The sequence below is a fragment of the Anomaloglossus baeobatrachus genome, chromosome 2, assembly GCF_048569485.1.
Source record: "Anomaloglossus baeobatrachus isolate aAnoBae1 chromosome 2, aAnoBae1.hap1, whole genome shotgun sequence".
Lineage (NCBI taxonomy): Eukaryota > Metazoa > Chordata > Amphibia > Anura > Aromobatidae > Anomaloglossus > Anomaloglossus baeobatrachus.
Window position 1 is genome coordinate 142,988,127 of NC_134354.1, and position 72,089 is coordinate 143,060,215.

At 42.3% G+C, this 72,089-nt stretch overlaps 1 long non-coding RNA gene across 1 annotated transcript; it reads left to right on the forward strand.

Annotated features, from left to right (window-relative positions):
* The first annotated feature begins 12,817 nt into the window (after nucleotides 1–12,817).
* Nucleotides 12,818–46,615, forward strand: LOC142286837 (uncharacterized). Its single transcript, XR_012747913.1, has 4 exons — nucleotides 12,818–12,985; nucleotides 13,610–13,682; nucleotides 21,549–21,623; nucleotides 46,106–46,615. It is a non-coding gene; the product is annotated as an uncharacterized LOC142286837 (long non-coding RNA).
* Nucleotides 46,616–72,089: the final 25,474 nt, after the last annotated feature.

Consider the following 72,089-nt stretch of genomic DNA (forward strand, 5'->3'; position numbering starts at 1 on the left):
AAGGAAAGACATAGGCCTATACCACCAGCCCATTACCAGTGCGCCAAAGACATGCTAAAGGACATGAAAGAGGCAGGAGTCATTAGGGACAGTTGCAGTCCTTGGGCGGCTCCCCTGGTCCTGGTGAAAAAGAAGGATGGTAGAATGAGAATGTGTGTGGACTATAGACGGATAAACCCGATAACACACAAGGATGCCTACCCCTTGCCATGGATAGAAGAATCCCTCGCTGCTCTAAAGGCCTCTAACTATTTTTCTACCTTAGATCTCACTTTTGGCTATTGGCAAGTTTCTGTAGCAGAAGATCGTGAGAAGACGGCCTTCACCACCCCCATGGGCCTCTGTGAGTTCAACAGCATGCCATTTGGACTTTGTAACACTCCCGGGACTTTCCAGAGGCTGATGGAGTGCTGCCTGGGACACCTCAACTTTGAGACCATTCTGCTCTACCTGGATGACGTCATTGTGTACTCCAAGACCTATGAGGACCACTTGAAACACCTGGCTGAAGTCTCTGAAGCACTATCCCGATATGGAATAAAGCTGAAGCCATCCAAGTGCCATTTACTAAAGCTGAAAGTCCAATACCTAGGTCATGTGGTCAGTGTGGAAGGAGTAGCACCAGACCCAGAGAAGATCACAGTCGTCCAGAGCTGGCCCAGACCCACCACCGTCCCGGAGATATGTCAGTTCCTTGGCCTGGAAGGCTACTACAGGAGGTTCATCAAGGGCTATACGAAGATGGCGTCGCCTTTGCAAGAGCTCCTGGTAGGCCAAGCAAAGAAGGGAAAGACCTCCGTCCCACCGTTCAACTGGGGAGAAGCAGAAGAACACTCCTTCAGAAAAAGAAAGGGGCCCAGACGGGTGAAGAGATTCTAGCCTACCCAGACTACAACCTACCATTTGTGCTGTACACCGATGCCAGTAACGTGGGGTTGAGAGCAGTGCTCTCCCAGGTGCAGAAAGGCAAGGAACGTGTGATCGCTTAGGCCAGCAGGAAGCTGCAGCCTACTGAAAGAAACCTAGTAAACTATAGCTCATTTAAGCTAGAGTTCCTGGCCATGGTCTGGGCTATCACAGAGCAATTCAAGCACTACCTGGCAGCCACCAAATTCACCATCTTCACAGACAACAACCCCCTAACCCACCTGGACACTGCTAAATTTGGTGCCATGGAGCAACGTTGGGTAGCCCGGCTAGCAAACTATGATTTCACTGTCAAGTACCGGGCCGGTCGCAAGAATGGCAACGCAGATGCTCTGTCAAGGATGCCATACCTAGTAGACGATGGTGAAGATGTTGATGACCTTGAAAAGATCGAACTGCCAGCATTCCATCGCTGTGGAGCCAACCAGTGCCAGCAGTCACACATCAGCCACCCAGGAGCAATCCTGAATCCGCTACCTCACTACAACTGGCGGGAGATTCAAGAGAACAATCCAGCGGTTGGCTTGGTGTAGAAGCTGATCACTCAACCTGGCGCCAGCCTTGATTCAGAAGCCCCACCTGAGGCACAGCACCTGTGGAGAGAGAGGGGTCGACTGTTTATCCACCAAGACAAACTCTACAGGAACATCACCAACCCGAAGACGCATGAGAAGGTGTGGCAGGTGATTGTGCCACAGAAGGATGCTCGGATGGTGCTAGAAGTCTATCACGATGGTGCAGGCCACTTAGGTTGGAAGAAGTTGGAGGCACTCCTCAAGGAGAGATTCTACTGGGTGGGCATGAGAGCTGCCCTGGAGATGTGGTGTAGAGACTGTGGCCCCTGCAACCTCAGAAGAAAAGACCATCACAGTCAGAGAGCACCACTCCAACCGATCCAAACCAAACAACCCCTGGAATTAGTGGCCCATGTAAAGTTGGCGCCCAGCAGACAGGGCTACACCTATGCCCTCACCATGGTTGATCATTACTCCTGGTTCCTGGTGGTAGTACCAGTCAAGGACTTGACAGGCCAGACTGCAGCCAGAGCGTTCCAAGCCCATTTCTGCAGACCACATGGCTACCCAGAACAAGTGCTCACTGACCAGGACTCGGCTTTTGAAGCTGAGGTATTCCGAGAGTTTTGTAACCTTTATGGCTGTAAAAAGATCCGTACCACACCTTACCATCCTCAGACCATTGGCATGTGCGAGAAGATGAATCACATTGTTCTTGACCTCCTGAAAAACTCTACCACTAGAAGAAAGGTGTCAGTGGCCAGAGAAGCTGCCTGACCTGGTGGACATGTATAACAATATCCCCGTGAGTTCCATGAACTGCACACCGGCATATCTGATGAGGGACAGACCTGGAAGACTGCCAGTGGATCTGGAAATGGGAATTGAGACTCTCGAAGACGTCTACAAGGTGCCGACTGGGGTTCCACCCGCCAGGCCCAGTACAAGAGAGTACAAGAGTGTGTGGAGCTTGACCCAGCAGCGGGAGAGACAAGAAAAAGGCTACAATCAAAATGCACCTGCTGCTCCTTTGATGCCTGGAGAAGTGGTCCTCAAGAGAAAGAGGAGAAATCACAAACTCAACAACCATTCGGAAGCAGAACCCTACACCGTATTACCGTCGACAATTAGCCATGAGGAGACATGCCTCATCAGAAAAGATGGAGGAAAAACGACATCTGTGGTTTCCAGAGACCACCTTAAGAGGTGCCCTGAACAGCTAAGAACCCCTGAGGAAGTCCGCAACTCTCCGCCAGTCGAAGAACAAAGGGAGAAGAGGATCCACACTTGGTGATTTCCCTGCAAGTTGGCCTCAATATAATGGAGCCATTGTAATCCCAGTGATCACCTTCCCTCAACCCAGAGAAGAAGTTAGAGGACCAGAAGAACCTGTTCAGAGCTCAGAAGAGCCAGGTGCAGCCGAACCAGAAGCTGTACACAAGTATCAGCACCCAGTACACCCATCATTCACATTGAGACACATACACCGGGTGGGAGGGCACAACCTGAAACAGATGACAGCATAGTACTGCGTAGGTCAAACCGCAGCAACCTTGGTCAGCTCCCACTACGGTATAGAAAAAGTATAGTTTAGTCAATTTAAGGAAGTCAATATAGTTTAGTCAATATAGTCAATTTAGTATAGTTTAAAAATGTTTTTTTATGAAAGGTAAAGGAACGTTTAAGAAAAATGTGCCCACAAGGACTTTTGTGTGAACTTTTTAAATATAGTTAGCACCTGGTTATGTGCACTTTATATGGACCATAGGTTATGAACTGGCTATAACTACAAACTCTCGCAGTGTACATAGTTACCTCAGTAGTACCAACCCCAGAGTCTGCCTGTTTATGGGGCCTGCTCTCCAACACAAATACAAAGCAGGTACCTGTTTATGGGGCCTACCCTACACTACCAGGACAAGACCAGGTCACCAAAAGGACTGGTGATCACTTCGTATTCGGGTCTTGGGTTAGGGACGTGTGGGTGGTGATGGTATGGTGGTACTTGGTATGTTTATATGTAAATATCTCCCCTGTGTGGGAAAAACTTGTGTTATGCTTTTCTTGTCTTTGCAGCCCGAGGACCTGCTGTTGAAATCCAAGGGGGAATGTGGCGCCCCTGACTCGGTCAGGCACCACTGAGTACTGCCCCCATGCTGGGACAGTACTTCCAGGTAATCCTGAGGGCCAGAATAAGGTGTGTACGCACAGACACATAGCAATCAGGTCTACCACACCAGTAGATGGGACCGTCGTCTGACGTGTCCGGCGAGCTCTCCCTCCCCACCAGCCCCCACCGCACATGTTACCTCTGCGCTTGAAATAAAGCTGCAACCTGCACAGCAACGATTTGGTGAGTGCCGTTTTTTTCCTTTCTATAGTAGATGGGACCCTTGGGTAGTCTCCAGAGGGGGCTAGCTTTTAAATCTCATCAAGGGGTGGAGCGGAGAGGCTGAGAGATAAAGTTGTCAGGAAGAGAGGAGAGCCAGTCTGGTAGTGGTGAACGGCGGTCGCTAGGGGATACGCGTGTGGCCACTAGTCAGACCCTGCGCAGTGTAGTAACAGTTGGCGGGGGAGAACGGTCACCGATAGTCAGAGTAAAAAGGTGCTCCTGGTGACTATGGATGTACGGGGAACAGGTCCCTAGAGCAGACTCCAGTTTAACTATCTGCTAAACCTGTCGGTGAGGGGAACTACAGGTGCCTCACCAACCTCACAGAGTCCAAGCCTCAGCAGCAACGCAGGGACCCATAAGGAGACAGAGCTTGAAGCCATCTCACCTGGTCCACGCTGCCGGCAAATGGGCCAAACACAGGGGAGAAAAGGCAGTTGCGACTCCCTGGATAGACCCCCATGGTACTTCACATCAGGGGGTTATCCAAACACAGAAGTGCTAGGAAGGCGAGCTAACTGGTTACCCTCAGACTGGCCCAAAGGAGCCCCTGGTTTATCACAGCAATGCCGGGGCCAGCTCACAGCAACATCAAAGTGAGTAAAAAGCAGTTAAAAAGACTTTTGGACTCAACCTGTGTTATTCCGAACCCGCTACTCTGCTCACCTGGGGCCTGCTTCGCTCACGGGAGGCTACGTCATCTGACTGTAGACCCAATCAGACCCAGACGCTCGTAAAATCTGCAGTGGCGGTCATCCATATCCCTGACCGCAAGCCGTGAGTGGCGTCATGACATATACGAAACTAACAGTACCTGTTGCCATACTGAAGAAGCCCTGTGGCGTCCCTGAAGAGGATCAGCATCCCTGGGGCGACACACTAACCCATCCCTAGTGACTACTAATGAATATAGTTTTATTTCTCTTTGTACTATGTCATCTAGTTTAGTCATAGGTAACACGGAAATATGGTGAGAGATTACCTGGTTATTAATAGTGGGTTAAGGCACTTGTTTTCTCTTTTTAATTTTGCTTTATATACAAGTTGTTATACAGGAAAGAATGTTTACTAACATTTTTTTACTATAAAATCCATTTTATTTTTGGTTTTGTGTTTTTTAGTGTCTGTCTGTAAAAGTGGAGTAATACTTGACAACATTGTTCCCAGCAGCAACTTGGGAGTCAGAGATCCATGGATCCAGCATCCAGGTGTCTTCCCCATGTTGTTCCCATTCTATATGAGTACTGTTTTCACCAATTTAAGCTATTTTCCTGCCCCCAACCCTCCTGTTAGGGTCTTCTGGAAAAATGCTTGAGTGTCACATTGATTTCCATTATACTAGGTACTCAAGTTAGGTCCATCCAAGGGTCCAATCTGCTTGATTCGAGTACCAAGCACTCAAGCTCATCACTAAATACAAGCCCACAAATCCACATAATAAAATAATGATGCAATACTATTGGGTATAGAGGAATTAGTTGATTTATAAAACACAGTAATGTGATAATCTACCAGATGTATAATTAAACAGAAAATTCTGAAGGTGTGCACATTTTTAATGAATTTAATAAATTTTGCATTCAATGAAGATAAAATGGTACTAAGAACTTAATTTAAATTTAAAAGTAATAAAACTGATTATTTCATTCAACAGAATTCTTCATTTTACAAATTACTTTTAGACTCTAATTTATTAATATGCTATTCAGTGCAATTAAATTATTTTTACCTCTGCATTTCTGCATTATAAGATCATATCTAGAAAAAAAATCTAATTTATGAATGTAGGAAATACAGACATCCCACAATCAAGCCAATTTTGAAGCCAAATCTAAAAAAAAATAACAGCACCAATTTAAATATATATTTTCAATTTTATATATATATATATATATATATATATATATATATATATATATATATATATATATATATACACATGCCATACATATATGTTAACCCCTTCAACCATGAGCCTGTTTTCACCTTCGTCACCAGGACGATTTTTTTTTAAATTCTGGCCAGTGTAACTTTATGAGGTAATAAGTCTGGAATGCTTCAAAGGATCCCAGTGATTCTGAGAATTGTTTTTATGAGATATTGTACTATATGATAATGGAAAACTTAGGACGATGGGTTTTTTTGTGTTTATTTGTAAAAATATAGAAAATTTGGCAGAATTTTAAAAAATTTCACTATTTTAAAACTTTGAACTTTTATGTCCTTAAACCAGAGAGATACCGTATATTCCATAAAATAGTGATACAAATAAGTGTATTACTTTTTTTTTTGTTTGTTTTTACATAAATATACAAATTAATTGGTATAATACTTTATTTCTTTTTTTGTTCTTTATTTTGTGATTTTTTTTTTAAAAAAAATATTTTAACTTTTTTTAAAAAAAATTTTTATGGTACATTAAGTTTTATTACTCTGATTGCTGGAATAATGTATTGTAATGCATCAACATTGCAATACATTATACCTGTCCGTATTGCACTCACAAAAGACTGTGAGCAGTGAGACTGCGGTGACATCAGTGTGGTGACATCACTGAGGTTACTGCAGTTCATGCTGCCCACGGTCTAAACCAGGGAGTGTGCCTGAAGTAATCTCAGTGAGGTCACTACAGGCATACTCCTCACATAGAGTGCCTGCACTTTCCAGACATGGAGGATGCCCCCAAAATGCTGGAATGTGGAGTCATGATGGGACCTCCAAAATGGACCAGATTGAGATTTTTTATCTTTGCAATAAAATGGTGAAAGAGAATGTGCGGGGGAGTGTTTTTTCAAATAAAGTTTTCTTTTGTCGTCTTCATTTTCTTTAATACTGACTGGATTAGCAATGTCAGGTATCTGATTGACACCGCAACGTTACTAATCTCTGGGCTTGATGCCAGCTGATATTACACAGCTGACATCAACCCCTTATATTACCCCATTTGCCACCTCACCAGGGCAATGGGATGAGCCGGGACAAAGCTCCAGGATTGGCGCATCTAATGGATGCCCCACATCTGTGGTGGCTGTGGTCTGCTATTTTTAGGTTGGGGAGGGGCAAATAAACTTGGCAATTCCCACACTGAGATTATCAGACCCAAACTGTGAGCTTCACCTTGGCTGATAATCCATCTTTGTATTTTATTTAATTATTATTTATTTATAAATACATAATTTAAGAAACAGCATAGGGTGCCCTCTGTTTTAGATTACCAGCCAAGGTAAAGCTGTCAGCTGCGGTCTTCAGGCTGCAGCCATCTACTTTGCCCTCATTGGCTATCAAAAATGTTTTTTTTTTGCTAAATACAAGGCTAAACACCCTTTTAGTGCCACTTGAAAAGCACTAAAGGGTGGAAGCTTAGAATAGGAAGTATGTAAAAGGTGGGACATTATGTATGTGTTTGACATCTATCTTTCTATCTATTTATCTAGTCTAGCTTTTTAGGTTGCATGCCCATAAACAGGGTTTGCAGCGTTTTGGACGCAGAGTGTTTTTTCAAAATGCTGCATGGTACAGTACAAACATGGTGGATAGGATATTTAAAATTTCCATCCACACTGTCCTTGTTTTCTCTATAAAATAAATTGACATGTGGAGCGGCTTCCCAGGCCATAGCATGACAATTTATGCTGCGGAGATGTGTGTTCTCTGCTGGGACAAGAGACCTAAAATCCGTAGCAGCCAGAACCTTGATTGTGGGTACAGACCGCTGCATTCTCCCATGGACAACCCCCAGAGAAGGGGGTGACACTGTATCCTGGACGCATTGTCCCCGGATCGTGAGCGCATAGCCTAAAAGTGAGAAATTTGGTGCAACAGCTACAGCGTTTTTGAATAATCACAGCTTTCTGTGTTGTAGTTTGAACATTTTCTAACAAATTATTTTTTTTTACTCTTTAAAAGTATAAGTTTTTAAATATGTTTAGAACAGTTTTTCAATAATAAACATGAATCATGAACCTGTCAAATATAAAGATTCTATTCTTAGGGCAGGCTTTCTGCTTTTTAAGTTATAGATTAGAGACTGATTTGATAAAATTCTTTACAAATTAATATTATTTTTTTTTTTTTTGTAAAAGGTCAGAAAAACAGTTTTCTAAGTAGGAGAATGCAATAAAATATCAAATATACATCAATTACTTCTGCTCTGCTTGAAAACTTCCATGCATTAGTCATTGTAGTGATGATTTCTTACTTAGGGTATCCAAGCAAACAGACTGCAGTAATTATCGTTCTCAAGTAGCACACCTTATGAGTCATAGGATAATTAAGAGTCAATCAAGCTTCAAAAGATAATTAGTCCTGCCTAACATTTGTTCCTATGAGCTTCTTTTCAGACAGGAGCATTGTGGTTAAAGAACATTAACTGGTTATTTCTAAATTACATTTAATTGCACATGTGGTCCAGTTACAACAAGCCAGATAGAATTTTTTTGGATACTTTTTTGTTTCACTAGAGATCACATATATAAAATGTTATTTAGAATAGATGTATAATTACAATAATTTCCTTAAGTAATGGTCATAAGATATTTTTTTTGTAATATTCAAACTACCTGTTATATTTTTTTTTAGTTTTATACTGTTTGTATTTTGGATCTTACTGAATTAGTATTAGGGACTGTACAATATTGTGCTGTGTTTGAAGGGAGGAGAGGAAGATAAAGCTCACCTATCCCGATCAGCTACTGTGTTTTCTGTCATTTGCATTTTATAGGCAAAAATTAAGTTTACCAGAAGCTGTGATGCAGAAATCTTTCCTTATATACTATCAGACTGCCTGACAACTTGTATATTATTTAGGACATGTCAAACCTTTGTTGCAGAGAGGAGCAAACGGATCATGGCAGTATAAATACAAATTAACAAAAAATTCTGACTCCCTCTGACTGCGGATTCAGAAAAAAGGTGGCAAAGCAGCCTCATTTTGCTGATTTGCAAAGTGGCGGGAAACAGGAAAAAAAATACCTGTGTTGCATCTTGACTTGAATTTGCCTTGCTATGTTCTGGGATCTCTCCAGAACCTGGAACATATTTATGAAAAAAGTAACAGGCACCATGGGGATCACCTGACCTGTTGCAGCAGCTGTCTTCCATTATTCTTCACGCTCCCTCTAAGACGTAGGACACACGGTGAGAAAAACAATTTTTTATCGCATTCTACTCGGACTAATATTACTCTATGGGGCCACTCCCATGAGCAATTATTTTCTCAGCCCTAATCAGACCGAGAAAACAGTTGCAGCATGCTGCTGGTGTAATGTGATCCTGTTTCACTCGCACCCATTCAAGTCTATAGGGTGAGAGAAACATCGCATTGCTCTTGCATTACACTGGTGTAACGCGAGAGTAGTGTGATTCTCGCATCAGCCAGCAATGGAGGAAATGGGGAGATAAATCCCTCCCTCCCCTGTGCAGCGCCGGCCCTCTCCTCCACAGCACTGGCCCTCCCCTCCACAGCACCGGCCCCCCCTCTGCAGCTGTGGTGTGATTGCATGATCGGACCATAGTTGCATAACCCTTGCATGACACTTGGCTCCTGCTGCGAGCATGAACCGAGTGTCATGCGAGGACTCACACATAACCCCATGTTGCCTCAGCCTAAGTGTTAATTTAGAAAAAACACTAAGGAGACAATGTACCTAAAAGGGCACTGGAGCCTAAAATATACAATATATCAATATGTACAAGCCTACATATGATAAACAGCAAAAATGATTAAGTGACAAAAATCCATTTAAAAATCCTTAAAAACATGACATAGACAATTGTGTGCGCAGTCCCAACATCCCTAGTCCCTCACCAGTTCATAATAAAATTTGAATACAGAGGATACCCTGTTGATATTATACAGGACAAAGAAGGAATCTATATATATAATTGCCTTATTCTGTCTGTCTGTCTGTCTGTCTGTCTTGCTCCAAAATTGTGTCCTTATGGTGACAAGCATCTGATTGGCCGCTGCCTCGGCCTGGCCCCGCCCCCCCATGGATTGGTAGCTTGCCTCAGCCTGGCCCCGCCCCCTTGCACGGATTGGCCGCTCGCCCCGGCCCTCCGCACGCATCGCCAGACATAACCTTGCGCTGCTGGGATCGTGACGGAGACGTTGAACGCTGGTAACCATTATACATATCAAGTAACTAAGGTCCCTTAGTTACCCGATGTGTATCATAGTTACCAGTGTACACCGGCTCCCCAGCGGCCTTGCCCCACCCCCCCCACGGATTGGTCGCTCGCCTCGGCCTGGCCCCGCCCTCCGCATGGATTGGCCGCTCGCCCCGGCCCTCCGCACGCATCGCCAGACATAACCTTGCGCTGCTGGGATCGTGACGGAGCCGGTGAACGCTGGTAACCATTATACACATCGGGTAACTAAGGTCCCTTAGTTACCCGATGTGTATCATAGTTACCAGCATACACCGGCTCTGTCACGATCCCAGCAGCGCCAGACATAACCTTGCGCTGCTGGGATCGTGACGGAGCCGGTGAACGCTGGTAACCATTATACACATCGGGTAACTAAGGTCCCTTAGTTACCCGATGTGTATCATAGTTACCAGCATACACCGGCTCTGTCACGATCCCAGCAGCGCCAGACATAACCTTGCGCTGCTGGGATCGTGACGGAGCCGGTGAACGCTGGTAACCATTATACACATCGGGTAACTAAGGTCCCTTAGTTACCCAATGTGTATCATAGTTACCAGTGTACACCGGCTCCGTCATGATCCCAGCAGCGCCACACATACCCTTGCGATGCTGGGATCGTGACGGAGTCGGTGAACGCTGGTAACCATTATACACATCGGGTAACTAAGGTGCCTTAGTTACCCGATGTGTATCATAGTTACCAGCGTACACCGGCTCCCAGTACACATGTGCAGGGAGCCGGCATTATACTCCTCTCCCCCCAGGACTACTCCTCCTATTATAGTCCTCCTATTATTCTCCTCTCTGAGTATAATAGGAGAACTATTATAGCATGGGGGATGGAGCACGATGGGGAGGGCGCAGCATGGGGGATGGAGCACGATGGGGTGCGCAGCATGGGGGATGTAGCACGATGGAAGGTGCGCAGCATGGGGGATGGAGCACGATGGGGGGTGCGCAGCATCGGGGATGGAGCACGATGGGGAGTGCGCAGCATGGGGGATGGAGCACGATGGGGAGTGCGCAGCATGGGGGATGGAGCACGATGGGGGGTGCGCAGCATGGGGGATGGAGCACGATGGGGGGCGCGCAGCATGGGGGATGGAGCACGATGGGGGGTGCGCAGCATGGGGGATGGAGCACGATGGGGGGTGCGCAGCATGAGGGATGGAGCACGATGGGGGGTGCGCAGCATGGGGGATGGAGCACGATGGGGGGTGCGCAGCATGGGGGATGGAGCACGATGGGGGGTGCGCAGCATGGGGGATGTAGCACGATGGGGAGCACGATGGGGGGTGCGCAGCATGGGGGATGTAGCACGATAGGGAGTGCGCAGCATGGGGGATGGAGCACGATGGGGAGTGCACAGCATGGGGGATGGAGCACGATGGGTAGTGTGCAGCAGCATGGGGGATGGAGCACGATGTGGAGTGCGCAGCATGGGGGATGGAGCACGATGGGGGGTGCGCCGCATGGGGGATGGAGCACGATGGGGGGTGCGCAGCATGGGGGATGGAGCACGATGGGGAGTGCGCAGCATGGGGGATGGATCACGATGGGGAGTGCGCAGCATGGGGGATGGAGCACGATGGGGGTGCGCAGCAAGGGGGATGGAGCACGATGAGGGGTGCGCAGCATGGGGGATGTAGCATGATGGGGAGTGCGCAGCATGGGGGATGGAGCACAATGGGGGGTGCGCAGCATGGGGGATGGAGCACGATGGGGGGTGCGCAGCATGGGGGATGGAGCATGATGGGGAGTGCGCAGCATGGGGGATGGAGCACGAAGGGGGGTGCGCAGCATAAGGTATGGAGCACAATGGGGGGTGCGCAGCATGGGGGATGGAGCACGATGGGGGGTGAGCAGCATAGGAGATGGAGCACAATGGGGGGTGCGCAGCATGGGGGATAGAGCACGATGGGGAGTGCGCAGCATGGGGGATGGAGCACGATGGGGGGTGCGCAGCATAAGGTATGGAGCACAATGGGGGGTGCGCAGCATGGGGGATGGAGCACGATGGGGGGTGAGCAACATAGGGGATGGAGCACAATGGGGGGTGCGCAGCATGGGGGATGGAGCACGATGGGGGGTGCGCAGCATGGGGGATGGAGCACGATGGGGGGTGCACACCTCCCCCCACTGCACAACACCACACACACACTGGGAACCACAAACACTGCCTTACACAGACACCCAACACACAGACAGCGCGGCACACACAAATATACACACATGCCGCACAACACACAGATTGCACAAAACATACCTCCCACCAAAACACACACACACCCCACACCCACACAAACCGCGCAACACACACACAGCGCTCCACAAACAACGCAACACACAAACAACACCGCTCTCACCCCCCGCCACACCCAGACAACACCCAGAACATGTACAGCTCCCTACACAAACACTTGGTAACTACACACAACAACATCTATATATATATATATATAACAAAAATCATACATTAACTACACAATACGTAAATTCTAGAATACCCGATGCGTAGAATCGGGCCACCTTTTAGTAAAGTAAATAAATGTACACATTACACATGTCAAACAAAATGCATTAATGCACATGATACATTCGCTAACCATTTAAACAACCTTCATGGTTATCAATAGAATACCTGTGGAGTCAAAGGGATAAACAACCCTGAGCCCCTGTATCAGAAAGGCAGAGACCAGGAGACAACTGCTAGCCCCAAGCATTACGCCATAAATCGGCTTCCACAGGAGTGCTGATAGGCATTAATTTACTCAACCACTACACATGACAAAATATTCCTCCATCTCTGCATCATCCTAGATGACAAACATGTGATGTCAAAGCCTGCAACATGATGTTAAAGATCTACTTGAAGCCAGAAGCCCTGGCACAGGAGGGAAGATGAGGAAGAACACATCACATATAATGGTGGAGTAGTAAAGAACAGGCTGGAGGGAGCTTCACAGGGAACTGGATGAGGGCTTCAATTAATAGACAGGTGAGCACCAAGGTGACTGTTTGTTTTTTTTCTTGTTTTCCTTACAATTATTATAATTAATTTAATATTATTTATTTTTAAATTACAATTATTCACAGGGTGTTGCATATATGAAAAGGATAACATATATATATATATATATTTATATGCTATCAAATTATCAAATTTATAAAACATTAAAGTATAGTAAACAAGCTGTGACAGAGGGAGAGAAAACTCTGCCCTCATAATAAGCCACATGTGAATCAAATTTCCTGAACAAATTCGAGCAAACTTCAAATTTCAGCAAATTTACTCATTACTCTTTACAGCAGCTCTTCTATAGTGACAAAATTATCCCTGCTATATCTGTACCTTTATTCCGATTCTATCATATTTTCCCATATCTTCTTTAATAATAGATACATGTGATCATTACTGTTCCAGCACAATGATGTATGTACTTAAATTAATTTGCTGGCAAATATAATTCCATACAGTGATCACCTTCTATTCATTTCTATACTGGGAGCAGTTTTTAATATAATATAAACTTCATGACACCCATCATGTAAATTTCCCAAAATTATATTTGTATTCTTCATTATCACATTATTGGAATTTTCTCTTTTGTTCTTTGTATAGAAGAGGACATTGAGGTTGTAACCTGGGAGTTTGGCCCACACGTTTCCTTTGGACACCTTGCGCTCAACATATGGTAAATAACACATTCTGCCAACATGTTTACAGTAACTACAAATGTTCAGAGACTCCCTTGACTCTACGGTTATCAAAACCAATAGCAAGAAATTAATGTAAATATGATATTTCTATAATAAAGATAAGCAAATAATTTCAAGAGGAATTGAACTCTACTAAAAAATTTTTTAAAAAATTGCTTTCACCAAAATGCAGATTTTTTTTGTATTTCCCTTCTGCATGGATTCAGCAGAATGATGGCTGCTTAAGGCCATTAATCTGAAACCTCATCAGAGCCAGAAGTCCTGGTTCAGTGTGATAGGCCTGGGCATTTCAGCATGAGCCACAGAACATACAATGAGGATGGAGAGGAGATAAAAGGCAGGAAAAGGTGAGCGACTAGATAAATATAACTTTTTCATTTATTTTTTTATATATTATGTTTGTTATGTTCTGGGAGTCTTTTGAGACCCCAGAGCATAATAAAGAACATCAAATTAGCATAGAGTAACTTTTCAGCAAATCAAATTTTCAAGAAAAATCCACATGAGCAGTTAAATTTGAATCTTGACTGATTCACATATCTCTATTTAACGCAAAGCTGATTTTATTTTTTTAATTTATGTTACTCACTTATACAGTGCTATTAATTCCACAGCACTTTAAATACCTGATTATCACTGTCCCCATTGGGGCTCGCAATCTATATTTAGTATGTCTTTGGAGTGTGGGGGGAAACCGGAGTACCAGGAGGAAATCCGTGCAAACACGGGGAGAATATACAAACTCCGTGCAAATGGTGTCCTTGGTGGAATTTCAACCAGTGATAACCATTGAGCCACTGTGTAGCCCCATAAAAATCTAGCGAACAATATTTTTAAAGACAGATATGAAAAAGACTATGGGCCTGATTCATCAAACCAATTTTGCCAGAAGTCGCTATAAAAGTCGCAAAATTTGGGCACAACTCAGAGTTGCTCAAACAATTTGTAGTTTGATGGTTTCACACCAGTTTATCTCAGCTATGCCAAAATTGGCAGGGCTGAGCAGAACTGGAGTATGACAGTGCAGAAGAGACATAATGCCATGGCTCAACTAATTTTGAACAAACTATGGCATTATTGTAAAAATTTCAGCACCAAATCTGCATCTCTTGGAAAAAAAATGCACAAAAACAGTTTTTATGTCATTTTGGTGCAGTTTTCCTCCAGGAGGTGCAAATTTGGTGCTGAAATGTCTGCACCAGATTTACACCTCCTGACAGAAAACTACACCCAAAACGTTTTTTGCATTTTTTTGCCAAGAGATTCAGATTTGGTGCTGAAATTTTTACACCATATTCCAGAACCCAATCTACACCTCCTGGAAAAAAAACACATCATGACCGCATCATACGCATGTAGTAGTGATACTGTTTTTGCCAGGATGTGTAGAATGGGTGCAGGAATATGGTGTAACAATTTCAGCACCAAATCTGCATCTCTTGACAAAAAAAACCCCTCAGTTTTCTTCTGGGTTTTGCACGTCTGTGAACTCAGTGAATGTTTATTGAGGTCAGCTGGGATCAGGTTACCTGTGATCACAGCTGGAAACCAGTAAGTATCTCTAGCTGTAATCACAGCTAACCTAAGTGATGTCACCCCTCATCGCAGTTCAGTCTCTGCCTGAACCTCACAGCATTCTGTTATGTTCCATGATTGTGCGCTGTGCCTTCTGAAACGTAGCAGAGCTGGAATTCTCATGGGACCTTGTGTGGATTACGTCGCACCTGCAGAGGTGTTTTGGGGGTTAATAAAGTGGTGAAAGAGGGTTTTTTTCTCTTTTAATTCAATTAGAGGATTTTTTCGATGTTTGTGTTTATTTATTTTCACTTACAGATTAGTAATGGGGGGGTCTCATAGACCCTCCCCATTACTAATCTAGGACATAGTGGCAGCTGTGAGCTGTGATTAACCCTTTATTACCCCGATTGCCACCGCACTGCAACAGGGCAATCGGGAACAGCTGGGTAAAGTGCTAGGATTGTTGCATCTAATGGATGTGACAATCCTGGGTAGCTGCAGGCTGCTTTTTTTAGGTTAGGGGGCTCCCAATAACCATGAGTCTCACCAGCCTGAGAATAGCAGCCCCCAGGTGATGGGCTTTATTATGGCTGAGTATTAAAATTGGTGGTGTGTGTGTGCACATGTGTTTGTTTTTTTTTTTATTTATTTACATAATTAAAAAAAAGCCTCATGCAGTTCCTCTTATTTTGATATACAGCCAAGATAAGTAAATGGCTGGGGGCTGCAGCATGTAGCCGTATGCTTTTTCTGTGCTGGGTATGAATGTGGGGGGACCCTACCCCATTTTTGTTATTTATTTTTTTATTACAAAAAGACACACGTAGCATCTGTGATTGATTGGAAGCAGTCAGCTGACACACTGCTAGTCAGGGTGGGGGCGTGTCTGACTGCAAAAAATCACAGAAGCTGGTAGGTGGGGAAAGCAGTGCATATTTATGAGCCTAATGAATGGCCCCGGAAGTGAATGGACAGCTGTGGGAGCAGTCACTGCCACAGCGAAGCCTCGGTAAGTATAGCACGCCAGCTCCTATCCCCTATTCCTTCTACCATCATTTTTAATTGCTGGATTCTGATCCTCACAGATTTGTAATGAGACCGGCGTCTGGCCAAATATCTGGGATCAATCCTGGGCTGGAACCGGATTTTTTTTTTTTAAATCTGGTTAGGTCTGCCAGTCTCTGTTATCAGCGAGTCTGCTCATCACTAGTGAAGTGGAAGACCAGCAACCCGATGGATTGATAGTATCAATGTAATGGTGGTGAAGTCCCTTCAAGACCTAACTATGACTTGTACAAGATTGATCATCCTAAAGATAGTTTATCCATCAAGTTGCCATGGCTCGAGTTTGAGCAGAAGGCCAATAAACAAAGAAAAAATGATGATGTATTAATTAGTAGATCTTGTTTAAATATTACTTTAAAGACTGCAGTCACTGAGGGTGGAAGCAAATCTCATTGACTATCAGAGTTACAACCTCCACCACCAAGTAGGGGTAGATTTCTAGTGACTTCTTAGAGTTTTGATCAGCCTACTCAATTTACCCCCTTTATCCTCAAATTTGGGATATTGTCCCTTTATTTTAAGCTCAACATTTTTGGTTATATATTTTTGTTGCTTCTCTTTTTGGTATGCTTTTAAGTAATTGAAAATAATATATATAACTATCAATATAAGGGGTTTTACCTCTAAAATGCTTCCAAGAATAACTCCATACCCCTGATGGAACATTGTAAAAAAAACTACAAGGAGTGTCATAGGGCACTATAGTATGGAACTGCATATTTGCCACCATTTAGCCTTATTGTTATATGGAAGGTGCCTTTTATTCCTTCTACTCTAATGTCATCACATGATAAAATTAAATCTATTAGATCTAAATCCAAATAAATAATGTCACGTGTTATTGTAGTAGTGGGATTATAGAACTATGCAACAACATAATATAAATAGTATAGTACTTTCGGAAATATTCACCACATCCATTTGCAGAGCTGATGTAGCACGCTCTGTTAATAAGATAATACCTACAGCTCTGGAAACATAAACCACTATCATTCTCATAAAAACTAATTGTAGAAAACAATTTGTTCAATGAGCCAAAAACTTTAAAGCAAACAAAATATATAAAACAAGTCTAATGAATCATCTGCTTTATTACCATATGGCAAAGAGATCTCTCCTATAGTAATTCGTTAATGCTTTTGAAAGGTCATACTAATGCTTTCCTGCTGAATTTCCATGACTTCTGGGGATACTTAAACATCTGCTCATTTTACCCTTTGGTATTCTAAAACACAGAGGTTTCACGGCTTGTACACTGATTTTTTTTATACGAGTCAAATATTGCTTTGCAGTTAGCTAGAGCCAAGTTCATGGATATCTCAGTAGCCCACGGCATCAATGGATAATAGCAAGAGCTCATGTAAGGTCAAAAAACAACATTTTATTTTTGTGTTCTTGTTCTAAATAAAATATATATTCCAATTATGTACATGATTGGTGGTGTTACATAAACAAAATGGGGTTATCATCTGGAAAGAAAGTAATATGCACACGTTAAATCTGCTTGGGGCAAGTATCAAATCCATTTTGGTAAAGTTTAACCCAATTATGATTTTTTTTTTCCTTGCATTGGGATCAAGCAAAAAACAATATTGCAAGGTTTATCTTTGTTTACAGTAATTAATTTATATATGATTATGAGGGTTGCTGAGCTGATAAGTAGAGATTAGTCACCACCCTAGTGCTTGAGTTCGAACGGCGGGTAAGTTCGTCGAACGTTCGACGAACATTCGTTGAACACTTTCGAACACCTTCGAATACCAATTGAAAACAATGGCAGGCAAACACAAACACATACAAACATGCACAAACACGAACGCACACCGCCCTCGTCACGATGGTTACCCGATACACTTACTGTAGCAGCGAAATACGTGTATCGGGTAACCATCGCGACGAGGGAGGAACTTCCTCTGTCAGACGCTACTCAAAGGCAGTGCACTGGCCAATCAGAGGCAAGCGGCTCCTGCCTTTGAAGTCAGCGCTCTGGCAGCGGAAGTTCCGGCATCGGTCTCGATGGTTACCCGATACACCTCTTGTACCAGTGAACTGCATTGTCCCAGGAGGCCGGCGATGGAACGGAAGGTAAGGTGAGCATAATATGTGTGTGTGCGTGTATGTTTGTGTGTGTTTGTGTGTGTTTATGTGTGTTTGTGCATGTGTGGAATGGCTCAATAGGGGACCAGGATGGGACATTTAACAAGTTGTGGAAGGAATTGTCTGCATTGCAATGATTTCCTATGGGAAATCTTGCTTTGCTAAATGAGTAACTTGGTTAACAAGCACACTCCCAGAACGGATTGTTCTCGTTAAGCAAGATTCCACTGTATTAACATTGAATGACAGTATTACTGTGAAAAGCCAGTTACGCTTTTGGTAATCGAACAATTATCGAACATAACCTTGAACTGTCGAGCTTGAAGCTAATTGTTCACGTTCGTTGAATGACTCTAACATTGCCTAAAACAAGTCGAATTTGAGATTGGTGAACAGTTCGATTCGAACACCGCTCATCTCTACTGATAAGTCTTTGGCTTTATGCAAAAGGAAACAAGATTGGATGATGAAACTTTACATTTATTCTACATACTCTCCACTGATATCAACACACTTCTTACATCAGTATTCCGAGCTCTGTAAGCCTCGGTTGTGCCTCAAACCAGGCATCCATAGCAGCCATGGCATCAGAAATGGTGTGAAATTTGGTACCCTTGATGTGTTTCTTCAGGTTTTGAAACAGATGATAGTAAGAGGGAGCTACATCTGATGAATAAGGTGGGTGGACAACCAGCTGGAAGCCCAGCTCTGCCAGTTTTGCTGTGGTCATTTGTACAGTGTGAGCAGAGGCATTGTCTTGTAAGAATAAGATTCCTTTGGACAGATTGCTGCACCTTTTAGCCTTCAAAGCTGCTTTCAATTGGTTTAAAAGTTCAATATAATATCTTGCATTGATGGTGAAACCCTTTTGAAGGTAGTTCTCTAGCACCACTCCCTCCTTATCTCTGAACACAGACATCATCACCTTAGTGAATGACTTTTGCACCCTGAACTTCTTTCGATGAAGAGAACCACTGTGCCTCCACTCTTTTCACTGCTTGTTTTCAGGGTCATACAAATAAATCCAGGTCTCATCCATAGAGACCAGTCGATTCAGGAAGTTCTTATCAGTCTGGAAACGTTGACAAATGGAGTGGGAAGTTTTCACTTGCATGCTTCTCTCATTTGTTGTCAAACATTTAGGGACCCACTTTGCAGATCGCTTCCTCATGTCCAAATGTTCATGGATAATGACACAAACACGATCACGGGAAATCCTTAGGATGTCTGCTATAGCTTCAGCTGAAATTCGTCGATTCTCAAGTATGAGGTTGTGCACAGCATCGACGATCTCCAGAACAACAACCACTCTCAGTCGTCCAGGACGTTCCTCATCATTGGTGTTGAAGTGGCCGTTTTCAATTTGGCAACTCAGTTCTTAGCTGTGGAATATGTAGGGCATTGGTCCCTCAATTTCTGTGACATATCACCATGAATATCTTTTGCGGACTTTCCTTGCAGAAACAAGAATTTTATCACTTCTCTGCTCTCAGTTGCTGTGAATATCGCATTAGACACTGCCATTTTGTTTCCTGTGTGCATAGAACACTGTTGCCATAGGCAACAAACACAAAATTTTGAAAACATATATTAGACACATAAACATTTATGTGATTTAATATTCATTACCATAGAAACCAAAAAAAATCACAAAGCCAAAGACTTATCAACAGTCCCTCGTATGTTTGTATGGAACATACTGAGATAAAAAGTGATACTATTAGGTTAAAGGTGCTTGTTAGTGATGAGAGAATTGATTTTTTGTGAATTTAATTCAAGTTGAAATTTATGAATTTTGCAAGGTTTTGTTGAATAGAAGGAATTTAATTTATGTGAATCACCAAAATATCCCCCATTTTACACATTGTAGATGATTGCATAAGCCACAGAGGTCTCATATTATCTAATGAAAATCTGTGCAGGCTTCTCAACATTTCCTTTGTATAGTGTAGTCAATCAGGAGGAATTATCAGTGCCTGTATAAAAGCTCAGGCCGTGAATGCAGCAACCATTTTAAAGTTATTCAGGATAGAGAAAGGTTATCACAGCTTACAGTTCAGTAATATAGATAGGGAGTGAAATATTTCAGACTGTAAGTTGTTAAGCTAGTGTAGGACTGAAGTAGATGAGTGTAGTACCGTATTTTCCAGCATATAAGACAACTGTGCGGATAAGATGGTCCCAAACTTTTCCAGTTAAATTTCCCCATTGTTTAGTAATGTCCCCTGCAGTAATGTCCCCTACTGTAATGTCCCCTGCTGTAATGTCCCATGCTGTAATGTTCCCATTGTTTAGTAATGTTCCCTGCAGTATTGTCCCCATTGTTTAGCATTGTCCTCCTACCGGTCCCCTTCTTGTCCCCTATTATGCCGTTGTTTACACACGATAAAAGATATTCTCACCTGTCCTCCGTGCCCGCGGTGCCTCCAGCTGCTTCTTGCAGGCCACAGGCACACAGACCCCTCTGTAATAGCGTCCGGTGTACGGAGCGGCTGCTGCAGGATGTTGTCATGACTTTACTGCAGTTGAATGCTTTACGGCGCCACAAAGCATTCAACTGCAGTAAAGCTCTGACAGCAGCAGCGGTGGTGGCCCTGTGTATTGGACGCGATCGTGGAGGGGTCTATGTGCCTGCAGTCCGTAAGAAGCACTACTCCATGATCGCATTCTATATACGGGCCCGCTGCCACTGCTACTATCAGCAATTTACTGCAGTTGAATGCTTTGTGGCACCATAAAACATTCAACAGCAGTAAAGCCATGATGACATCCTGCAGTGGCCGCTCCGTGCAGCAGATGCTATCACAGAGGGGTCTGTGTACCTGCGGACTTCAAGAAACAGCTGGAGGCACCGCGGTAACAGAGGACAGGTGACAATATATTTTATTGTGTGTAAACAATGGCAGTAAAGCCATGACGGCTCTGTGCACCGCCGTATAACACGACACCCAGCATATGAGATGACCCCCGACTTTTGAGAAGATTTTCAGCGGTTAAAAATGTGTCTTATACACCGGAAAATATGGTAGTTTGTGAATAATACAGAGATTCAGTTGATAAGAGAGGTGCCAGCAGCAGCACTGACAGTTTCATTAAGATTGATCATTGATATGGTGGAGATGCATTTGTCCTGCTTCATTTGAATTACACATTTTTTTCAGAATTCTTACTGCATCAGAAAACAGCACAAGATTTTATAAAGAAAACAAATTTGAAATGAGTGTCCTTCAAAAAAGGTATGTTTACTTGTCATGAGCATTTCATGTGCAATCTATTTTGTGAATGGGGAATAATTGTTTTTTTAACGCTTTTTTTACATTGATCATAATAGTAGATCCTATTATGTGGTGCATTCTTGCAAATGGACTCAATTGTATCGTGTAGGCACTGGATCTGTGCATGCGTAATTGCCATGGGGAGCTAAGGTTAAATGATAGCCGAACTTTGGCTGTCACAGCCAGGGATGGTGCCTACACCATCCCTGGCTGCTTTACCCCTATATACAATTATCCCTAGCGATTGCAGCATGGAAGAGGGATCTGCCAACTATGGTCACCTGTTAGATCAAGCCAGGAGCATGGTCTAAAAGACATTCCGTCACTGTAACACTGACAGATGTAATATATTGCAATGCTGGTTTTGCAAATGGTGTTGGATAAATGAGAAATTGCCGATACACTTTGAACTCTTCTAACTTTCTCTGGTTTAGGGGCATAAAAATTAAAAGGCTGAAAATTGCGAAATATTTGCTAAACTTCTGATATTTTCACAAATAAACATAAAAAATTCGACCTAAATTTATCACTAACATGAAGCCCAATGTGTCACAAAAAATAGTCTCATAATTACTGAGATCCATTTAGGCATTTCAGAGTTATTACATCATAAAGGGACACTGGTTAGAATTGTAAAATTTGGCCTTGTCAGGAAGGTGAAAGCAGGCTTTGGCGGGGTTAAAAATACAAAGTTTCTCCAAATTCAAACATTTCACTGAGACTGTCTTCCTCACAAAGTTTATGTGCCATAAACATTTTTTTTTTCTTTTTGCACACCTGTTTTTTTAGTCAATTTTAACATCAATAAATGCCCAAACAATACAGGGCCCTGTTGCATGAGCTGGTTTTCTGGACATGTACTTACCTAACATTTCTTCTAAAGTCCTTTTTGGTAAAGGGAGTTGAAATTTGTAGAACATAAAATGAATTACATTTTGTTAACTGCATGTCTGTTTTTGCACATTTGAAGTCACAGTGTGTGATGGAATCACTAGGAACAGAGAAGTCTAAACTGGTCCTCAGTGTAGGGGGTGAACCCTACCTGACACTAATCCCAAAGGTACGTCTGAAGGTGATGATGATTGGGCCTCCTTCCTTGATCTAGCTCCTGACAACCCTGGCAGAGTGACTCCCCTCCCTCCACCCAAGAGAGGGCCGGGACAGGAGTGGTCAATCCCACACAAATAAACAGATTTTAAACTTGTATAACGTAATTTGGTTAAGCTTGCGGAAATCCAGACACAGACGCACTTCACCATCCTTCTTTTTGACAAAGTTAAAACCCGCAGCCACAGTGGACGAAGACGGCCTAATGTGACCATTAGCCAAACTCTCTGTTGTATAGTCTTTGAGAGCTTGTCTCTCAGGGCCAGACAAATTAGACAATCTTCACTTGGGCAACTTGTCGCTTGGCTTCAACTGTATGGTGCAGTCATTAGGTCTGTGCGATGGTAGCTCCTGGCAGGCCTTTACACCGAAAACATCACAAAACTCAGAAAAAAGCTCCAGAATACACATGGTTATCATAAAAATATAGGTCCTTAAACAGTGCTGGCTAGAGAAAGAGCTCCATTTAGTTATGTTCTGGGTCTTCCAGTCTACAACTGGGTTATGCAAAATAAACCAAGGAAAGCCTTTTGTGGACAAAGGTTTTTGAGTACATAGCACCTGATGCACTCTGAATGGAGTACCCCTATGAGGAGTCCACCTAACCCCAATACACATTTCATAAATAACCCTTGGGAGAGAGGTAAACAGCCAATAGAGATCCATAGAGGACTGGATAACTTGTCCACCTCTAACCCTGAAGAGCGAACAGACTGTTGGTTGATTATGTTTGCCCTTCAGTCACTATAAAAAAAATCTTAACACAGACTTCCTGGCCCGTTATTTTAACTTTGGCAGACAACAAACATTGAGACGTGGAGGAAATACATAGGCCAAGGTTGAAATCCCCCAATCCCCCTGGACTTAACAGTTTTCCAAATTCCAATATCTTTTGGATACCAAAGGTCAGGTAGTAATAAGGTGTTCCCTTTTATCCCAGTAAAAAGCAAGTACCTCCCCTTTTTGGCATAGGGGAAGCTCTCCTCCCATGAGATGTCCCACCAAGCTGCATGGGCTCAGGTGAGGCCTCAGAATGTAATGCAAGTATAGCCACGCAATCCCAGAGAGTCTTGGTATTATGAGTAGGGCTGAGCGGGTCCGAACTGTAAAAGTCCGGATCTGCGCGGTTTCATAGATTTCCGGGTGCTGGACCCGGATCCGGAATTCTGGGTGCACGATCCGGATCTGGAACTGGGAAAATAATTGAAAAATAAAGAAAAACAGAAATAAAACAGCGTTTCATACTTACCGAGACTCGGTGTCATATCGGCACACTGCTTCCGGGTCGCACATTGACTTCCTGTACCGTGCATCGTATACACACAGCTTTCCGTGTTTTCCTCCCCCACCGGCCGTCCTCTCGTCTGTGATTGGTTGCAGGCACACGCGTTCCCAGCCTGTGACAGTATCTGCCTGCCGTGCAGTCATTGTGGCTCAGTCATTGTCTGCACAGCCAGTGGTAGTGCTCTATGGCCGCTGGCTATGTAGCAGAGCTGAAGCGGCGTGGGACCTCATGTGGATTATGCTGGACCTGCAGGTTGTTTGGGGTTAATAAAGAGGTGAAGGAGGGTGTGTTTTGCACTTTATTCCAAATAAAGGATTTTTCTGTGTCTCTGTTTATTTACTGTCATTTACAGGTTAGTGTGATGCAGGTATCTCCTAGACGCCAGTGCCATTACTAACCTAGCATTTAGTAGCTGGTGTGCGCTGCTAATAACCCCTTATTGCCCTGATTGCCACCGCTCCAGGGCAATCGAGAAGACCTGGTATTGCATCGGGATTGTCACATCGAATAGATGCGGCAATACCGGGCGGGTGTGGGCTGAGAATACCTGCCCCCAGCTGGCATTGTCATGGTTGGGGATGTAAATTAAGGGGGACAGCACGTCGTTTTTTTAAAAATTATTTATCTAAATAATAAAAAAAAAGCCACATCACCGGCACAGTCACGCACACTTCTGACAGGAGCGTGCATGTGTTTCTGTGTACAATACATGCACGCTCATGCTCAGACAGCGCAGGCTGTGCCGGCTGATGTCATGTCAGACTTGTACGTGTCTGACAGCGCATCACCGGCACAGCCGCACACTTCTGACAGGAACGTGCATGTGTTTCTGAAAGACATGCACGTTCACCATACTGACCCGCAGACACTTGCACTGCTTTCCCTGGCCACCCTGCCACCTGTGATTGGTTGCAGTCAGCTGACACTCAGGGTTGGGGCGCATCTAGCTGCAACCAATTACATGCTCCGGTGGGCAGGCAAAACAATGAATATAGAATTGTTGGCTCCAGAAGGTAAAAGCGTGATCCGGAAGGAGTTTGCTGCCATGACAAAGTCTCGGGTGAGTACACCGCACGTGCTCCTACCCCCGTATCCCTTCCACAAACGTTTTTAATCTCATGATTCTGTTCCCCATAGACTTATATAGGCACCAGAATCCAGAGCGGATCCAGATTTTTTTTTTCAATCCGGCAAGAATCCGCCAGGCCCAGATTTTGGCGGATTCAATCAGCCCTAATTATGAGACATTTTACAGAACCGGCAATCAGTACGTTTTACCAACGACATAGCTGCCTCAAGAGACCAGAGAGGGAGGAAACGTAGACATGACCAATGTCTCCTTTACCCTTTTGTACACGCCCTGAAGAAACTGATTTTTCCGAGCAAGGTTGTTCCCCAGTGTGTCCGTAGGCCAGTGCTGGAATTCAGCACAGTAATCCTCTGCTGGGCGACTCTCCTAGTGCAGTGTGTGGATATTATACTCAGCTAGCAACACCCTATCTGGATCGTTGTAGATAAGATTGAGCACAGAGAAAAGCCCGTCCACTTACACAAACATAGGTGACTCAGCAGGCAAGCAAAAACCCATTCTTGTGAGTCTCCACTAACAAGTAAGATCACAATACCCACCTGTGGTGCCTCACTCACAGAGGAATGAGGAGGCAGATGAAAGTACAATTTACATGCCCCCCTGAAGGTGACAAACTGTCTGCAAACCCCTGAAAACCTCTCCTGAAACCGCAGCTTGGGTTCTGATGATCCAGCAACCAACACACATTGCGTGATGGTAGCAGACTAAACCTGTTGCTGAACCGCCACCCTTAATTTTGCCACCTGGAGGGATAATGCCTGCAACCACCTCAAAAATGAGGCTACGGGATCCATGCTGAATTTAAAATTGGGTCAATGATAATGTCACGAAGTGTGATGGGATCACCAGGAACAAGAGAGCCTAAACTGGCCCTCGGTCTAGCGGAACCCTAGCTTACTCTGATCCCAAAGGTATATCTGAAGGTGTCGATGGTTTGCCCACCTTACTTGCCCTAGCTCCTGAACAACCCTGGTCTAGTGGCCCTCTCCCCCAACCAAGAAGAGGGATGGGACAGTGGAGAAAACCCATATAAATAACCAGACCGAGGTAAAACCAAATCTCAAACTCACAGCAATCCTTCACAGAGGTATACACAATACTTGACCAAGAGGAAACTAAAGGTAGGGAGGAAATAATCAGACAGCAAGAGTATTTCCATAACACACCAAACAACACACAGAACTATATCAGCATCTGGATAGCATAGCACAAGTACCAGGATTGTATAAAGCTATCATTGGCATGGGACAACAGGCTCCACCATCTTAAGAAGTGGTAGGTCTCCTGCAACATGTGACTCAAGCAGAAATCCACAGGCTAGCAAAAATTAACTCCTGCCAGCCTGATTACAAACAAGAACACAGGTGGTCAATGCCCGAGCCTGTCTGTGCAACTCATAGGCAGCATTGTGTGGGGTGTCTGACTCTGCTGTGTGAACAGCGTCAGAAATAGTCCTTACACTCAGTGAGTTTTGAGCCAGACCCCTTATCACACCTGTTTTATTAATACAATTTAACAACTGTAAATGCCACAGCTATATGATAACTTGCTGCTGTATTTTTCCTTCTGTATGTGCACCTATTTACCTAGCATTTTTTGTAATATCCTTTTTTATTTAGGATTGACTAAGTTGAACTAGTTGGATATAAGTATTTTTTCCACCTATGTAACTATGTAACTAAGTGGGTTTGAAAAGATTGTTACGTGTAAATTACAGTGTTGTACAAAATATGTGGTAAAAGAAAAAGTGGCAATGGTAATGGAGTGGGTAGTGTAAAAGACAAAAAAAAAATTCCCCAGCTAAGAATGTAGGAGCCATTAGCTACAGGAATTACATCACCACTGGTAACGGCTTTGGGGCAGTAATGCTACCAGACGCAGGTCACAATTAGCCTCATTTGCCTTGGGCAAGCGCTCTAGTGAGTAGGAAGTGGAGGGTGCTAAGAAATATGTGATACATCACTTGTCTCAGGTACAGCAAGATGATGTTATCTCTGACAGAATCACTAGTAGTTTGAATCAGTAGTAGTTTGAGGTAGTGTTCTGCTCAGTTATCCTTTTTCACTGTCATTTCATTAATTTTTAGACTTTCAATTCTGTCAATGACATCTCTGTCTCTTCTGTTCATTAGTATTCCAGGGGTTAAGAAAGATATTTACCAACAGAGCAACCTTTACTGTTGATTTTCTGGATGAGTTGAACAGTCAGCCTTTGAAATGAGATGACATGTGGCTGAAGGAGAGAAGAACACAATTCAAACACCCAGATGTGTTGTTGGCTTGGTCAGTCCAGGAATTTGGGGCACTGGCAGTAGAGGTATAAGTAGCACTTTCAGTAAAGGCCACGTCTCACTAAGCAACATCGCTAGCAACATCGCTGCTGAGGCACAACTTTTGTGACGTAGCAGCGATGTTGCTAGCGATGTTGTTGTGTGTGACATCCAGCAACAACCTGGCCCCTGCTGTGAGGTCGCTGGTTGTTGCTGAATGTCCTGGACCATTTTTTAGTTGTTGCTCTCCCGCTGTGAAGCACACATCGCTGTGTGTGACAGCGAGAGAGCAACAACTGAATGTGCAGTGAGCAGGGAGTCGGCTTCTGCGGACGCTGGTAACCAATGCAAATATCGGTTAACCAAGAAGCCCTTTCCTTGGTTACCCGATATTTACCTTTGTTACCAGCGTTCGCCGCTCTCACCCTGTCAGTGCCGGCTCCCTGCTCCCTGCACACATAGCCAGACTACACATCGGGTAATTAACCCGATGTGTACTCTGGCTAGGAGTGCAGGGAGCCAGCGCTAAGCGGTGTTCGCTGGTAACCAAGGTAAATATCGGGTTGTTACCCGATATTTACCTTAGTTACCAAGCGCAGCATCGCTTCCACGCATCGCTGCTGGCTGGGGGCTGGTCACTGGTTACTGGTAAGATCTGCCTGTTTGACAGCTCACCAGCAACCCGTGTAGTGATGCTCCAGCAATCCCTGCCAGGTCAGGTTGATGGTGGGATCGCTGGAGCGTCGCTTAGTGTGATGGACGGTACCTTAAGGGAAAATCGAGAAGTGGAAATCAGGCGGGGGAGGAAATAAGGCAAGTGACAGAAGCATCAGGAATCATGATAACAACTATGATGATGTTGTGTGGTGGACGAGAACTGTTAGCCAGATGAGGGTGCCGAGGAGGGGATGCCACTAGAGGAAGAATGTATGTAGTAAGTTTTTAGCTAGACCTGGTCTGTGACATATTGCTCCCGTGGGATTTTATATATCTTGTTCTCTTGCCTCCTCTGTATTTTAATTATCCGATTGCCTACTCAATTTGTCCTTGAAGTGACCTTTTGGAGTTGACCCAGCATGACAATACGTCTTGCTTGTTATGCAGCCCTGTGGCCAGCAGCCCTTCTGTGAGAGCAATCCAGTAGACACATTGTAATTCTAGATTTCTTTAAAAGAGCTTAAATGATGATGGTCATGGTGCCTCTGAAATCTGCCAAGATGGAGTGTATGTGGCATCTGATAGATACAACAACTGATGTCATGATTAGATCATCGTTAGCATCTGTCCGCCTGGCCATTGTGTTCTACACTGTTGTTCTACCGCCATTGACATGCCACCACGCTTATCTTTTTTCTGTCTGATACAGTTAGGTCCAGAAAAATTTGGACAGTGACACAAGTTTTGTTATTTTAGTTGTTTACAAAAACATGTTCAGAAATACAATTATATATATAATATGGGCTGAAAGTGCACACTCCCAGCTGCAATATGAGAGTTTTCACATCCAAATCGGAGAAAGGGTTTAGGAATCATAGCTCTGTAATGCATAGCCTCCTCTTTTTCATGGGACCAAAAGTAATTGGACAAGGGACTCTAAGGGCTGCAATTAACTCTGAAGGCGTCTCCCTCGTTAACCTGTAATCAATGAAGTAGTTAAAAGGTCTGAGGTTGATTACAGGTGTGTGGTTTTGCATTTGGAAGCTGTTGCTGTGACCAGACAACATGCGGTCTAAGGAACTCTCAATTGAGGTGAAGCAGAACATCCTGAGGCTGAGAAAAAAGAAAAAATCCATCAGAGAGATAGCAGACATGCTTGGAGTAGCAAAATCAACAGTTTGGTACATTCTGAGAAAAAAGGAATTGACTGGTGAACTTGGGAACTCAAAAAGGCCTGGGCGTCCACGGATGACAACAGTGGTGGATGATCGCCGCATACTTTCTTTGGTGAAGAAGAACCCGTTCACAACATCAACTGAAGTCCAGAACACTCTCAGTGAAGTAGGTGTATCTGTCTCTAAGTCAACAGTAAAGAGAAGACTCCATGAAAGTAAATACAAAGGGTTCACATCTAGATGCAAACCATTCATCAATTCCAAAAATAGACAGGCCAGAGTTAAATTTGCTGAAAAACACCTCATGAAGCCAGCTCAGTTCTGGAAAAGTATTCTATGGACAGATGAGACAAAGATCAACCTGTACCAGAATGATGGGAAGAAAAAAGTTTGGAGAAGAAAGGGAACGGCACATGATCCAAGGCACACCACATCCTCTGTAAAACATGGTGGAGGCAACGTGATGGCATGGGCATGCAAGGCTTTCAATGGCACTGGGTTACTTGTGTTTATTGATGACATAACAGCAGACAAGAGTAGCCGGATGAATTCTGAAGTGTACCGGGATATACTTTCAGCCCAGATTCAGCCAAATGCCGCAAAGTTGATCGGACGGCGCTTCATAGTACAGATGGACAATGACCCCAAGCATACAGCCAAAGCTACCCAGGAGTTCATGAGTGCAAAAAAGTGGAACATTCTGCAATGGCCAAGTCAATCACCAGATCTTAACCCAATTGAGCATGCATTTCACTTGCTCAAATCCAGACTTAAGACGGAAAGACCCACAAACAAGCAAGACCTGAAGGCTGCGCCTGTAAAGGCCTGGCAAAGCATTAAGAAGGAGGAAACCCAGCGTTTGGTAATGTCCATGGGTTCCAGACTTAAGGCAGTGATTGCCTCCAAAGGATTCGCAACAAAATATTGAAAATAAAAATATTTTGTTTGGGTTTGGTTTATTTGTCCAATTATTTTTGACCTCCTAAAATGTGGAGTGTTTGCAAAGAAATGTGTACAATTCCTACAATTTCTATCAGATATTTTTGTTCAAACCTTCAAATTAAACGTTACAATCTGCACTTGAATTCTGTTGTAGAGGTTTCATTTCAAATCCAATGTGGTGGCATGCAGAGCCCAACTCGCGAAAATTGTGTCACTGTCCAAATATTTCTGGACCTAACTGTATGTTCTACTGCTGCTACTGTTGACAGTGCTGCCAAAGCTTGCCTTACACAGTCATATATTTAATTATCTATCCCATCACATTCTATATTGTGTGGCTGTTGCCACTGCTAGTGCCAATAGACATCTACACATTTTCTGTCCATTTTGTTTTATTGTTATACTGTACTGCTTTTTCATAGAACTCTACTGCCAGCCTTACACAGCCTGACATCTCCTTTATTGTCCCATCAAATTCTATACATTTCTGTTACTTCCATTGCTTCAGGCACTGCCAGTAAAGCGCTAAATATCTTCTGCCTGTCCATTGTGTTCTACAGTAATATTGTACTGCTGCTGCTGTTGGCCTTACACAGCTGCACATTTCCTTGCTTTTCCCATCAATTTCTATACTATGCAGCTGCTGCCACTGCCATTAGACAACCACACACCTCCTGTTTATCGATTTTTTTTTTTTTTTTCTATAGCTGTATTGTACTACTGCTGGAAAACCTACACTGTCCAGTTTTAATGAACCTGACACTGCACCCAATAAACAGAGTTTGGATGGCTGGTTAATAAATCATTACTTCTTTACTTTCAAAACAGCACCCCAGTTGCTGCAACCATAAAAAGGGATACATGTTTGATCTGCTTGTTAAAAAGACAGTGCTTCTTCATTTTCAAAACAGCACATCTGTTGATTCCAGAATGACATGATTTTTGCATGATTTGGTAAAAAGCCATTGCTTCTTTTCTTTAATTAAAAAAAAAACAATGGTTGATACAAATGATAGATTACACTGGAACTTGATAAAATGTAAAAGCAATCACAAAACTGGTAAATGCTTGAAAAGGAGAATAGTTCCCCACTGTTGAAGTCCCCTTTTCTTTTCCTGCAAGGTTTCATTAAATACTAAACTAGGAGGAGAGGGAGGCAATGGCAGTATTCATTCTTTAGTGGCAATCCTAGAGACACATGCTATAAAATTAAATGGTTATTATATTAATATCTCTCTTTACACTTTACATCAGCCTTTGTGTGAGACTCATGTTGTCAGAGGAGAGGGAAAACATCTACTAGGCTCGAAGCAAACTTCCCAAGTTATCATCTATCCACTAGAGTTGATCTAAAAGATTTGCAGAACCCTGGTTGAACGACCAAGTTGATAGTCTCTGGCTGCCAGTCTAGGGCCCAGCAAAACTCCTACCTGCTGACACCTATTATGATTACTAAGTGCTTTGTCATTACTACAGCATGGTGCACATATGCTATCACGCTGGGCCTACTAATCATAAAAGGTGTCGGGATGCTATCAAATAGGAGGAGGTTAACAGGCCTTGGTTCCAGTGTCTATGAATTACCAATACAGTTGTTGAGCCATGGTACAGTAAATTTTTTTTCAACTTTTCTATCAATAGAATAGGTAATTACTGTATTTTTCGTTTTATAAGACGCACCCCAAATTTAGAGATAAAGTAAAAAAAATAAAAATGGAGTCCATCTTATAATCCGGTGTTCTCTTACTGGAGGGGTCAGCAGTGGTGGTGAAGTGGGGCCACAGGAGGCAGAGATTGTGCTCCCAGCCGCGGCGGGTACGTGGTAGTGGCAGCGTTCAGTGGCGACGTCTGTGGCGGATCAGTAGTGGCGTCTGTGGCGAGTGAGTAGCGGCGGCAGGTAAGTGGTGGAGTAGGCCGATGCAGTGAATGTCCCAGTCTGTCAGCGGTCTCAGTTCACATGATGGCGCCTGAAGCAGCTCCATCTGCGCATGCGCTGACTCCCGGAGCGGCGCGTGCGCAGATGGAGCTCTCATCTAAGAGCTCCATCTGCGCATGCGCTGACGTCCGGCACCATCATTTGAAACTGGTATCGCGGACACACTGGGACACCTGCCGCACAGCCACCCGCCCGCACAGAGTGGCAGCCAGCAGGCCGCCCGCATGCACAGAGAGGCAGCCGGCACCAACAGGCACCCACAAGTAGCCACAGGCACCCGGCTGCTCTCACGCAGCCATGGCCGACCGAACGCACCCGGTCGCCGCACAGACAGCTCCCTCCCGGTAAGCTATATTCGGATTTTAAGACGCACCCTCATTTTCCTCCCAAATTTTTGGGAGGAAAAGGGCATCTTATAATCCAAAAAATACGGTACTTAATTATTGCTGTGGTCCCGTCCCTCTCCTAGGACTCTCATTGAGCCCTAGAACTAGGTTTTGAAGCATCTTGTGGGAATGGATAATTGACTGTGCATGCGCGCCACTGCTCTATTTATTCCCAAATGTAGACTGTTGAATTTTGCAGTAGAAATGTTTTAGATTCTCAACAAAATCTGAGATAGAAATATTACCAGACCCTATATCACACTTGAAAAAAAAAAGCTATCCACTCTGCATTGCCATATCAGGAAAATAAACATTTCTCTGCCCTACATCTAATATGCATTTTCAGCTGCTTTAGAAGGGATTATATTTTTTTTTATTATACGGATAAGAACCCTTTAAGCTCGCTGTACACTTTTTAGCATTTGAATCTACTTATGACAGTGATGGAAGAGATGTAAAATCAGCGTTATTGCTACAGCTTGTAAAATGATGGATTTACAGTTTTAACAAGCATATATTTTCCAGCTTTTTTTGCGGCTTGACAACTTTATGTACAGTATTTTTTTTTCATAAATCACAGGATGAAGACTTTTCACAAACATTCAATATCTCTTGTAACATTTTGGAATAATCATCTTGTTTGATATAAGGTCTGTTGGAGTTTGACTGGTTCATTGCAAACACATAAAGAAGCTAACACTAAAGGCCGCTTTACACACTGCGATATCGTTACCAATATCGCCATCGTGCGTACCCGCCCCATCTGTTGTACGACACGGGCAAATCGCTGCCCGTGTCGCACAACATCGTCCGGACCCGTCACATTACTTACCTTCCCTGCGACATCGCTGTGACCGGCGAAATGCCTCCTTTCTTAGGGGGCGATTTGTTCAGCGTCACAGCAACGTCACTGCAGCGTCACTGAACCGCCGCCCAATAGAAGCGGAGGGGCGGAGATGAGCGGGACGAACATCCCGCCCACCTCCTTCCTTCCGCATTGTGACTGGGAGGCAGGTAAAGAGATCTTCCTCGTTCCTGCGGTGTCACACGGAGCGATGTGTGCTGCCGCAGGAACGAGGAACAACTTCGTTACTGCTGCAGTAACGATATTTGAGAATGGACCCCCATGTCGCCGATGAGCATTTTTGCACGTTTTTGCGATGATGCAAAATCTCTCATAGGTGTCACACGCAACAGCATCGCTACAGCGGCCGGATGTGCGTCACTAATTCCGTGACCCCAACGAGATCGCTGTAGCGATCTCGCTGCGTGTAAAAACCGCTTAAGGATTTATTTACAAATGTAAAAATGTAGTCAACTGTCTAATCAGTGGTTTAATAAAAGACCATAGGTGAAAAGCGATTCATGCTAAATATTTAAATAAATACATTTTTATTAAATCATATACATTAAAAAACATTTAAAACAGGGAAATCTCCTCTGGGGAACCGATCTCTACCTGGTATAGTGCAGGAGATTGGTATGGTATAATATTGACAATAAAGAAGCAAATTTAGCAGCATAAATACATCATATAAATCATGAAAAAACTGATAATACATACATGTGTTGTGTATTTGATAATAAATATATGACATTTTTTAAAGGTGATTAAATAATTAAATTTGTTATCTAATTGATAAACAGTATATCACCATATCAATGTAAATTTACATAAGCTGCTTGCATAAGCCTAGCAGCAATATAAGAAAAATACTGGAATATCCTATTAATAATACACATTTTGTAACCAGTCTATTAAAGATTTACTTTTTATCATAACTGTTAACCATCCAATCTCTGGAACAAACTCTTCACCAGCAGAAGCCACATATTTATGTGTACATATATCTATTTGGTGTGCATAGTGTCACGAACCCTACATCTCTCTGCTGCTGCAGAACCGGCACAGGCATCCTCTCCGGTAAATGGGTTTCTGGGGAGTGGCCTGTTCAGTGTGGCCTCATTCCTGGGGTCACACTGCCATATCTGGCCTCTGCTGCCTCCATGATGCCACCAGCAATATTTCCAGCTTGGCGCCGTGCTACCCCTGTGAGAAGTACTCTGCTCTGTTTCCCTGCTACCCAGTACCTTTGTCCTGACCCCACGCCCTGTTTTACCTCCATGCCGCCTCCATTGCCTGACCTTTGTCCCTCCAGCCCTACCTGACCTCCCCTTTTCCTGCTTGCTCCATCCTCCATCTGTCCTGCCCAGTCTTTCCTCCGTGTTCTCCCAGTTACCCAGTCTTCTGTCTTCCTTGGTATCTATCCTGCATAGTTTGTTTCCCGGTATCCTACCTCGGCTTTGTTCTTGACTGTGACTAGTTTTGCTCCCTGTTTCAAGACGTGACATCCCGTCATTGACCCATTTCTGTTTGACTACTCTGACATTTAGCTTGTCGACCTCTGGTGCGCTTCTGTAGAATTAAACTCAGGTTAGTTTTTCTGCCTGAGTGTTAGTGCCACCTAGTGGTAGCCTGACACATACCATATAAATGGGTGGTTGCTAGATCAAGTCCCAGGCAAACAGTTCCTCCACCCCGATGTGCGTTTTGCCCAGCTTCTGCTAGCCAGTAGCCACCACTCTGTTATATTGTATGTACAGCAAATAGATTAATGTACACGTAAATAGGTGGCTTCTGTAGGTGAAGAGTTTGTTCAGGAGATTGGGTGGTTAACAGGTATGAAAAAAAAGTGTATCTTTAATAGACTGGTTACATGTGTGTATTATTAATATGATATTCTAGTATTTTTCTCACATTGCTAGTAGGCTTATGCAAACAGCTTATGTAAATTAACATTGATATGGTGATATACTGTATGTGTTTCAGTTAATTAGTTTATATATGTATTCACCTTGATAGATTTTCATACATTTATTATCAAATACCCATCCCATGTATGTATAATCAGTGTTTTTCATTATGTATTTATGCTGCTAAACTTGCTTCATTATTGTTAATATTATACCATACCAATCTCCTACACTATACCCAGGTAGAGATCAGTTCCTCAGAGGAGATTTCCCTGTTTTAAATGTTTTCTAATGTATATAATTTAATAAAAATATATTTATTTAAATATTTAGCATGAATCGCTTTTTTTTACCTATGGTCTTTTATTGAACTACAGGTATCTGGATGTAAATGTTGTTGTGAAGTGTCATGTGCACTTTAACAATAGGACTATTGTTTTGTTGATTAAAACTGTCAAATCAGGCTACTAGTGTATCAGAGAACCCCTTGGGTTGAGGATCTGAAAAAGAAATTGGACCTATTGTTACAGCAGAAAATAAATCATATGTAACTGACGTCAAAGCCAGTAACTTGCCCCATTGATTTCTAATATATTGATGTACAGAGAATATTATTGTCATACATCTTGTGGGTGATTATTACGTTTATGGTCCAATTAAAAGTGGACATGATTATATTTGTATAAATGACCAATGGGTTCTCATAATAATCTACTTTGGTGGGTAAAGGAACATGTTGTTATAATACTCCGGGGGCACAGGAAAAAAAAATAACCCTCACCTATGAGCTGCCACCAACCTGCCAAAAAGTCACTGCATCTGTGATTGAAGTGAAAATTCAACTATTAAAAATACAATCTGGCTGTCAACATGGTTCCCTTTATTTCATGTATGTGTAATTTTATAAATTTTAAAAGGCATTTAGTTCTTTCTTTATTATTATTATTATTATTTTTATTATTATTATTATTATTATGCCTTTGAAATTCACTCTGTTTCAGAAGTGTACCAGTCTTCCTTAATTGCTCTCAAATGTATGCAATACGTTAAAAGTAGAGTTGAGCGGACCTGTTGAAGTTTTGGGTTTGCCAGGGTCAACCGGACTTTAGATAAAGTTCAGTGAGGGACCCGGAGTTGACCTAAATCCCAATGGAAGTCAATGATTGGGCAGTTTGGCTCTCCTTTAATAAACAGTACTTCCGGGGGAGGGAGGGGAGGGTTTGTTTTTTTTTTGACACACTACATCATGAAAAGTTTTTTTTACCCCCAGTGAAAGTCATTCAGAGACTGTAAGCAGGTCTCACTGATCATACCTGAGCATGCTCGATCGAGTAGTTAGCATACGTACAGCACCTGAACTCCAAACTTGGACATTGATTTTTTTAAAAGTCTATGTTTAGTATGAGACCCAAACTTCACTGGTCGAGTTCACTCATGCCAAGTTAAGAGATTTGCATTATATAAAAATATGGCATATATTAAAATCTTTATTAGGTTACATTCATAAGCTGTACTATCCTTTAGTGCAGAATCCCTTCTAAATTTTGGTAGAAGAGTGTACATTTTTTAACTCATTTAATATGTAAACCCTTACAGTGTGGTAGAGGTCCACATGCGAACATCTTAGGCTGGCACAAAAATTCTAACAACACCGGTATACTACATTTGCGACTAGGCAATATGCCATGAAAGCAGATGGTCGAACAGTAAACAGACTGCATGCACCTAAGAGTTAATGTGAAAGAGCAAAACCTTCTATAAACAGTTTCTAAGTTTTCTGTATTTAAATGTTGTTATTATATAGTTAGGTTCAAAATTGGAATGATCTTCAAGTGTATCTTAGGCTAATCTATCTGTTATTTTAAGTTTTACTGCTTTTATGTTAATGTTAATGTAATGTTAATTTTTTTGCTAAATTGGTACTAATAAACAGCAGGCTGTTATAGCATTCTGTGGTAAATAATTAGATACTGTGTTTTTCCAAAAATAAGACTGTCTTATACTTTTTTGCCCCCAAAAAAAGCACTAAGGCTTATTTTTGGAGGATGTCTTATCCTTGGAGAAACATGGTTGTGGGTAAGTTGACCCCCCCCCCCAAAAAAAAGCAGACCCTCCACTTCCTAGGGGACGCATACTTACCAGACCCAGACCTCTGCGTGGCTCCCAGGTCCTCACTGTGATCTCCGGTGGGCGCTGCACGCCATCCTCCCCTGCTTCTGGCCGACACACTCACACACAGACAGACTCACTCACTCATCACATCCAGTGTTAAAGAATGCTTTCGGCTGAAGGGAATGATGGAAGGAAGTTACTTGTCCGCAGGTCCTGTAAGCAAGCATTGCGGCAGGTCCTTGCGCTCCACTGCACAGCCTCTCAGGATTCTGCCGGCGAGAAGAAATCGGTGTCGCTGGATGTGGTATGTATGTGATGCAATGTGTGTGATCTGATGTTTGTGTGTGTGATCTGATATGTGTGCGATACGATGTTTGTGTGTGATCTGATTGTGTGTGTGATCTGATTGTGTGTGTGAGATTGGATATGTGCAGGGGTGTGATCGCTGCAGGTCCTCTGCTCGGCGTCTCCTGAGAATGATTGTGGGGTGTCCGCTGTCTATAATGAAGTGTCCTGGAGTAACTTTAACTTTTTTAGCTGTATGGACACTTCATTATTGAACCGTGACTATGGCTTATTTTCAGAGCAGGTCCCCTTTTTTGAAGCCTTGCTTCAAAAATGCTGAAAATCACTGCTAGGGCTTATTTTTGGGGGAAATCTTATTTTTGGAAAAACACGGTAATATATATTTTTTAGCAGTTGAAGATTTAATTTTAGGGTATAGATTTAAGTGGGTTAATTTTCCATGTGTTGCCTATGGCCCTAAACCTGACAGAGATTAAGTAAGTCACACTTGAAGCAACAAAATTCAACTGGGACACTGATATTTTTAGCAGGAGCAATAAAGTTACATAGTTACATAGGTTGAAAAAAGACCTAGGTCCATCTAGTTCAACTTTTGTTCACCAGTTCTACATTTTGTTCCTAAGTCACTTATAACCAACAATGTTGTTTGTACTGAGGAAATCATCCAGCCCTCTTTTAAAAAGCTGTTATAGTATTTGCCATTACTACCTCTTGTGGTAGGGCATTCCACACTCTGACTGCTCTAACTGTAAAGAACACTTTCCTATTTAGCTGCCGGAATTGCTTTTCTTCCACTCGCAGTGTATGCCCCCTGGACCTTAGTATTGTCTTTGGAAGAAATAAGTCATGTGCCAGTCCTTTATATTGACAACACATGTATTTATACTTAGAAATGAGATCTCTGAGATGTCTTTTTTCTAAGCTAAACATATCTAACTTTTTCAACCCGTCATCATATGGTAGGCCTTCCATTCCTTGTAGTAGTCTAGTTAGCAGCCTTTGAACTGACTCTAACTTTTGAATGTCCTTTTTAAAATGTGGAGCCCAAAACTGGATCCCATATTCTAGATGTGACCTTATAAATGATTTATAGAGGTGTAACAATTCGTTGGGATCACGAGGTCTAATCTCTCTTTTTATACACCCTAAAATCTTGTTTGCTTTAGCATCTGCTGCCTGACATGGAGTGCTGCTGCTCAGCTTATTTGTAATAAGAATACCCTAGTCCTAATCCTGTTCTGTAGTCCCGAGTTTACTTCCACTTAATGTATACACAGCTATAGGATTACTCCGTCCTAGGTGCATTACTCTACATTTATCAACATTAAATCCATTTGCCAAGTATCTGCCCATTCTGACATCTTATCCAGATATTTTTGTAATATTGTACTAAGTGTTGAGGCTCAGATCTTATTGGATACTTACTACAACAGGAATAGTCTCTGTGCAATATAATCCATGCCAGTTGTTAATTTAGCTTAGTCACATACAGTAGTGCTTACAGGTCAAATAGTTTGGTTTGTAGGTTGCTCAAATAGTCCATGATTTCTTGCCTTGAATTCACTCTTGATAGAAACTCCTGACTGGCAATGGTCCACAACCACTTGCAATATCCAGGGAAAGTTCAATCCATGAACACTAACACCAAGAGGTCCAAATTTACAGCACTGTAGAGCAGGTAAATGATGAAAGCAAAAATACACAGCTGCATCGTTGGATCTCAGGGTCACTACTATACTTGGAAGTTCCTTGAAACCTCAGATCCTCCTCACTGTTTTAACTAAGGCATATTTTGGAACTTTTGCAGATTGTTAGACATAGCTTTTGTCTTGCACTGCCACGAAAATTTGTTAATCACTGCCTCACTTTTTTTAGAAAGGTCTTGCCCCTTTACATCTATTATTCCCCACCGTTATGCCAGTCCCCTCTGAATCAGTGATTGGATGTGGGGGCATATTAAAACCTTCGGGAATAGCTGGTTTCAGTGAGGACACAGGCATTGTTATGGCAAGGTTGAGGAGACTCTCCAGGCTGTTTTTGGAAAGTGTGCAAGTATAACCTATGGTGAAGAGCACCTTTGCACTCTGTTCTCCACACTCATTGACCATCTCTGCAGCTTTCAATCTCACTCTGACCATAAAGGGCACAAAGCACAAATTTATACAACCTCCTGACCCCTTACAGCCTCATATTCACCTAGTTCCCCACTTATGACTCCCAGCTACCTTACAGTCCCTTTCTGACTCCCTACGGAACCTGCTATATGTTCGGGAGACCATAGAACTTAAACACATGGTATTCAGGGCTCATTTGAATTGAATTTCCAGGCTATATTTGAGCAAATCTGCCAAACTCGAAATTTGACAGTTTTTCTAATCTCTACTTATATGATTTCCAAAATAGAGCTTCATGTCAGTTGAAGGGGTACAGAGCCATAATAAAATAATGCATATTAACCCCTTTGTAATGGTAACATTTAACAGTTACATTTAATTAACATTTCTGAAGACATATTGCCATGCCCTCGGTTGTGGGGTCAGTCTCCTCTGGGCAGGGAGATTGATATTCTCCCCGCACCCCCATTCCTGCCTCTAATGCTGACTCGGTCGCTACTGTGTGGCATGTCACTCATCCTGTCTGCTGTGCTGAGCATTCCTCCGCCTCCTTCTCCTTCTAGAACCTGCGTTCTCTTAGCAGGTCCTCTGGGTGCACCGCACTCTGCAATAATTTAAAGGAGCAGTACACCTGTTTCTTGTTCTGTTAATTCTGATTGCAGGGTTTCTCCCTGCTTATAAGGCATCTTTTTCCTATGGGTGGTGCCTGGGCAATGTGCTCATCCCTTTAGAACATTGCTGTCGTTCAGGCCCTTTACTGCAGTGCTATTACGTACCCACCGGAGTCCGCTCCAGCGACTTCTACTTTGATCACCAGGTGATGCCGTGTCCCTGCCGTGGATAGTGCTGGTCATGGGAGAGGAGTCGATGCCAGCGGCGCGGGTGTGCACAGGCTCTGCTCATCCACTGTGCTGGGTTTCCTTGGGATCAGCAGTACCACTGGATGACTGTCGGTGGCGTGTGTCTTCCAGCTGAAGTACCACCATTGTTACAACTAATGGGAAGACACCTGTCTTGCTAAATTCTCCTAAAAAGGGGGATGAAAGCCCGTACTTACGAAGCGCTCACTGATATCCTAATCAGGCACGAATACTAAGATTCTTTATAGCAAGATACTATTTATTTTAATAGCACATGAATAGTCAATGGTACATAGGCATTAGAACTACTTTATAATCATAGAATCTTATACAATAACAGAAATATGCATCAACATTACCGTTTATGTTGTAGCAATCCTTTCTCATCGGAGGGACTCGATTAGTGATAAGGAAACAACATGGCAATTGCATCACAGGAACAGTGCGTCAACTTGAGCGTTCTGGAAATGTCCCTAATCCTTAAGCGAGTCCGGTGTATTTTTATAGGAAAACTTTGTACGTTGTGTTTTCTGAGTGGTTAATTGGTGACCAGCATGTGACAGCTGAGTCATGTTCATGTAACTTGACCACAAGCTGCTGTGGGCATCAGCAGCTTCCTGCACATTTTCTGCACATTTAGCCAGTTGACAACTGGCCGACCACAGTTTCCTGGAGATATTGCAAGGAGCCGTGAATTTTACATGCCAGCTTCCTTGCACCTGTTATCCACAAACCACAAGTTTCCTGACTGTGGAACTGTAAACATTACTTCCTCATTATCGTGGTTTGCTTAAGATCTGTCTGACACGTATTCTTTGGTCATAGTAAAAATGGGTCAGCCAGAGGACATCTCTCTCTGATACTGAATTATGGATAGATCAAATAATATCTGGGATCACTCCTATCTTTTGATTATGATCCCTATCTAATCACACTCATTTTTTCAGTCATATCACATTGGTATCACAATCGGTCCTTGATCCCAGGGATAATTTTCTATCATCAGTATTCCACTAGAGGAAGATCACTCGGAAAACACCATACCATGACAAAGAAATATCGTTTGCCACAAATTTTGTTTTCTTGGTTTGTTTAGATAAACGTTGAATCACAAATATAATCACTTTCACTACTTTGTACAGTATATTAAAACTAAAAGCAATATTATCTGAAAAGCTCCCTTGAATATCATGTGTTTTGGCATTTGCTCGATATTCAAAGGAATTATTACACATTAAATTTCCCGATATGTTACTACAAGTTTCACTAGTCTTATTTATGAACATATTGGCATAAGGCCATAACATATCATGAATTGTCATTTCCACTAAGCTGGGTTTAAAAGCATCTACAGTATTTATAGCTGTCCCAAAACTTATTTTTATATTCTCTATAGGGAGGAATCCTAGGTTAGTCAGTCCATTCTTGGTACCCAAATTCCTCCCTTAAAAGCCAGATATTGTAAATTGGTGATTGTTCCACTCAAATTGCCTTGCCACCATGGAAGATTGATCCATCCCACTACGGAAATGGGTACTGTAGTATTCTATAAACGAACATTTCGAGTGTCTTTATCAGCAAGATAATCAGAACAACTTTTCCACTTTAAAATTTCCTCCATCGATATTGGGATAGCCAGATAAGGGATACTGGTGGCTGTAACAGGAGAATGTGTGCAGATCCAGCAATCTGTGTTTTGACTACTGTTCAGCGCAGTAGTTAAAATGTGATGGTGCATCAGAAATTTATTCGCCATAGGTTCCTCCTGATGTAGACTTGTCCATCCAGCAACCAAAGAGGCAAACATCAAACACAGGAAATTCTCCATCTCATCACTATCGAGCTTTTCTCAGTAACCGATACCGTGGATTCCGCTTATTTACAACACCATCTGCAAATAGAGATACACTATTATTCTCGTAAATAACATTTTTCTTGTGGAGCATATTCTGTTGTGAATGTTAGTTATGCTTTGGCTGCTGGGAGGCTCCCTCTTGTGGCCAGGAATGGTTTGGACATAGACCAGGTGTGTTGAGCAATGGGCGTTTCCATTGCTAACTTTCTGCTTATTTAAATCCTGGTCTGATAGCAGGCTATGCCGGATGCCAGTTGTTCTTTGTATCACCAGCCTGCTTCATTCTGCTCCACACCACATCTTCCCCAGATAAGTGCTTGCTCTTTATTTATTGTTTGGTTCTTTTGCTCTTTTCTGGGTTTGTCACTTGCTGTGGTTGTTTTCAGTTTATTTGCTTGCAGGGATTTTCCCCTCAGTTGCTTGGCTGGGGAACTCCCTGCAGTTCTGTTTGGAGTATAGCTCCTTTGGGTCCATGTGTTTGTGGCTTGTTGAATTTGTTATGATTCTTGTTTTCTTTTCATTGGTATGACAAAAGCACCTGGTATAGGACGGAGTTCAGATCGTGCGATCTGAGGGCCTTTTTGTACTATCAGGAATTTGGAATTTTGCAGGGTTTTTCTCTGGCCACCATCAGTCCCTTTCCTGTCCTTTCCTATTTTAGTCAGTGGGGGCCTCACCTTTTGCTAATCCTGTCATCTGTGTATTGTGTTTTTCCTATATCACTGCAGTCTTTGAATGTGGGGGGCTTGCTATTCTTGTCTATTTTCTGAGACAGAGAGTTATTCATCTTTCCTTCCTTTAGGATAGTTAGTTCTCCGTCTGGGTTCGCGGTGCACAGGATGTTAGTTCACCCCTCGGCTACTTCTAGTTGTGATGGTTAGTAAGGGGATGACGGCCAGATTAGTTGCCAATGCTCTTGTTACCTTTTACCAATGATTTGTGGTGGTCTTCCATGGTTCCGTGTCATAACAATATTCCCACTTCTCCACTCCTGGTCTCATTATCAGGAGAGTACAATCTTTTCCGACCGCTATTACCTCTGTTTCTGAGGGCGATCCTTGGGGGTTTTGAATCCATATTTTTGCTCCTACATTTGTAGTATTAGAGGATACAAAACCTTTAGTACCCCATATTGTTAATTCTGTCGGGGCAGTTCCTTCTCTTATCTGAGACAAGTTTATTGGAATTATCAACATCTGAGCCACCTTCTGGTGTTTCACCAAGATCAAAGATTCATTTCCCAAATTTAGCATCAGTACCTTGATTTCTCCCTGATAATCTGCATATGTTACCCCTCCCACCACTATGGCTCCTTTAACACTAAACTAGAACGAGTGGCTATTTGACCATAATGATCCTTTGGTATCTGGCAACCCAATCCTGTTGAAATTGGTTTTACCTTACCTGGGGGTACCACGACAGTTTCCAATGTACTGAGGTCTAAACCTGCGGAATAAGGTGTCGCTCTTTCTGGTGTGCCCAAACAGCTGTACCTTGCAACCATGCCTCTTTTTTCCTTGTCAACTGTTGGACTGACTTGTCTGATGGCTGCTACTTTATCTGCTTCTGAATTAAACAAACGTTCAAGTGAGTTAGTAGGGACATGAGCATTGACATGAAATACAGTGGTCTTGGTAGATTGAATAATCTCTTCAATGTCTTGCCACACTTCCTTGCCCCAAATCTCTTTTCCATGAATTAACCATTTGTGTTTTTTCCATCCCATCATCCATATGGCTAATCCATTTGCTACTGACCAAGAATCGATATAAAGATGACACTCTTTTCCCTGTTCAAAAGATAATGCCAAGAATATGGCATAGAGTTCTGCATATTGGCTACTTTTGCCTTCCCCTTCTACTGACAGAAATTTTTCTAATCTGGGATTATATGCAACACTTTTCCACAACCTTTTCCCACTCACATAATGAGCCAATCCGTCTGTGAACCATGCATGTGTTTGTTGTGGTTCAGTTAAATCTTCATATGCTTTCCCCCACTTCACCGCGGATTCTTCCTTCAACAGTTGGGTATTACATTCCAGAACTGTTTTCTGGCCACCTAATTCTATCATCTTTTGTTCCATCTGGGAACCTTTCTTCTGCATCTTTAGATTACGCTCATGCATCTCGCGATATGCACTTGCCAAAATCCAGATGCGCCGTCCTAAAGACACTACATCACCTGCTTTCACAGGGAAACTACTGAGTACATTCACAACATCAGTAGACTCACTACCCTTGAGCTTATCCTGCCATTGTTCTGCCAATCCACAAGACACTACATCACCTGCTTTCACAGGGACACTACTGAGTACATTCACAACATCAGTAGACTCACTACCCTTGAGCTTATCCTGCCATTGTTCTGCCAATCCACAAGACACTACATCACCTGCTTTCACAGGGACACTACTGAGTACATTCACAACATCAGTAGACTCACTACCCTTGAGCATATCCTGCCATTGTTCTGCCAATCCACAATTGACCAATTCATGTGCTATAAGATTGTAGGGAGCCTCAGTCCAGCCGGGGATCTCCACAACAACCTCCTTAACATTATCCTTACGTTTTCTGAACATTTTGACACTATGCAAATAGATTGAAAAAATTTGGAAATTTGCCAAATATATGTTTTTAATTTCTAAATTACAAAAATGTGTTTAATTACTTCTTCTAGAAATAATCCTGCCGACTACGCCAATTTATGTCTTGCTAAATTCTCCTAAAAAGGGGGCTGAAAGCCCGTACTTACGAAGCGCTCACTGATATCCTAATCAGGCACGAATACTAAGATTCTTTATAGCAAGATACTAATTATTTTAATAGCACATGAATAGTCAATGGTACATAGGCATTAGAACTACTTTATAATCATAGAATCTTATGCAATAACAGAAATATGCATCAACATTACCGTTTACGTTGTAGCAATCCTTTCTCATTGGAGGGACTCAATTGGTGATAAGGAAACAACATGGCAATTGCATCACAGGAATAGTGCGTCCACTTGAGCGTCCTGGAAATGTCCCTAATCATTAAGCGAGTCTGGTGTATTTTTATAGGAAAACTTTGTATGTTGTGTTTTACACCCCACCCTTCTTATTTCCCCTCCTGTCTGCTGACCACTGCCAGAGAGAGTTCTATTCCTGGTTCCTGTTGTGCCCTGTTCTGTTTAGTTGTTCTGGTGTTCTGACTTCTGCTTGTTTCCTTACTACCCTTCTGCCTGCTGTTTATGTATCTCGCTGCCCGATCCGGATTTGACCTCTGCTTTGTGTTCTGTTTACGTCCTTGTCTGCCGATTCTGTCTCTGTTCTGCAATTCCTGGTTTCACCCTGCCTGACGACTACTCTCATCAGACTGCAGCCTTCCACAGGTAGTGATCACCTTGGGCCCTGTGTAATTCAAAATCCCTGTATAGGGGTTAAAGGGTTTCAGGGTTCTGGGGGTCCTGCTTGATGAGTGGCTTCCATCTATCCTGTCCATTACAGCCTGTCTGAGTATGTGGATCCATGCAGGCATTACAAGTGACCTGCACTTGCTGACTGTGCGCTGTTCTGCTGTGTAAGATACTTACTTCTTTGTCTCCACAGAATCTCCAGCAGCTGGTTCATCAGTCCTGGTCTCACTGCATGCCTCGGATTCAATGTCTGCCGTGTTTACCTCCGTGGTCATTCTGGAACCCTCAGGATTCTTTCAACGGATGGATCTGCTTTGGCAGGACGGTGCAGAGCATTCCAGATTCCTTCAACTACAGGATCTGCTTCCCTTGGATGGTGCAGATCATTCCCGGATTCTTTTCTCTGATTGAGCTGGCATTCCACAGTCTAGCTGGAACTCCTTCGGACTGTCTTACCTTCCGGGGCTATGCAGTGATTTTTCCCTGTATAGGGCTTCCCTCACCGGTTGCTCCTCCGGCGGTGCTTAGCATCATGACCCTTTTGAGCCCTCTCACCATCAGGTCTTGTTCACCATACTTTTAAATAAATCATCTTCTTTTTCCTCCAAGTTCTCTCCCGTCTCTTGCTGTATCGGGTAATCTGCTGCCACCATTCACCTGGTGGTCCAGCGAGTCCACAGTAACATCTCCACACTTCAGCGGCGTGACACATATAACAGATTTTCATGAATGTTTCTAGAAGAGAAATGCAAAGAGAATATCCTCTAACTGCTTCTCTAACAAAAACTGCAACTGCTTATTATTTAAAACTTGCAAGAAAATGTACTTATTAAGTTTACAAAATGAAGAAAATAAAAATAAATCCTTTTGCTTTTATTATTCACTTATACATTATATTTATTTACGTTATCATTTATTTCAAGTTTTTGTGTTACACAAACACATCAAAGTATCAACTTATGGTTTTGTTAAATCTAAGAATGCATTTTGTTGTATATCCCAATAGAAGCATAGATCTTGTTTTTCAAAGAACCAAACTGTTACACTTTAGTATCATGGGGTTCAAATTCAACCATGAAAGTCATCGCATTCTTCCTTTTGGTTAGTTTCCAATGACAAAAGCGAAGGATGTCTTGGGAAAACTACAAGCCTTAAAAGTGAGTGCTATTACACTCTTTGACGCGCAATGTCCCAGAGAAAATTGTTGATTGTATGATTGATTGTTTGTTCTATGTTACTTAAAAATGAGGGTTTTTTATCTTAAATTTTAATAACATTTTAAACAATGAGTCAATGAAATAAAATATTTAAGAAAAGAAAATGCCAAAAATAAAAACTAGATTTCATAATAATGCATTTTATTTTTTTGCAAATAATAGTAATTTTCAGCAAACTGAGGTTAAATAAAGGGTAACTCAAGGGTATTCAGACACAGGACTTGTTTTAGCACCCTGGATTCCCTACGGTTAAATGTGTGTGCAATCACAGAAATGCTTTTCACCTTTCCTCTTTTGCCTTCAGGGAAATTGTTGACACTTCAAAGAAACTGACCTTGAGGGGTTGTTGTTTTCACGTGTTTTGATGGCTGCACTTAAGCGACTGTTATTTTTAATAGATTTTTTGATTGATGAAATTGGATAGCTTTGCATTAATAGTTTTAAGCAACAACTTTAATAGATGTTCATTTGTAAAAGAATATGAAGCGAAACAATTAATAATCAAAATGATCAATGTAATCATTTGGTGGCCAGTATTGTTCAACATATTTACATCCTGACCATGTTCCAAGAGACACTTAAAATGGGCTGTCCAGTAACAATAAGCTACTACAAGGTATGAGCGTGGATGTTCAGATTTGCTGGGTTTGGATCAGCTGTAGATAAAAATTTGGTTCAATACCAGAACTTGACCCTGGACTTCAAACCCCATAGAAGTCAATGGAGACCCAAACATTTGGGTTGTAAAAGTAAATAAAGTAACAATTTTAAGAGTGCCACCACAGAGACTGTTATCAGGATTCCCCCACAGAGCGAAAATATTAAGAGTGCCCCCACAGAGACTGTTTTCAAAGGTCCCCTGCAGACCCAAAATTTTAAGAATTACAGAGTTCACTCACAGAGCCAAAATCTTAAGAGTGCCCTCATAAAGACTGTTAGAGTTTTTTCACAGAGCCAACATTTTAATAGTGGCGGAAGTGTATGAAAATGTGCGGTGTGTGGTGCGCTGCTGATCAAAAATGATAGGCAGTGACAATGAGGCTGATGAAAATAATTTATTAGTAATAAGTAAAATGACAATGGGAATAAAAGAACACCTCACCAGTCAGATGATCCCAGGTACCACGGAACCCAGGAGCAACAGACCAGAGAAGACAGAGCGAGACGGCCAGGCCCCAGACAGCTTCTGACACACGCGTGCACATGTATGCTGTAGATTGGACACTTCAAATGGGTAATGATAAAGAAGAAAAAGAACCAGCTCACCCTTTCAGGAGACTCCTTCCAGCCAGAACGGTGCACGGACTTAAAGTAGTTTGACCCCACTACCGTCAATTCAAGGAGAAAAATATCCAGCATCTTGTTCCACAAGACACTGCTATGATGCGTTTTTTAATACTAACATGGAACATGGAATTTTAATGTTTTCTGAATAAAAATCCAATTTTTTAAGCATACTGGAACTGGATGCTGGATATTTTTCTCCTTGACTATAAATGGGTAAGTATTCAGCGACTAGATCAAATGATTGACTGAATAGTATTGAGGAAAAAGCACCATATGGTGACTACCAGAAACACAGCATGACTAAAATCAAATCCCATGTATACCTTGGATATATTTTGTCTAATGTTAAACAAAAATAGACCACAATATTCGCATACACAAATATCAATAATTCATATATTATGCACATGCAACCATTAATGTAATAGGAAAAATTTTTTGTTTAGAAATATAACAATTATTTGAACTATAGTAAAAATGCGTCCATGTGAAAAGATGTTACCAGAGATTGCTATTAGCATCCATGGATAATATTGTGCATGCAAACAAAAATACCACGTCAATAGAATATATCAATAGAATATATTAATACCGCAGATACCTCACAATTAATCCATGTGAATGCACAATGCTATCTCGTGCTAATAAATACCCATACTAGGCCACATACCTAGGATTAATAATCCACTACTGATCATAATATATATATATATATATATATATATATATATATATATATATATATATATATACACACTGTATATGTATATATATATATATATATGTCCCTGATGAATATACAGGAGCACACACTCAGATGTTGTATTATGGAGATACAAAATATCTATATAATAAAAATGAATGCTTATACTTATGGACACATCCCACAGAAACATTACATATAGGAAATATACGGAAATTTATACATGCTCATATAAAATTAAAACAATAATAGAGAAGAGACAAATACATCACATAATTCATAATAGTAGGTCAAATGCTGATGGTCCAAGGTATAGTAATATAGCAGACAAATATATCCTTAATTTTGAATGGTAGGTAAAGAATCGGTGGTCCATATCATAAAGGTGCCATATTCATGCCAGTGGAAGGTGTCCCAGATAGAGAAACTATCATTCAATGCCTCATTCTATTGTATAAGTAAAAAAAGAAGAAAAAAGAAAATTAAAAACAGTCACAAGGTCCTGACAGTACGTCTAGAGATTATATTTAGAATTATCTACGGATACCATGTGGCATCACATACATCCATACTGGATGCGAAAAAGGACATAATTCAATGTGTCAGCTAGCTAAACTCGAAGCCTATCATAGAAAAGAGGCAAAGCTAATATTGTCATTGAGGCAAGATGGATACACTGTCTTCAGCGTATATACCTGGTCTCAAGCTGATCCAGTCATCTGCTCACATCTCCGCCACTAATCCCTAGATCAATCTGATTAATGCCAAAAACTCCAAAAAGGGCACTATTTGAGCCATGATATAGAGGGAAGTGTTTGGGGATGGTCTTCACCATGGTGACATCCGCCTGGCTGGGTGCTGCCTCAATCCCCAACACATGTTCACATACTTGCACCATCAACTGGTGCGTGGTTAACCCCACATACATTTTTGAGCAGGGACATGTAGCGTAGTAGATAACCGATTTCGTGCTACATGTGATTCAGTTTTTAATTTGATAGGTCTTAATGCCTATAGAATCAGTGAAGGTGCTTGCGTGACATATCTTGGGGCAGGCGACACGCCCCCCACATGGAGAACAACCATGCTCCATATCAGACTTAATTGTTCCCAAAAAGGTTCTGTCCTCCTTATAAGCATAATGATGGCTGTGCACCAACAAATCACGAAGGCTTTCCCTTGGTGGATTTTCATTTTCGGTTTAGTTTGTAGCACCTTCTTTAAGACAGGGTTGGCCAACAAAATTGGCCAAGCTTTTTTCAGGCAAAACCTCACAGTGTTGAACTCAGAAATGTAGTTGGTGATAAAGCAGACCTGATCGGTAGGTGCAGGAATAGTGTTTTTACACAGCAATGTGTTACGTGGAGAATGTTTGGCATGGTGATAGGCCCTTTTAATCATTCTCCTGTAGTATCCTTGTTCCCTGAACCTACCCATCAGGTCCACTGCCTTCTGTTCAAAATCCACATCCATCGAGCAAATCCTGTGCAGACGGAACTGTCCAATAGGTATGGACTGGATCATGAATCCTGGGTGTGTCGACGAGGTATGGAAAAGTGCATTAGTAGATGTCGGCGTATGGAAGTGGTCAGTCTGCAGTACATCGTCACTATCTTTTCCAATCAGCACATCCAGGAACTCTGTTAGTCAGATCATTGGTATGTGATATGTATCTTGCGTCCACTAGAGTTAACCTGTCGCATAAAAATATGAAGATCATCATCAACCGACCCCTGACAGATCAGCTAAATGTCATCAATGTACTGCGTCCAAGAGAGTACGTGGTCCATCGACGACCCCTGATCCGACGTGGTCCCTCTCCCACAGCCTTAGGAACAAATTTGCATATGATGGGGCAAAAGAAGCCCCCATTGCGGTGCTCTGGAGCTGTAGGTAGAAGGACCCCTTAAAAATAAAAAAATATATAAGTAAGAGAGAACTCCAGTAGACGCAACACCAATTCATTGATGTTGGGTGGGTTAGTGGTGGTACCCAAGAAGAATTTAGTGGCACAGAGACAATCACTGTGTGCAATGTTGGTATACAGGGAATCCATTTACTCTGTAACCAACAATGTGTCCCCGCCAACTTGTAGCCCATCCACCTTCTTCAGGAATTCACTTGTGTTCTTAATATAGGAAGGCAGACACTCGACCAAAGGTTGCAGAATCGAGTCAATCTAGCGATTGACTTTCTCAAGAAAGTTACCCCACCCAGAGATGACAGGTCTACCTGGGGGGTCTTGGCGTTCTTATGAATCTTCGGTAGAAGATATAGAGTTGCAATGGTGGGTTCTGTTACCTGTAGTATGAAGCCAGCTCTTTGGTGATAACATCGCCATCTTTCGCCACTCCCAATATTTTTTATAACTGTGTCATATAAGATGACAGAGGATTATACGTTAATTTTTTTTATAGCACACCTCATTATTAAGCTGGCGAAAAGCTTCCTTTTCATATAGGGAAGTTGGCCAGATGAAAATATTACCACCTCTATAATATCATAATGGCGGTGCATGCAGATTGGTGCCCCTGGATATTTAAGCCTCCCTTCATGCCTTGCAAACCATGCCCCATGACAAAGGTAAGCTCTATTACTGAAACACGCATGGCTATGGCTTCTGCGACCTGTCTCCTTATACTGCGCACCCAGCATCTGACCCTCCAATGTAAGTGCATCTTTGAACTTTGATATTTTTATATGACACTCCATGCATGGCTGTTTTCAGGGGCCTCTCTTTTGCGTCTCAAGTAAGTGAATGCGAGTAGCATTGCAACTACATGGACGGTGGGTCAGCCATATCTTGTGGTGTTTCGGCAGTACTACATCTCTTATATTGAGTTGGTGACAGATTGTGGTGATTTTATAGTACTACACCTCCCAAATTTCATTATACAGGTTGGGCCATAAGTATGGATACACCCTGATAAAAAAAAGAGTAAAGTTGAAATCAAAATGGAGGCTTTGCAATTGGCCGCCATGGGCGTCACCCGGGCTCAAATGTTTTGCCCCTCCCATGTACTAATATGTCACAAACGGTAAGGTGATATCAGCAACCACTTCCATTTTATCAGGGTGTATCCATACTTATGGCCCACCCTGTATTATCGATTTACTTGTATGATGGGTCCTGGTTTCTTTTTTTTTTTTAATCCTATCTGCTCAATGTTGTATTTTTTTCACCCAGTATTATTCATATTATGGTTTGTCAATAAACTTTATATCTTTGCAGTGATATGGGCATTTGATCGTTCTTTTTTCTTTTCCTACAAATCTGAACACAGACCCTACACATTATTCTGCTTAAAAAGTTGCAGTTCGAGTCAACTGTATGATAAAAAATGCAATAAAATTAATGGCACCTTTCTATGCTAGCAAAATACTTTTGTATATCTGCCAAGTGCTTCATAGGTTGGGACTTTCCACTATCTCATTACTAGTAAATTCTATGTTGGACAAACAAACACTGACCTATAAGAATTATGTTGTCTCAGCAGTTTTTTTGTCTATTAGGATGATACATTGACACTGTTTATAGTTATGTTCTGTCTCAATTGTCACGGTGAACAATATTAATATTAATGGAGTTGTATTATGCTGAAAACCTTTAAGAATTGGGTCATAAATTCAGGGTCAGCATTCCTTCTTTTTTACCAAGAGAAACAAAAAAGATGACCACAGCTAACATGTAAGCTACAGGAAACTGTAAATACATTTTATCATTAGGGTGGCCATTTTGGCATACAGAAAGTAGTGAATTGAGCCAGAACGTTTATGACGCAGCATCAACATTATATTTAAATGAACAAGGAAACCCTGCACAAGTTTACAGCAAACTTCACATCAATGTTATTTTTGCATCATTATGGCCTCGCAATAAATGAATCATCAATGATATCACGAAGGAGGCCACAGGTCATCATACAGAATCTGATGACTTAAAAATGTTTTTTGTAGTTTTATTTTTGTATGTCATGGAATTGTAAGGCTGTGTTCACATACTCCATAATGATTTGTTTTGTAATGGATGCATTGAATGTAAAATAACGGATTCACTAACGGATTGTACAAATGGATCACCTTTTCTAACTGATCTGTTAGCAGATCTGTTATCATAGTCAATGAAATCAAGAACGGACCCGTTATAATTTTACATAGCTAGCTAGATAGAGATAGACAGATAGACGGACGGACAAACATACAGACAGACAGATACCTAGATAGATAGATAGATGTGTAGCACATATATAATGTCACACCCCTGTATATTCTAAGCTTGCAGACACCCCATTACTAATGCAGTAGTTGAAGAAAAGAACTTGTTAAATAAAAAAAAAAAAAAAAAATTGAAAAAAAAACTATCTAATGTAATCCATAACGATGTCCCACGACGTTCCCCAAAAGCAAACCTGAAAGACATAAAAAAAAGAAAATTAGTAAAAAAAAAGAGAGACAAGAGACACCCTCTTTTACCAATTTATTTCCCTGGCAAATACCTAATTTACGTATGGCTTAATCTAATTAGGGGGTCCCATGACGATCCTATACTCATTGTCCCAGTCCATGAAAAACTGGGACAACGGCAATGGGTATTGAACTGAGCTACCCTCATAACTTCACTGTTCAAGATGCCTGCGGCTGTTCACACATTGCTGTGTGAGCCACTGTGGGAACCTAGGCTGACCTCATGAGTAGAGTTGAGCGCGGTTCGTGGTTCGTGGTTCTCCAGTTCGCGGCTCGAGTGATTTTTGGGCTGTTCGAGATCGAACTAGAACTCGAGCTTTTTGCTAAAAGCTCGATAGTTCTAGATACGTTCGAGAACGGTTCTAGCAGCAAAAAGCAGGGCTTTTTACAGCTACAGTGAGCAGGAGCCATCGCTGGCAGCCTGCCACAAGCTGGTAACCAAGATAAACATCGGGTATCCAAGCAAAGCGCTTTGGTTAGTAACCCGATGTTTATCTTAGTTACGTGCAGGAAGCCCACACTTTCCCGCTCAGCTCGCTCCACCCCCTCCTGCCCGCGGCATGTACACATACATACACATACACAAACACACACACACACACACATCCACCCCCCCCCCCCCCCGCCCGCCCGCCCGCCCGCCCGCCCGCCCGCCCGCTCGCTCGCTCGCTCGCTCGGCTTACCTGCGGTGATGAAGTCCCGCCATCCCGACCTCAGCGCTGTCACTGTCCTCCATGGCCGCCGCTTGTCACATCACCTCTCGCTTCCGACCCGAGACTGACACTGGCGGTGACGTCACGGACCTCTCGCGATACTTGATGTGAAGGCGCCGGTCATTGACCTCAGTGACAGGGGCTGTCAGTGTGCTGGAGATCAGCGCAGGTAATGTACCTCACTGACAGCAGCACTTCTCATGCCCTGCAGTGACCTGGGCTGACCCATTGATGTTAGCTCAGGTCACTGCATTGCTCTCCCAGCCAATGGGGAACATCCTGCTCTTCATTGACTGGGACAGTGTGGATCGTCATGGCAACCCCTTGGATTACACCAGACCTGGATTTGTTTTTCAATCTAATAAATTGGTTAAAGAGGGAATGTTTTGGGGAGTGTTTTTTCAAATAAAAATGTGTTTGTCGTGTATTTTTTTTTATTACTGACTGGGTTGGTGATGTCGGGTATCTGATAGACGCCTGACCTCACCAACCCCAGGGCTTGATGCCAGGTGACATTACACATCTGGTATTAACCCCAAATATTACCCCGTTTGCCACCGCACCAGGGCGCGGGATGAGCTGGGGCGAAGCACCAGGATTGGCGCATCTAATGGATGCGCCACTTCTGGGGCGGCTGCGGCCTGCTATTTTTAGGCTGGGGAGATTCCAATAACCATGGACCTCCCTAGTCTGAGAATATCAGGCCCCAGCTGTCTGCTTTACCTTGGCTGGTGATCCAATTTTGGGGGACCCCTACGTGGTTTTTTTTTTTAATTATTTATTTAATTTAAAATAACAGCGTGGGGTGCCCTCAGTTTTGGATTACCAGCCAAGGTGAGGTTGCCAGCTGTGGTCTGCAGGCTGCAGCCGTCTGCTTTACCCTAGCTGGCTACAAAACTAGGGGGAACCCTATGTCATTTTTTTTTTCATTTTTTTGGCTAAATACAAAGCTAAGCACCCCTTAGTGCCACATGAAAGGTACCAAAGGGTGTTCCACTTTTTCTCCATTTTTTTCTCCACTTTCTCTCCACTTTTTCTCCACTTTTTCTCCATTTTTTTCTCCACTTATTCTCCACTTTTTCTCCTCCTATGCTCCACTTTTTCTCCACTTTTTCTCCACTTTTTCTCCTCTTAATCTCCACTTTTTCTCCACTTTTTCTCCACTTTTTCTCCACTTTTTCTCCACTTTTTTCTCCACTTTTTCTCCACTTTTTCTCCTCTTATGCTCCACTTTTTCTCCACTTTTTCTCCACTTTTTCTCCACTTTTTCTCCTCTTATGCTCCACTTTTTCTCCACTTTTTCTCCACTTTTTCTCCTCTTATGCTCCACTTTTTCTCCACTTTTTCTCCACTTTTTCTCCACTTTTTCTCCTCTTATGCTCCACTTTTTCTCCACTTTTTCTCCACTTTTTCTCCTCTTATGCTCCACTTTTTCTCCACTTTTTCTCCACTTTTTTCTCCACTTTTTCTCCTCTTATGCTCCACTTTTTCTCCACTTTTTCTCCACTTTTTTCTCCACTTTTTCTCCTCTTATGCTCCACTTTTTCTCCACTTTTTCTCCACTTTTTCTCCTCTTATGCTCCACTTTTTCTCCACTTTTTCTCCACTTTTTCTCCATTTTTTTCTCCACTTATTCTCCACTTTTTCTCCTCTTATTCTCCACTTTTTCTCCACTTTTTCTCCACTTTTTCTCCTCTTATTCTCCTCTTATTCTCCACTTTTTCTCCACTTTTTCTCCACTTTTTCTCCTCTTATTCTCCACTTTTTCTCCACTTTTTCTCCACTTTATCTCCATTTTTTTCTCCACTTTCTCCACTTTTTCTCCACTTTTTTCTCCACTTTTTCTCCTCTTATGCTCCACTTTTTCTCCTCTTAATCTCCACTTTTTCTCCACTTTTTCTCCACTTTTTCTCCACTTTTTTCTCCACTTTTTCTCCTCTTATGCTCCACTTTTTCTCCACTTTTTCTCCACTTTTTCTCCACTTTTTCTCCTCTTAATCTCCACTTTTTCTCCTCTTATGCTCCACTTTTTCTCCACTTTTTCTCCACTTTTTCTCCTCCTATGCTCCACTTTTTCTCCACTTTTTCTCCTCTTAATCTCCACTTTTTCTCCTCTTATGCTCCACTTTTTCTCCACTTTTTCTCCACTTTTTCTCCTCTTATGCTCCACTTTTTCTCCACTTTTTCTCCTCTTATGCTCCACTTTTTCTCCACTTTTTTCTCCACTTTTTTCTCCACTTTTTCTCCTCTTATGCTCCACTTTTTCTCCACTTTTTCTCCACTTTTTCTCCTCTTATGCTCCACTTTTTCTCCACTTTTTCTCCACTTTTTCTCCATTTTTTTCTCCACTTATTCTCCACTTTTTCTCCACTTTTTCTCCACTTTTTCTCCACTTTTTCTCCTCTTAATCTCCACTTTTTCTCCTCTTATGCTCCACTTTTTCTCCACTTTTTCTCCACTTTTTCTCCTCTTATGCTCCACTTTTTCTCCACTTTTTCTCCTCTTAATCTCCACTTTTTCTCCTCTTATGCTCCACTTTTTCTCCACTTTTTCTCCACTTTTTCTCCTCTTATGCTCCACTTTTTCTCCACTTTTTCTCCTCTTATGCTCCACTTTTTCTCCACTTTTTCTCCACTTTTTTCTCCACTTTTTCTCCTCTTATGCTCCACTTTTTCTCCACTTTTTCTCCACTTTTTCTCCTCTTATGCTCCACTTTTTCTCCACTTTTTCTCCATTTTTTTCTCCACTTATTCTCCACTTTTTCTCCTCTTATTCTCCACTTTTTCTCCACTTTTTCTCCACTTTTTCTCCTCTTATTCTCCACTTTTTCTCCACTTTTTCTCCACTTTATCTCCATTTTTTTCTCCACTTTCTCCACTTTTTCTCCACTTTTTTCTCCACTTTTTCTCCTCTTATGCTCCACTTTTTCTCCACTTTTTTCTCCACTTTTTCTCCTCTTATGCTCCACTTTTTCTCCACTTTTTCTCCTCTTATTCTCCACTTTTTCTCCACTTTTTCTCCACTTTATCTCCATTTTTTTCTCCACTTTCTCCACTTTTTCTCCACTTTTTTCTCCACTTTTTCTCCTCTTATGCTCCACTTTTTCTCCTCTTAATCTCCACTTTTTCTCCACTTTTTCTCCACTTTTTCTCCACTTTTTTCTCCACTTTTTCTCCTCTTATGCTCCACTTTTTCTCCACTTTTTCTCCACTTTTTCTCCTCTTAATCTCCACTTTTTCTCCTCTTATGCTCCACTTTTTCTCCACTTTTTCTCCACTTTTTCTCCTCTTATGCTCCACTTTTTCTCCACTTTTTCTCCTCTTAATCTCCACTTTTTCTCCTCTTATGCTCCACTTTTTCTCCACTTTTTCTCCACTTTTTCTCCTCTTATGCTCCACTTTTTCTCCACTTTTTCTCCACTTTTTCTCCTCTTATGCTCCACTTTTTCTCCACTTTTTTCTCCACTTTTTCTCCTCTTATGCTCCACTTTTTCTCCACTTTTTCTCCACTTATGCTCCACTTTTTCTCCACTTTTTCTCCACTTTTTTCTCCACTTTTTCTCCTCTTAATCTCCACTTTTTCTCCACTTTTTCTCCACTTTTTCTCCTCTTATGTTCCACTTATTCTCCACTTTTTCTCCACTTTTTCTCTACTTTTTCTATGGTCGGTCTACCCATTAGCTCTGCCATGCATAGTGTAGCTCTACACCTACTGCACATGTTACTTTATGATTGACATCTCTTTCGTACCAGAGCTGTCTAAGTCTACTCTGACCCCATATTTGTCATTACTATATTGTCCTTGTACTGTATTATGACATTTGTATCATGTGTTTCATTTCTTGCTGTGTTGCAATTTTTTTGCTGCATCCCAATTGTACCTCTACATTGTTCGAGTTTATGTTATTGTTCTCTCACTCTTATGTGATACTGATTATTGTCATTTTTCATGATTACATGCAGATAAGTCCAATCTGACGAAGGCTCAGGCCGAAACGTCATTTGTAACTTGTTTTGGACAAAAACATATATGCTTATGAAAAAAAAATTTTCTTAATACGGACCAATAAAGAGTGATTTTGCATTACTATCCGTTGTGACTTACTGACTTAGTCTGGGAGATATAGAGTGCCGAGGTTACTCACTAATTTTATCTATTATTACCTCTGAGCACCTATATACCAGTGAGCAGAGCTTCCTCTACAGTAGTTCTCCTGATTAGGCATGCCCTTACCTCATGAGCAGGGCATTGCAGCTTTGGTAGCAACCATTACGACATGGACTCTGCTGCTGTGGACCCGGGGAGAGTGAGTGCAGATTCATTGCACCCACACTCCTCACATGAAGGGTCCGCACTCCTAGAAAATGGGGGATACGTTCCCTGAGTGTCTCCCCCCCCATATTCTAGACGGTCCAGAGTCGTCGTGGGACCCCTTTATTTTTTTTCTTACAATAAATTGGTGAAAGAGGAAATGTTTTGGGGACTGTTTTTTCAAATAAATTTCTTTTGTCGATTTTTTGTTTTTGTTAGTACTGACAGTTTATGATGTTGGGTATCTAATAGACGCCATGACATCACAAACTGCTGGGCTTGATCTCAGGTGACTTTACAGCTAGTATCAACCCGATTTATTACCCCGTTTGCCACTGCACCAGGGCACGGGATGAGCTGGGGTGAAGCGCCAGGATTGGCGCATCTAGTGGATGCGCCACGTCTGGGGTGCCTGCGGCCTGCTATTTTTAGGCTGTGAAGGCCCAATAACTATGGACCTTCCCACCCTGAGAATACCAGACCACAGCTGTCCGCTTTACCTTGGCTGGTGATCCAATTTGGGGGGTCCCCTACTTTTATTGTGTAATTATTAATATTTATAAAATAATTATAAAAAAGAGCCTGAGGGGACCTCCACATTGGATCCCCAACCACGGTAAAGCTGCCAGCTGTGGTTTTCAGGCTACAGCCGTCTGCTTTACCCTAGCTGGCTATCAAAAATGGGGGGACCCAACGTAATTTTTTTTTTTTAACTATTTTTTAAATAGAAAAAATTAATGGGCTTCCCTGTATTTTGATTGCCAACCAAGGTAACGGCAGGCAGATGGGGGTGGCAACCCATAGCTGTCTGCTTTATCTGCGCTGAGAATCAAAAATACCGCGGAGCGCTACGTCATTTTTTTAAAGATTTATTTTTACAGCACTGTGATGTCCAGCAATCAAAATACAGGGAAGCCCATTTTATTTTTAGTTATTTAAATAAATAATTAAAAAAAATATATGTTAGCTCCCACTGCATTTTTTGTATTGCTAGCTAAGGGTAATCCAAGCAGCTACTGGCTGCTAACCCCCACTGCTTGGTGTTACCTTCACTGGCAATGGAAAATCCAGGGAAGCATTTTTTTTTTTTTTTGCCAAAAAGCTATAAAAAAAGGACGTGAGCTTCGCCATATTTTTGTATGCTAGCCAGGTATAGCAGGCAGGTGCTGGAAGAGTTGGATACAGCGCCAGAAGATGGCGCTTCTATGAAAATGCCATTTTCTGAGGCGGCTGCAGACTGCAAATCGCAGCAGTGGGGCCCAGAAAGCTCAGGCCAACCTGTGCTGCGGATTCCAATCCCCAGCTGCCTAGTTGTACCTGGCTGGACACAAAAATGGGGCAAAGCCTACGTCATTTGTTTTCTAATTATTTCATGAAATTCATGAAATAATAAAAAAAGGGCTTCCCTTTATTTTTGGTTCCCAGCCGGGTACAAATAGGCAACTGGGGGTTGGGGGCAGCCGTACCTGCCTGCTGTACCTGGCTAGCATACAAAAATATGGCGAAGCCACATAATTTTTTCAGGGGGCAAAAAACTTCTGCATACAGTCCTGGATGGAGTATGCTGAGCCTTGTAGTTCTGCAGCTGCTGTCTGTCTGTATGGAGAAGAGCAGACAGCAGCTGCAGAACTACAAGGCTCAGCATACTCCATCCAGGACTGCATGCAGAAGTTTTTTGCCCACCAAAAAAATGACGTGGGCTTCGCCATATTTTTGTATGCTAGCCAGGTACAGCTGGCAGCCACGGGCTGCCTCCAACCCCCAGTTGCCTATTTGTACCCGGCTGGGAACCAAAAATATAGGGAAGCCCGTTTTTTTTTAATTATTTCACTTATTTCATGAAATAATTAAAAAACAAATGACGTGGGCTTCGCCCTATTTTTGTGTCCAGCCGGGTACAACTAGGCAGCTGGGGATTGGAATCCGCAGCACAGGTTAGCCCGAGGTTTGTGGGCGCCTCTGCTGCGGATTTCAGTCCGCAGCCGTCCCAGAAAATGGCGCTCTCATAGAAGCGCCATCATCTGGCGCTGTATCCAACTCTTCCAACAGCCCTGGAGCCGGGTGGCTTGTTGGGTAATCATGAGTTAATACTGGCTTTGTTTTACCAGCCAGTATTAAGCCAGAGATTCTTAATGTCAGGCACGTTTGACCCGGCCATTAAGAATCTCCAATAAAGGGTTAAAAAAAGACACCACACAGAGAAAAAATACTTTAATAGAAATAAATACACAGACACATTAGAGACTCCATCTTTATTACCCCTGTCAGCCCTCCACGATCCTGCTCTTCTGTCTTCTTTCTTTCTAGTGTAGTAGTAGTGACGATTGTAGTGAGGGGCATCACTTGGGGCTGGGGAACCTCCATCCTAACTACAATGCTCACTACAATCGGGAAGCAGCGTGCAGCCTTCACTCCGTGAGTGATCACTGCTGGCTGCTAGCGGTAACAGCGGTAACGCTGACAGACGCGTTACCATAGCAACGGTGCTCCCGGAGCCGCGGTTAGCGGTGACGTCACCGCTAACTGCGTTGCTATGGCAACGGTGATCTCCGTTAATGACCGGCTGTGTCAGCCGGTCCCTAACGGAACGGGGAGTCGACCGTGTGCTAGAGCATGTCGCCGGTACACGGCGATACACATATGTGCACCGTGTACCGGAGAGATGCACTCGCAGGTCCTACATGACGTGTCATAGTCATGTGACCAGTCTGTAGCCAATGAGATAATAGCCACGTGACTGGTCACATGGCTATTTTGACGTCACGATAGGTCCTGCTTCTCTGCTGGCAGTGCAGGTCACCGGGAGGATTCAGCGATCATCGGATGGAATAGCGGCAGGAGACAGAGTGCAGAAGGGATCGCGAGGACCGGTAAGTGTTATGGCAATGTTTATTAACTGTTTGTGTACATTTATAATGCATTTTTATGTGTTTGTGATTGCCTCCCATTATAGCCTATTGGTTCTAGTTCGGTTCGTCGAACGTTCGACGAGCCGAACTCGAGCCAGACCCCCCGTTCGGCGAACCGCCTCGAGCCGAACCGGGACCGGTTCGCTCATCTCTACTCATGAGGTTATCTCAGATCACGGCAGTGTTTCTCACAGCAGTGTGTGAGACTACCGTTACTGCTCTCTTAGCCAATGGAACATTTTGTTCTTCATTGACTGGGACAGCAAGTATGGGACTGTTTAGGGAACCTCTTATTGGATTATGGTGGACCCGGATGAGGGAATTGCCAGGGAAATAAATTGATGAGTGAGGGTGTCTCTTGTCTTTTTTTTGACTAATTTTCTCTTTTTATGTCTTTCAGGTTTGCTTTTCGAGACTGTTGTGGGACATCACTATGGATTACGCTGGACATTTATTTACCAAAAATGTGTAATAAATTGTTGATCGAAGGCTCTAATGGGGCCTGTTTGTCCAAATAAAATTTAGTGTTCTTTTTCCACTAATGTATTATTAATAGGAGTGTCTGCTAAACACACACAAATTACTAATAAAAGGGCTTGATGCCAGCTGGCAATTCACAGCTGGCAACAACTCCATGTAATACCCCATTTGCCTCTGTATCAGGGCAATGAGCCGAGGTGAAGCCCAAGGATTGCCGCATCTAATCTAATGGATGTGCAACTTTTGGGGCAGCTGCAGCCTGCAATTTTTAGGCTCAAGAGGGTCCAATAACCATGGGCCTCCCTAGCCTGAGAATACCACACCTCAGCTGTCTGCTTTACCTCAGCTGGTGATTCAATTTGGTGGAACCCTAGAGGTTTTGCTTAATTGTTTATTTAATTTGAAATAAATAATTTAAAGCAACAGCGTGGGGTCACCTCTGTTTTGGATTGCCAGCCAAGGTAAAGATGCCAGGTGTGGTCTCCAGGTTGCAGCTGTTTGCTTCACCTTAGCTGGCTACCAAAAATAAGGGAGACCCCACATTATTTCTTTTTAAATTTTTGCATTTGGGGCTAAAAGCAAGGCTAAACACTCTTTAGTGCCACATGAAAGGCACTAAAGTGTGCAAGCTTACAATATGCAGGTGGTAGATTCTATACAGTATGTGTTGCACATCTATCAATCCATATATCTATCTATTATCTATCTATATTAGCCTATCCTATTATATTATGTTCTAATCTATTTTATTTTAATCTAGCTAGCATTTATGAAAAATGGATCAGTTAAAACAATGAGAATCTATGGGCAACGGATCCGTAAACTGGATCTGTTACCCATAGACTCCCATTATGCTTTAACAGATCTGTTAGTGATCCTATATGGATCCACACAAGAAAAGTTTCGCTCGCAGGACTTTTCGTCTGTCAGAAACTGATGGATTGAACCTAATGGATGATAAGTTTAGACTAATCTGTTAACGAATTTGTCATCGCTATAGTCAGTGGATCTGTTAATGGATCAATTTTTGCATTTTCCAAATACTATTCATTGATTTGATTTAACTGGAAATGACTGCCCCCCACAGTAGCATTTCATGGCTTCAGCTAATTGTGGGTATTTGTACCTGCAGATTTTTTTCTTATTCAGACATCATGCCAAAAAATACAATGGTCTCAATGGCTTCCTTTACATTTAAACTTGTGAGCGATGACTGCTAATGGTTACTGTAATTGCTCATGGTGCGCCTCTATGACTCGAAAGCCAGCGGCTCCTGGGATGAATAAAGTTCCTTTTCCTAACTTTGAATAATTAACTTCAATATGGCAACAACTTCATTGGAAATAATTCAAAATTGACCCCAGAGCAAATACAAAAAGAAACATGAAAAAAATGTTCTGTATCTACTTCTAACCATTAAGGTATAGTAGAATAGTATGCTTTAGCATAGCTTCATTTTTTATTGTCTCTTTTAGCAATCATTTTGAGTTTTTAGACCATTTTTTGCCCATTTTATATAAAAAAATAAATAAATAAATAAAATTGTGAAAATAAGGCTAAATATTTAATTGAATCATAGAATAAAAGATAGTAAGTGCAGTAATGTTTAGATAGGTTAGTCTGTACATGTTGTGGCCATATTAAAATTATTTTTTTCATTGCTGGAATAAATATGACATCATAATGTACCATTTCGGAGATGTACGCTTTCCATGTGCCTACACAGTTATAGAAATGAAATGCAGTAATGATTTGTGCCTACCGCAATAAGGCAAAATGTATCAAATTCTTTTGTGTGGGAAGCAAGAACTGAAAAAATGAGCAGATAAAAATCTAGGACACTGCAATACATTTAGCAAGAAATCAGCACCATGGACAGATACAGACTTTAGAGAGAATCTTCATACTATAAAATTTATCAGACTTCTTTATGAAATAAATATAATCCTTGTAAAACCATTAAAGGTCTTGAACACTTCAAGAATATTATTTACAAATTTGTGTTAAAATAGGCAACATATTTACCTATACTGTTTAATGTTAATTTGTCACCAGGTGTTGCAATGTAATCTGAGAGCAGCATGATGCAACCCTAATTCCAGAGATTGGTCGTTTGCGGGATGATTATTATTATTATTATTTATTATTATAGCGCTATTTATTCCATGGCCCTTTGCAAGTGAAAGAGGGTATACGTACAAAAATCATTAACTGTACAAAACAGACTGGTATAGGAGGAGAGAGGACCCTGCCCGCGAGGGCTCACAGTCTACAGGGAGTGGGTGATGGTACAATAGGTGAGGACAGAGCTGGCTGCGCAGTGGTGTACTGGACTGAGGGTTATTGTAGGTTGTAGGCTTGTTGGAAGAGATGGGTCTTGAGGTTCCTCTTGAAGCTTTCCATGGTAGGGGAGAGTCTGATATGCTGAGGTAGAGCAATCCAGAGTATTGGGGGGGCACGGGAGAAATCTTGTACGCGATTGTGGGAAGAGGAGATAAGAGAGGAGTAGAGAAGGAGATCTTGTGAGGATCTGAGGTTGCGTACAGGTAGGTACCGGGAGACTAGGTCACAGATGTAAGGAGGAGACAGGTTGTGGATGGCTTTGTATGTCATGGTTAATGTTTTGAACTGGAGTCTTTGGGCTATGGGAAGCCAGTGAAGGGATTGGCAGAGTGGCAAGGCTGGGGAATAGCGAGGGGAGAGGTGGATTAAGCGGGCTGCAGAGTTTAGGATAGATTGGAGAGGTGCAAGAGTGTTGGAAGGGAGGCCAGAGAGCAGGAGGTTGCAGTAGTCGAGGCGGGAGATGATGAGGGCATGCACTAATGTTTTTGCTGATTCTTGGTTAAGGAAAGCACGGATCCGGGAGATATTTTTGAGTTGTAGTCTGCATGAGGTGAAGAGGGCTTGGATGTGTGGCTTGAAGGATAGAGCAGAGTCGAGGGTTACTCCAAATGATGATATTTTGCTATCATTTTGATACAGTTACTGTTGTCTCTGCTGCAGATCTAGTTGTACTGAGAATGTATAACCCCCACCCCCATCACTGATTGGCAGCTTTCTGTGTACCCTGTACATTTACAGAAAGGATGAGTTGACTAGGAGACCCGAGATACTGAATACTTTAGTGATAATTTCCTGCCGATAAAACTTATTTTAAAAAAAAAAAAACAGCAATACACAGTAAGTGACGCATTGATGGCATCAGCCTCTAGGCCTCTACATCATGATGCTCTCACATTACATAGCAATAACCTGATGACAAATTCACCTTAGGCTTTTAGCTGTTTATTATAACTGTAAAGCCAATTCCCCTGGTAAACATATCCACTCTCCCTGTCTTCCTGCACATGGAAGAGCACATAAAAATACATAAAACACACTGCATTCATCTGGTTAGTCACAACTGGAAGCAAAGTATATATTTTAATAGTAAACTCAGTCAGAGGGAAGCATTTTTTAAAGATGTTTTAAAGGTTTTAATTTACTGTTACTCAACTCAATTCTAAACATGATTGACCATTATTATTTAATACCATTTAATTTGAGATATATTTACCTTTGATAAACAACAATAGTTAGTTCCAAACACCGGCTCAAGAAAAATATTTTACACTTCCTCTCCCCTTCATTTATATATATTTTATATATATATGGTATATTTTCAGGTATTTTCATTCAGCAGTTCTAAGAGCTCTAAAATGTTCTTTCATTCAGATATTCAAATATTCTTTTAATCTTTCATGTGTGGCCTAGTTTTTATGTGATTTTCAAATTCTTTTTCCTTTTTTATGATATTGAGAAAGGGGGGGTAGAAACACATGTCTGTTTTTTACTTTTTTTATTTATATGAAATAGCAATCCAAATATATATGGGGTACAATCTCAGCATAAAAAATAACCTTTATTCCTAAACTTGTAGGAGCAACAAAATTCACTCCAAGACACACAAGTTAGGTACTGAAAGCCATCACTATGAGAGGTGAATAAACACCCTGGATATGTCGGTTAGCCCAAAAAGGCAGGCGCCCAGAGGGGTCGCATATAGTGATGGCCAATAGAATAACAAACACATGAAAAAAACTAAACAAACATAAAGGAAAATAGTGTTGTTTGTAGGCAAAGGACAGTGGTCCAATTGGCAGAAAAAACACAACATACAAAATAATACCTAAAAAAACAATCAAAGTACAATGCACTCCATTTGCTGACAATGGTCAGTCATACAGATATACGCAATGTAATCAATTTTAGGCATTAAAAAAGGAATGGTCTCACCCAATCCCTTTTGATGGAGGGACACGCAGTCTCTGGATCCTGAGTAGTGGATATGTCCGCCATGTACTGGCCCTACCACCTACCAGATATAAAATAACAAAAGACTGCTGCCCCAGACTTCCGTCCTGACAAGGACGGACCACAACTAGGTCTCAAGCTGGACCCCTATGCTGACCCTGATGACATCCCGGCGTCCCGACGCGTTTCGTCACTAAGACTCCTCAGGGGACATGATAGTCTTCAGTCAGGTCCTTGCTGCCAGCCCTCACCAAACCATAGTGTCAAAGGTTCTGGCGTGGTCGAGAATGGGGTCATTTAAACCTGTGAGTGATGTCATTGCTCCAATCAGAAGCTACATTCCACCTGATGCTTAATTAATCAAAATCAAGTGGATATCCTCATATGGGTATGGATTAAACCTGTGCAAAACACACCCCTAACCGGGTGTATAACTGCAGTAGGTGCAGAATCAGGAGTCCTCCCCACATCCCCTCCAATCATATGTTTACTTACATCCTGCCAGGGAGGCACATCGCATGTGCGCCGGCATCATGGGGGAGGGGGACTTCCTCACAGAACAGGTGTTACATTCACATCAGGCCCGGGACGCACATCCAGTATGCACCAGCATCAGAGGGGAGGAACTTCCTCTCTGCTCGGATGCGAGTCCACTTCTGGCCGGGGACGCACATCCCGTGTGCGCCAGTAACAGGGCGGGACTTCCTCTCTCCTCGGACGATGATGCACATCCGGCCGGGGACGCACATCTCGTGTGCGCCCTTCTCAGGGGGGAGGGACTTCCTGTGGGCCGTGATCACATGATCGGGAGATTCCCGCATCACTTCCGGTCCCCGATGTCAATCATTACACCACACGGAGCAGCTCCCACATGCATAGATAGTAGGGGAGGTACTCCCATTGTAAATGAACACGTCATCGGCGGTGGGCGTCAAGGCTACACCACATATTCCCACCCACTCCGAAGCCCGGAGTGGGTGGGAATATGTGGTGTAGCCTTGACGCCCACCGCCGATGACGTGTTCATTTACAATGGGAGTACCTCCCCTACTATCTATGCATGTGGGAGCTGCATCATCGTCCGAGGAGAGAGGAAGTCCCGCCCTGTTACTGGCGCACACGGGATGTGCGTCCCCGGCCGGAAGTGGACTCGCATCCGAGCAGAGAGGAAGTTCCTCCCCTCTGATGCTGGTGCATACTGGATGTGCGTCCCGGGCCTGATGTGAATGTAACACCTGTTCTGTGAGGAAGTCCCCCTCCCCCATGATGCCGGCGCACATGCGATGTGCCTCCCTGGCAGGATGTAAGTAAACATATGATTGGAGGGGATGTGGGGAGGACTCCTGATTCTGCACCTACTGCAGTTATACACCCGGTTAGGGGTGTGTTTTGCACAGGTTTAATCCATACCCATATGAGGATATCCACTTGATTTTGATTAATTAAGCATCAGGTGGAATGTAGCTTCTGATTGGAGCAATGACATCACTCACAGGTTTAAATGACCCCATTCTCGACCACGCCAGAACCTTTGACACTATGGTTTGGTGAGGGCTGGCAGCAAGGACCTGACTGAAGACTATCATGTCCCCTGAGGAGTCTTAGTGACGAAACGCGTCGGGACGCCGGGATGTCATCAGGGTCAGCATAGGGGTCCAGCTTGAGACCTAGTTGTGGTCCGTCCTTGTCAGGACGGAAGTCTGGGGCAGCAGTCTTTTGTTATTTTATATCTGGTAGGTGGTAGGGCCAGTACATGGCGGACATATCCACTACTCAGGATCCAGAGACTGCGTGTCCCTCCATCAAAAGGGATTGGGTGAGACCATTCCTTTTTTAATGCCTAAAATTGATTACATTGCGTATATCTGTATGACTGACCATTGTCAGCAAATGGAGTGCATTGTACTTTGATTGTTTTTTTAGGTATTATTTTGTATGTTGTGTTTTTTCTGCCAATTGGACCACTGTCCTTTGCCTACAAACAACACTATTTTCCTTTATGTTTGTTTAGTTTTTTTCATGTGTTTGTTATTCTATTGGCCATCACTATATGCGACCCCTCTGGGCGCCTGCCTTTTTGGGCTAACCGACATATCCAGGGTGTTTATTCACCTCTCATAGTGATGGCTTTCAGTACCTAACTTGTGTGTCTTGGAGTGAATTTTGTTGCTCCTACAAGTTTAGGAATAAAGGTTATTTTTTATGCTGAGATTGTATTTTATTTATATGACCACAAAAAAACACTAACAAATTAGATTTTTCGTCCCTTGTCTTTGACAACTATTTTATATATTAGATACTTTTATTTCTAGTAATAGTGATTTGGACTAGCAGTATTTTTTTCATTTATTTTTTCCTGCTTTTTATATATATTTTTATTTATTTGTTCATGCCATATTTAGTGTCCCCCAACTCTACTCTTAAAAGTTCATAAAATAACTTTTGGGGGTATTTTAAATACATTAGGTCTATCTGATTTCCCCTGTAACTGGGGTTGGCATATTAGCCCTAGTTAAAAGGCAAATTCAATAGTCTGGCTGCACAGCAGACCTGATTTAAGCTGGGTTCACACATAGCGACAGCGACAACGACGTCGCTGTTACGTCACCATTTTCTGTGACGCAACAGCGACCTTGTAAGTCGCTGTTATGATCGCTGCTTAGCTGTCAAACACAGCAGACGCAGCAGCGATCATAACGACACACGTCGCTGTGGAAGCGATGCTGCGCTTGGTAACTAAGGTAAATATTGGGTAACCAACCAAAGTGCTTCTCTGGTTACCCGATATTTACCTTGGTTACAAGCGCACACTGCTTAGTGCTGGCTCCCTGCACTCATAGCCACAGTACACATCACGTTAATAAGCAAACCTTTGCTTATTTCCTGATGTGTACTCTGGCTGTGTGCAGGGAGCAGGGAGCCGGCAGCACAGGCAGCGTGAGAGCGGCGGACGCTGTAACTAAAGTAAATATCGGGTAACCAAGGAAAGGTCTTCTCTTGGTTACCCGATGTTTACCGTGGTTACAGCTTACTGCAGACTGCCAGACGCCAGCTCGCTGCTCCCTGCTTGCTTCAGTTCGTCGCTCTCTCACTGTCACACACAGCGATGTGTGCTTCACAGTGGGAGAGCAACAAGCAAAAAATGAAGCAGGACATTCAGCAATGAGCGGCAACCTCACAGCAGGGGCCGGGTCGTTGCTGGATGTCACACACAGCGACAGCGACGGGACGTCGCTGCTATGTCACAGAAAACGGGGACGTAATAGCGATATCGTTGTCGTTGTCGCTATGTGTGAACCCAGCTTTAGGTCCGTTAGGGCACAGAAGCAACTGCTTCCTTCAAGGAAATTGTGATCACCTGATCTTTAGGTTGAAAGAAAGACGTGTCGTTATCACTTTCTATATTGTGTGCATAGTGCTTGTTCAGCATTGTGTATACAGAGATCAGGAAAGCAGATATGGTAATAAACTACATCTGCCTTCTCTTTGAGCAGTCTAGTTGTATTTTACAACTATTTTCTTTAGCTACACAATCTAAATCTGCTTAATCTTCGATTATGTTTTAGAAAGTGATTGTAGAGTAATGTACATGCAAAAATCAGAAAAAAATGGGCCTCCAAGACTTGCGGTACATGTTCATCCTCCTTCCTGTGTTTTTGTCTCCTCACCCTCTGGTCTTGTCTTCTGTTCCCTCTGCCCTTTGTATTTCCCTCTGCATATCTAATCTCCCGCCATCTGACCTCGGTTCTGTTTTTTGACCTGATCTTGATCCTCCCTCTGCAGTGACTTTCTTCCTGGCTAGACCCTGACTGCTTGACTACTCTATTGCTCTGTTAACTGCCTACTGAAGTTACTCTGCTGTACTTTGCCTCCTTTCTGTTACAGTGTTACTTTGACTCTCCTTCACTACTCTGCTACCACCTAGTGGGGAATACGCTGTACTATGTCTTTCCAGCCCTTTGTACAGCATGACAATGGTGTTATGTATAGTATCTAATTTTTTTTTTGCACACATATAGACTGGAATGGACAATTGTCATCATGATAAATAAATAAAAAAAAAAAAAAATAGTACATGTTGCAATTTTTCAAATGAACAGCCCTATCAATTTACATTGGTCAGCATGCTATCCGATTTTTACTAGGACAGCAAATGTCTGTATTAGATGCTTGTCTGAATAAATCCAATAATCTATATAACTAGCAAAGGTCTGAGTGTCAATGGCATGTTGAGATACTGCTTAGTGCAAAGTAAGTGACTTGCTAACCTTCCTTTTCATTTACTGGCCAACAAGACTTAATCTACATATAAAATGAACAGCTAAACAGCAACACGAGTATGATAATCTGGTGGTCCTAATAGTAAAAATAACCAATCATTTTTGCCAACTGATCTATTGCTATTTCTAAACCTTCCACAAGTTCTCTAAGTAAGAATCGACAAAAAACTACAGTGGCTGTGAGGAAGTACATATTTTTCTGGCCATTAAAATTCTACACAGATTCAGAAACTAACCTTGAAATCACATTGGTCACTTCCCTCTTCATCTAACCCATCAAATTACTATATTGTTTTTCCCACCATGAATTTGCACCTATTAGGAAAAACCATACATCTCACTGATAATGAGTCTTTTAACCCAAGCAGTCATCCCTACCAAAAATGATATGAGAAAGCCTATATAAGGCCAGTAAAATCATTTTTTTTTTCACAGCAATTTATTGGAGCAAGACATTAAAATTTTCAAAAGTAGAATTCTCTATAAAAGAAAACTGCTTTACAAAAAATAAAAAACATTGTAACCAAAAAAGGAAGATATAGTGGAAAAAAAAATGTATATGAGCTTTGATTCTAAATGCGGACAAATTTCCTATTGCAATGATACAAGGACTTGCTTACTGCATCTTCATTTTTTTTTTAAAACTATTGTAAAGGTTGCACCCCGAAACCTGGGGGCTTCCACTCACTTGCAGCGGTGCGAGGTAGCTTTAGCAACACAGCTACAGTCTCTTTATAAAAATTCTGGCAGTTTATTTAACCCCTTAAGGATGAAGCCAGTTTTGTACTTAATGCCCAGGCCATTTTTTGTAATTTTGACCAGTGTCACTTTATAAGGTCATAACTCTGGAACACTTCAATGGATCCCGGTGATTCTGAGATTGTTTTTTCGTGACATATTGGGTTTCGTGTTAGAGGTAAATTTAGGATGATATTTTTTTACTTTGTGAAAAAATCTGAAAAAAAAAAGAAATTTAAAATTTTGCAATTTTCAAACTTTTAATTTTTATGCCCATAAACCAGAGAGTTATGTCACACAAAATAGTTAATACATAAAATTTCCCATATGTCTACTTTAGATCAGCACAATTTTTGAAACAAAATTTTTTGGGGTTAGGAAGTTAGAAGGGTTCAAAGTTCATCAGCAATTTCCCATTTTTTCAACAAAATTTACAAAACCATTTTTTTAGGGACCACATCCCATTTGAAGTGACTTTGAGAGGTCTGGGTGAAAGAAAATACCCAAAAAGGAACACAATTCTAAAAACTGCACCCCTCAAGGTACTCAAAACCACATCCAAGAAGTTTATTAACCCTTCAGGTGCTTCACAGGAACTAAAGTAATGTGGAATGAAAAAAAATAAAAATTAACATTTTACCTAAAAATGTTGCTTTAGCACTAATTTTCTTACCTTTTCAAGAGGCAACACCAAATATTGGACCTCAGACTTTGTTACCCACTTTCTTATGAGTGCGCCGATACCCCACATGTGGTCAGAAACCTTTGTTTGGGTAAATGGG